The 72089-nt window shown below is 41.9% G+C and overlaps 1 protein-coding gene and 1 pseudogene across 2 annotated transcripts; one reads left to right on the forward strand and one right to left on the reverse strand.

The window, feature by feature from the left end:
- Nucleotides 1-11428: 11428 nt before the first annotated feature.
- On the reverse strand, nucleotides 11429-33795 carry IGFBP3 (insulin like growth factor binding protein 3). 2 transcript variants are annotated; one of them, XM_075212667.1, is made up of 5 exons: nucleotides 33618-33795; nucleotides 32811-33261; nucleotides 20898-21115; nucleotides 18446-18565; nucleotides 11429-13417 (listed from the first exon to the last, which is right to left on the reverse strand). In XM_075212667.1, the coding sequence occupies exons 2-5, from the start codon at nucleotides 33178-33180 to the stop codon at nucleotides 13292-13294; spliced, it is 834 nt and encodes a 277-aa protein (XP_075068768.1). In that variant the 5' UTR covers nucleotides 33181-33261; nucleotides 33618-33795; the 3' UTR covers nucleotides 11429-13291. The 2 variants fall into 2 exon arrangements, with proteins under 2 accessions (XP_075068768.1, XP_075068767.1); XM_075212666.1 differs by having other exon boundaries at nucleotides 33462-33795.
- Nucleotides 33796-41411: 7616 nt separating this feature from the next.
- Nucleotides 41412-42107, forward strand: LOC142157725 (E3 SUMO-protein ligase NSE2-like; annotated as a pseudogene).
- Nucleotides 42108-72089: the final 29982 nt, after the last annotated feature.

The raw sequence follows: 72089 nt of genomic DNA on the forward strand, positions 1-72089 counted from the left end.
AGCAGCAAGTACACTGTGGAGTGTCAGTTCTGCAATCAGCAGGTTACCACTGGAATGATGGTGAAGAACTCAGTAGAGTGTCAACTCTGCGGACAACAGATACCACTGGATAGGCGGCGAGTACACTATCGAGTGTCAGCTCTGCAGTCAGCAGAAGAAGAGGAGCCACGTCTAGCACCTAGGAGGTAACTAAAAGAACAGGCACCAAACATCAGTAGGAAATGCCTTTTAAACTTTGGAGTCAAAACCCTTAGCCAATGGGAATTGAGCAGAAAGAATGAAAAGATCGGACTGCGCATAAAGATATGAAGATGGCGGCAGCCAGGATGGAGCGATCAGGTATGAGCACCGGGATTCTGGTGTGCAGCCCGATCGCACGGCATTTGACCCCAGTACTTTGGCTTAAATAGCCTCAGCTAGGTTTATTCACTAGCATGAAAATAAACAAAACATTAAAAAATCCTTGCCTGTCTGGCTTCTAACTAATACACAGGAACTCACTCTCTAAAGTGAGACAATACAACAGAAATTACTGATAACAAACTGCAGTATCTCTCAGGAGCCATCTGGCCTCTGTCCCAGATATTGAGAGAGTCAATGAACTGCCTAGCAGCCCTTTAGCAGCAGCTCATCAGGTGCAACTCCTACTTACTAGCAACTTGCTTGCTTGATGGAATTTTTTATTTTAGCTTAATATATATATATATATATATATATATATATATATATATATATATATTAAGCCAAAATAAAATTACATGCAGGAAAATAAAACAGAATAAAAAAAAAATGGAAAAATAACATTTTCGTAAATAAATGAAACTTTATTGAGAATATACCTGTGTACATGTGTTTACAATTCATGTTCTATACACTTGCATACAAGAACAAATAGATGACATATAAAGCAAGTAAAGAACGTTTATTATTGATTCCCTATGAAATGATCACTGTATTTCCATGTGCTTACGTTGTACTTCTACATAACAGAGCATGTAGGAGACCACATCAAAGATTTAAATACATACGCCCACGAAGGCGTCGCTGTTAGAGGAACAATCAGCAGAATTGTTGGACAGACAGTTATAAGTATGTACACACTTTCAAATTTGCACGACATTGTTCCATTGTTGATCGTGATTTTTAGGAAGTTTAGAAAACCAAATAAAACAATGCAATGTGTTTTGGTACAATAAAACATGGGAACGTATACACTCTTGCAATATCTGATCAAACGTCGTTTATCATGTGATCTGCACTATAATTGCATAAATGTGTACCCAGCTTAAGGCTGCAGCCAGAGTATACCTATTACCAAGTGCAACATATTGTGCCTCGGAATTGTTTCACTACAATGTTTGAACAATTTACAAGCAAATAGAATACTTGCCAGTCTTTTCATTGTAAACACTGCATTCAGACACTTTACATTATTAAAACAATAAAGTTTAAATCATGATTAAACTTGGACAGAGAACGAAGACTTTCTTCATTCTAATAAATAAAAAGTCTATTGAACAGCGTACATTTGTTGTTTTTTTCAATTACAGCACTTAGCTTGGTTGCTCATGTTTGTAAAAACAGTCTATGCTTGTACTAGGAAAATACACACTTCTATCCTTATTTGGCTGCTGTTCTTACTCTTATGTGCATACAGTTCACTGTCTTGTATGATTTCAAAATGAGACTTATTTTGATAAATGCTTTCATTTATATGTTGCCAGTGGAAAAGTGGAATACATGAATTGTGTTCTATATCATAATTTGTTATACAAACAGGGCGCCGCTGACTAGATTTTCTAATCTAGTCAGCGGTTCATCCGCTCGGGAACGTAGTGCAGCGGCGGCGGGGTGCCGCCGCTGTTTTTCAATGTCCGCGGTGCATCTCACACATGATCACTGACTGACGTCAGTGATCATGTGATAGTCTGTCCGGCGGCGCCTCTGATGTATCACACTGTCTGTCACTGACAGACAGTGTGAATAAAGTTGTTCACGACGTCCCCCTCCCCTCCCCTCTCAGCATGCATCGCGAGAAGCAGCTAGAGGAAGAAAAGGTAAGCAAAAATCGAATTATTTTTTTATTTAGTGTGTTAGGGGGCGGGGGCGCGGCGGCAAAATTTTGCCTAGGGCGCCGCGAACCCTAGCACCGGCCCTGTATACAAAGGAATGTAAAGAAACATAAATTGTCATGACAATGCTAAAACATGGTTAATGGTAATTGTTTCTGGAAGTTATTCCAGTGATATACAACGTATGTTAAGGGATAGACTTACTATGTGAATCCTTTTTGACTGCTTTTACAGTGTAACAATATTGCTTGGTAGCTGGCATAGCAATGTTCTAGGAAAGCTGGACACATAGGGAATGTGTGCACTTTAATATGTTGGTCACAGGTACACAGTTGTGTACGGACAGATGTCATCACAGGAACAAGGATTTAATAATAATTGTGTTTAATGGCTCAATTAACTGTTGCAAGCGCATACATGCATTTACCTCAAGAATGTTTACATGAGCTACCAACCTTCCTTTTATATTGCTTTCTACACAGTTCTGGAGTGGGTGGACCAGCCACCCTAAAAACCAATCCAGGCTGACCCCCTCATCTGTTCAGGATGGTCAGCATGTACATTTTGCATTTATTATAGTGGTGTACATTCACCCTGACCACATTTGGCCAGAAGCATTGTCACTTCCTTCCAGGGTTTTATAACACCAACTCCAAACATTTTAGCCCCGGGAAGCCTGGAAGCAGATCCCGGGGATGGATGGAGCGTTTGGATCCAGGATTCACTGAGCTCCGCTGGGGCACTTATCTTCTTTGGAGACCCAGAAGATAACATTCCTTGCAGGATTAATAAAACCCTTCCATAGCAGCTGAGAAAATATCTGGTGCTGCCATTCTCCAGTCCTCAGCACTCTAGTTGCAGCTGCTTGGGTAAGTGCACACAGTGGGAAACTATTCAATATGCATACAAGATACATAATTTGTTTCCCACATTGCTTGCTAGGGCTGGGAGAGAAGTCCCAGTTACCACTGTCAAAGCTTTCAGACAATGAAGGCCAAAAGTCATGAAAACACAGGGTTGGCGTGAGGAGGAGTTGCAGTTGGGCATTGGAATACCCACGCAGTGGTGTTTGGATGTAAACCACTTCACGTGTCCAGGACTCTGTTATCAGTTAATGGTTCACATTATTATTATCATCATCTTTAATTTATAATTTGCTGATATACTACTCACTGCTTTACATTGAGGGGATCATGACATAAATAAATTACATACAATGACATGAAAGAAAAGGTAAAGATGACCCTGTCCAAATGAGTTTACAATCTAAGAGGTTTGGTGTATACATTAGAAAGCGGAATAACAATTGTAGCAGCTGGACCGGATAATGTGGGTTATTCGTACATGCAGCAGCATTATCAGCATTATTTTACAGTACTTCAATGGGCCATATGGGCTCTGTATGAATGTGATTTCTCTGTTAACTGAACTTGAAACTAATTCTACACATTTTTTACCACCTATTTACACATTTCACTCAAGCACTTACACTCCTTCTATACTCTAGCTACCCCTCCCAAATTTTTTAATTCTGGAATTTGGCGTATGTATGAAAAGAGGGGTATGGCCACGCCCCACAGTGCAGTTCCAGTGGTTCCACAAGTACTGTGCTGCCCCCAGATCCCTTCATCTCCCCTAAAAACATCCATCAATGCAGCATTGAAGAAGCACCTGCAAGTAGGGAATACATCAGAACTGTCCTCTTATTAGGACAAAAGTCCTAATTTATGGGATAGTTATCAGTTTAAATCATGACTATATACTCAAAAAACCCTCCTATCCCCAAACCAGCATTGTTATGCTACTGAATCACATAGCCCCAATTAGCAATTTTTCAAATTACAATCTGTCTGCACCAATTTATAATATGTGGTAACGATCCTCATTTATCAACCTCCTACCTGCTGCAGAATATGCTGGGAGATTTTATATATATATATATATATATATTAGACAGAATCACTGGAAGGACTTAAAATGGGAGAGGTATGTGTCCCAGGCTTCCTGCATTGTGTACTTTAAAACACCAGGGAGAATGTAGATGTGTGCAAAAAGCTTCCCCCAGAGTGTTTCCATGTAGTAACAAACCATGGTATGGGTCCCTGGGGTTATGTATGGAGAAAGAGAAGGGTGGGCTCCATACATAAGGCCCAGTCCAGGTCTTCTGTTCTGCCGGTCTCAAAAGAGACTGATCAAGAGATGCACCTGTGAGGTGCCTGTGAAAAAGCGGTGAGTTGCCTCCTGAGACACTCTGCTGTGGTGAGCAATAATAGGTTGACTGTGTGTCTGGACACAAGAACCAACACCTGAGAGAGGGTCTTGCTAAATGTATTAGCTAGTAGCCAGACGGCCAGGATTTTGTTTTATGTTTTGTTTACAAGCTGGTGAATAAACTGGCTGTGGCTGTTAACCTAAAACCTCTGGACTCGTGTGGTTTACTGCTGCTGTTCACCAAGGAGATAGTACCTATTCCCCTGATTATACTACAATATATATATATATATATATATATATATATATATATATATATATATATATATACTATATAAATGCCTAGTGGCGTGTGTGAAAAAAAAACAAGCTGCAGCGCCACCTGCTGGGCAGAGTTATACACTGACCTATATATTTCTTGAAGGAGAAGTGACAGTTGGGAGTGGTTGGTGGTTGCCGGGGGTGAAAGTGGGGAGTTTTTAACACCTTAAGTAGCTTGATGAAGGATGTGGCGATGAAAATGAAGGATGAGGTGATGGAGAAAAATGATGAGGTGGTGACATGTGGACAAAACCACGTTAAAAAAGGGCGCTTGCGTCGGGAAGTAACGCTCTTCCCCTGAGGAGGCCTGGGCTAGGCCCAAATGCATGACAAGAACCTTTTTAACACCTTAAGTAGCTTGATTTGACTAGAATGCATGAATATCATGCACGGGTTAACTTGTGTGTATGTGTATATATACACACACACATACACATACACACCCCCTCCACACACACACACACACAATATAATAACAATTCTGTAAGCTAAAATAATTATTTAAATATGCACTCTTGGGGGTCGATAGCACCAGGTGATCAATATCCAACCATGGAGTACAAGCCAGATTGTCGATTGTCACTAACATCACCTACATAATAGTTTACAGTGGTAACAGTGTGGTGTAGTTAAAGATTAATGGGTGACACACAGTTTAACAGGTGCTTGTTCACACTGTTTCTCTTAGAGAAATGTGCTCCACCTGTAGTTACAATCTGCCATCTTCACTCAAAACAAAAGCTGCAGTGGAAGAGAAAGGTTCGGCTACACTTAGTAAACTTAGAAAATAGTAGGTTAATAACTATATATGGCATAGTAAATTGTTGTATTGGTTTTTGATAATTAAATTATAACCAAACTTTGGGACGTTTTACTGAGTGCAATACTGACCCAATTTTTCTTTGCTTTTAGCTTTGTAAATTATAGGTACAAAAACACATACCATCTGTGATGGTAATAAGATGAAATTATACCGGCGGTTCCCAAAGTGGGAGCCGCGGCGCTGTCACTGGGGTGCCGCGAGCCAGCCATAGAAAAAAACAAAGAGCACATAAACTAACCAATCTGCGCGGCGCCGGGACCCAGCAGACTCCTCACTCCTGCAGCCATCACTGACGTCGATAGAGAGGAGTCTGCTGGGTCCCGGCGCGGATTGGTTAAATTACGTGTTCTTTGTTTTTTCCTAAGGCTGGCTAGCGGCAGAAGAGTTCGAGGGAGCGTGACAGCGGGGCAGACAGCAGGGCAGAGGAGTGTGACGGCGGGGCAGACAGCGGGGCAGAGGAGTGTGACGGCGGGGCAGACAGCGGGGCAGAGGAGTGTGACGGCGGGGCAGACAGCGGGGCAGAGGAGTGTGACGGCGGGGCAGACAGCGGGGCAGAGGAGTGTGACGGCGGGGCAGACAGCGGGGCAGAGGAGTGTGACGGCGGGGCAGACAGCGGGGCAGAGGAGTGTGACGGCGGGGCAGACAGCGGGGCAGAGGAGTGTGACGGCGGGGCAGACAGCGGGGCAGAGGAGTGTGACGGCGGGGCAGACAGCGGGGCAGAGGAGTGTGACGGCGGGGCAGACGAGTGTGACGGCGGGGCAGACAGCGGGGCAGACAGCGGGGCAGACAGCGGGGCAGGGGAGTGCGACAGCGGGGCAGACAGCGGGGCAGGGGAGAGCGACAGCGGGGCAGGGGAGTGCGACAGCGGGGCAGACAGCGGGGCAGGGGAGAGCGACAGCGGGGCAGACAGCGGGGCAGGGGAGTGCGACAGCGGGGCAGACAGCGGGGCAGGGGAGTGCGACAGCGGGGCAGACAGTGGGGCAGGGGAGTGCGACAGCGGGGCAGACAGCGGGGCAGGGGAGTGCGACAGCGGGGCAGACAGTGGGGCAGGGGAGTGCGACAGCGGGGCAGACAGCGGGGCAGGGGAGTGCGACAGCGGGGCAGACAGCGGGGCAGGGGAGTGCGACAGCGGGGCAGACAGCGGGGCAGGGGAGTGCGACAGCGGGGCAGACAGCGGGGCAGAGGAGTGCGACAGCGGGGCAGAGGAGTGTGACAGCGGGGCAGAGGAGTGTGACAGCGGGGCAGACAGCAGGGCAGAGGAGTGTGACAGCAGGGCAGAGGGGCAGAGGAGTGTAACAGTGGGGCAGAGGAGTGTAACAGTGGGGCAGACAGCAGGACAGAGGAGTGTGACAGCGGGCAGACAGCGGGACAGAGGAGTGTGACAGCGGGGCAGACAGAGGGGCAGAGGAGTGTGACAGCGGGGCAGACAGCGGGGCAGGGGAGTGCGACAGCGGGGCAGACAGCGGGGCAGAGGAGTGTGACAGCGGGGCAGAGGAGTGTGACAGCGGGGCAGAGGAGTGTGACAGCGGGGCAGACAGCAGGGCAGAGGAGTGTGACAGCAGGGCAGAGGGGCAGAGGAGTGTAACAGTGGGGCAGAGGAGTGTAACAGTGGGGCAGACAGCAGGACAGAGGAGTGTGACAGCGGGCAGACAGCGGGACAGAGGAGTGTGATAGCGGGGCAGACAGAGGGGCAGAGGAGTGTGACAGCGGGGCAGACAGCGGGGCAGGGGAGTGCGACAGCGGGGCAGACATCGGGGCAGAGGAGTGTGACAGCGGGGCAGAGGAGTGTGACAGCGGGGCAGACAGCAGGGCAGAGGAGTGTGACAGCAGGGCAGAGGGGCAGAGGAGTGTAACAGTGGGGCAGAGGAGTGTAACAGTGGGGCAGACAGCAGGACAGAGGAGTGTGACAGCGGGCAGACAGCGGGACAGAGGAGTGTGATAGCGGGGCAGACAGAGGGGCAGAGGAGTGTGACAGCGGGGCAGAGGAGTGTGATAGCGGGGCAGACAGAGGGGCAGAGGAGTGTGACAGCGGGGCAGACGAGTGTGACAGCGGGGCAGACAGCGGGCTAGACAGCAGGGCAGAGGAGTGTGACAGCAGGGCAGAGGAGTGTGACAGCGGGGCAGACAGCAGGGCAGAGGAGTGTGACAGCAGGGCAGAGGGGCAGAGGAGTGTGACAGCGGGGCAGAGGAGTGTGACAGCAGGGCAGAGGATTGTGACAGTGGGGCAGAGGATTGTGACAGTGGGGCAGACAGCGGGCCAGACAGCAGGGCAGAGGAGTGTGACAGCAGGGCAGACAGCGGGGCAGAGGAGTGTGACAGCGGGCAGACGAGTGTGACAGCAGGGCAGAGGAGTGTGACAGCGGGACAGACAGCAGGGCAGAGGAGTGTGACAGCGGGACAGACAGAGGGGCAGAGGAGTGTGACAGCAGGGCAGAGGAGTGTGACAGCAGGGCAGAGGAGTGTGACAGCGGGACAGACAGCAGGGCAGAGGAGTGTAACAGCGGGGCAGAGGAGTGTGACAGTGGGGCAGAGTGTGACAGCGGGGCAAAGGAGTGTGACAGCGGGGCAGACAGAGGGGCAGAGGAGTGGGACAGCGGGGCAGACAGAGGGGCAGAGGAGTGTGACAGCAGGGCAGACAGAGGGGCAGAGGAGTGTGACAGCGGGGCAGACAGAGGGGCAGAGGAGTGTACAGTGGGGCAGACAGAGGGGCAGAGGAGTGTGACAGTGGGGTAGAGGAGTGTGACATTGGGGCAGACAGAGGGGCAGAAGATTGTGACAGCGGAGAAGAGAGCGGGGGAAGAGGAGTGTGACAGCGGGGCAGAGAGTGGGGCAGAGGAGTGTGACAGCGCGGCAGAGGAGTGTGACAGCGCGGCAGAGGAGTGTGACAGCGCGGCAGAGGAGTGTGACAGCGGGGCAGACAGCGGGCCAGACAGCAGGGCAGAGGAGTGGGACAGTGGGCAGACAGAGGGGCAGAGGAGTGTGACAGCGGGGCAGACAGAGGGGCAGAGGAGTGTGACAGCGGGGCAGACAGAGGGGCAGAGGAGTGTGACAGTGGGGCAGACAGCGGGGCAGAGGAGTGTGACAGCGGGGCAGACAGCTGGCAGACAGAGGGGCAGAGGAGTGTGACAGCGGGGCAGACAGAGGGGCAGAGTAGTGTAACAGCCGGGTGAAGGAGTGTGACAGCAGGTCAGATGAGTGTGACAGCGGGGCAGACAGCAGGACAGAGGAGTGTAACAGCGGGGCAGACAGCGGGGCAGAGGAGTGTGACAGCGGGGCAGACAGCGGGGCAGAGGAGTGTGACAGCGGGGCAGAGGAGTGTGACAGCCGGGCAGACAGCGGGGCAGAGGAGTGTGACAGCGGAGCAGACAGCTGGCAGACAGAGGGGCAGAGGAGTGTGACAGCTGGGCAGACAGAGGGGCAGAGGAGTGTGACAGCGGGGCAGACAGAAGGGCAGAGGAGTGTGACAGCGGGGCAGACAGAGGGGCAGAGGAGTGTGACAGCGGGGCAGACAGAGGGGCAGAGGAGTGTGACAGCGGGGCAGACAGCTGGCAGACAGAGGGGCAGAGGAGTGTGACAGCGGGGCAGACAGCTGGCAAACAGAGGGGCAGAGGAGTGCGACAGCGGGGCAGAGAGAGGGGCAGAGGAGTGTGACAGCGGGGCAGACAGAAGGGCAGAGGAGTGTGACAGCGGGGCAGACAGAGGGGCAGAGGAGTCAGACAGCGGGGCAGACAGAGGGGCAGAGGAGTGTGACAGCAGGGCAGAGGAGTGTGACAGCGGGCAGACAGCGGGACAGACAGCGGGGCAGAGGAGTGTGATAGCGGGGCAGAGGGGCAGAGGAGTGTGACAGCGGGGCAGAGGAGTGTGACAGCGGGACAGACAGCAGGGCAGAGGAGTGTGACAGCGGGGCAGAGGAGTGTGACAGCGGGGCAGAGGAGTGTGACAGCGGGGCAGACAGCGGGCCAGACAGCAGGGCAGAGGAGTGTGACAGTGGGCAGACAGAGGGGCAGAGGAGTGTGACAGCGGGCAGACAGAAGGGCAGAGGAGTGTGACAGCGGGGCAGACAGAGGGGCAGAGGAGTGTGACAGTGGGGCAGACAGCGGGCAGAGGAGTGTGACAGCGGGGCAGACAGAGGGGCAGAGGAGTGTGACAGCGGGGCAGACAGAGGGGCAGAGGAGTGTGACAGCGGGGCAGACAGAGGGGCAGAGGAGTGTGACAGTGGGGCAGAGGAGTGTGACATTGGGGCAGACAGAGGGGCAGAGGAGTGTGATAGCGGGGCAGAGAGCGGGGCAGAGGAGTGTGACAGCGGGGCAGAGGAGTGTGACAGCGGGGCAGACAGCGCGGCAGAGGAGTGTGACAGCGCGGCAGATGAGGGGGACATCGTGAGAGGGGCAGTCGAGGGGGGACATCGTGAGAGGGGCAGTGGAGGGGGGACATCATGAGAGGGGCAGACGAGGGGGACACAGAGTGACAGGGGCAGAGGAGGGGGGGCAGCGTGACAGAGAGCAGAGGAGGGAGGGCAGCGTGACAGAGAGCAGAGGAGGGGGGCAGCGTGACAGAGAGCAGAGGAGGGGGGGCAGCATGACAGAGAGCAGAGGAGGGGGGCAGCGTGACAGAGGGTGCAGTGTGAGAGAGGGCAGTGTGTCTGGATGCAGAGAGGGCAGAGTGTCTGAATGCAGAGAGGACAGAGTGTCTGAATGCAGAGGGGGCATTTTTGCATACAACTAAGTAAGTATTTCTGACCTAACCTAAATACTTATAACTTTTTTTGACCCAACTACTTCTAAAACAGGACTGCTCAATAATTATTTTGGAGGGGTGCCTTGAAAAAATTTGGAGACTCTAAGGGTGCCGCAAACTTCAAAAGTTTGGGAACCACTGCATTATACCATACTTGCACACTGTCACAGAATGTCTGGGAGACTCCTGAATTCTGGGTAGCTCTCCCAGACTCCTGGGATAGCAGGTCATTCTCCTAAATCCTGTCCAGAGCATGATGGGAGCCTTCATGAAGTCATTTGCAGCGAATGGCATCATTTTGGCCTGCCCTTTACGTCAAAATAACGCTTTTGCATGATTTCATTGCTTCTGTCCTCACACTTTACCTTCTCTCCAGGATCATCATCATCACCATTTATTTATATAGCGCCACTAATTCCGCAGCGCTGTACAGAGAACTCACTCACATCAGTCCCTGCCCCATTGGAGCTTACAGTCTAAATTCCCTAGCACACACACACACACACACACACACACAAACAAACACACACAAACAGACTAGGGGCAATTTGTTAGCAACCAATTGACCTATCAGTATGTTTTTGGAGTGTGGGAGGAAACCGGAGCACCTGGAGGAAACCCACGCAAACACGGAGAGAACATACAAACTCCTCACAGATAAGGCCATGCTCGGGAATTGAACTCATGACTGCAGTGCAGTCAGGCAGATGTGCTAATCACTACGCCACCGTGCTGCCCCAGGATCTCTTGGAAGGAAGACGTAAAAAGTTGGCGACTATGCGGGATACCAAAATTATGGTGCATCACCAAAACAATAGTTGTATTGTTCTTTTTGCTAATTAAAACATAGGTAATAGTTATTTTTTCAGGTTTATATTTAAATATAGGGCAGTGTCAGTTACCAATGTTTAAAAAAGCCCAATGCATTTCTAGTTTCTTTAATTGATTTGGAATCCCTGTGTGTGCACGTCAACTTTATTTCTAAATGTACATCTAAGTTTCACGTTAACATTCATGTAACCTTTCTCAGGATAACTATGATATAGGCAAAATTATTAATTAATTTGTGAGAATACGAAGTGCCTATTGTTTGCACGAGAATGAAAAAATGACATCACCACTTGTGACTTTGTGCAATATCTTATCCACACAAAAATAGCTTTAAACAAATGCTTCTATAAATTATCTATTGTGTAGCACTATATAAAAAAAAAAAAGTAACAAGCCACAGAAACCAAAGAAGGAAAGTGACAGTGAAAACAACCACAGCTACACAATGTACAGGTTTATTCCAACAATAAAATAGTGAAAATTTAGGTTGTTGTGCACATTTTAAAACACAAAAATAAATAACAATTGTGCTCTATGCTATGTTTAAACATAAACATTTACAAAATTTAGATGGTAAATATCCCTTTGAAATGGACCTGTCAGCTAGACAATGAATAGATACCTGAACAAACATTTAAATAAACATGTTTTACATTTATCAATTGTAACAAAACAATTGAGTTTCAACTTGACTGTTGAGAATTGACTAATAGTAGCTATCTTCTGGGCAACTGTTAAATATTTAGAATTCATGAGACCCATTCCCAAGTACAGTGGACATGCTCCATATTGTAAATGCAAAAAACTGTGCTTTTTGGAATCTAAGACAACCTTTAATAACTCAGACATTAGGCAGAACTGCAATTTATTGTAGTTTTCAGTTTCAAAATAGTCCTAATTGTTGACTTTGCCATGTCTGGTTTCTGTGCTATGGGGTTCTGATAAATTTACCTTTACGTTCTGCATCCTAATTACTTCTTGCTTATTTTTGCATCGTAGACACTACTTCATGTTTGTTAGGTCTACTATCTCCAAATATAGACACAAAAGGAAACAACAAAGATTAAATCCAACACAACACATTCCATTATGAAACACCTGACCCTTAAGTGAAGTACCGGTAAAAGTTTAAAAGAGGCGAGTGATGAGTGTTGGTGGCACATAATTGGTTGAGAGTTGCACCATAGAATCACGTACCACTCAAACCTAGCACCTCATTTCCTCTGTTTTATCCCCAGGAGTCCACCTAGCTGTGTGACTAAAAGCTTTTAAAGGCATTTATGCTTGGAACGTGTATTTGGTCTGGGTTACTGTAAATGGAAAATATGAAGGAAAAATTGGAGCAGGCCATTATGTACCAGGTGATATAGGTCAGGTGAACAGTTATACAATGGTAAAAGTGATGTCATTGAGTCTTTAAAAAACCTGACTGCTATGACCAATACAGAAGAGTGCGAATTAGCATCCAAAATGTCATTCAAGACATTCACTTCAGATTCATTTGAAATAGATATTTCCCCTTTATCAAAGTATTCAATTTCATATCCCTTTTTTAATTTGAAATATTTATCTACATCTATTCTGTATAATTTAAAACAATTCTATCTAAATACAAATCGTTCCCACTATCTTTGCTAAAGAAAAAGCTTTGTGGGTCAACAATGTATAATTAAATTAGGCTTAAATAAAGTTTATATAAAAAAAAAACAATATATTAAATACAGACTAACAATAGCCATAATATATTTAAACAGAAAAATAGCATTGTCTTAAAAAGAAAAAAAAAAGGAAAAAAAAAACAAAAAAACAATTTGAAGTCCTCAACTTTTTTTTTTTTTTCTTTTTTTTAATAAAAAAATAGTTACCCGTGCAGATAAATTTCCCAGTAGACTTGCAGAAATAAAAGCTTAAATCGGACGGATGAAGAATGTAAGATTCTCGTTTGATCTATTACAAGAAACACTATCTTGCCGAATGAAATTGGTCACAGGTGTTTTTGTGTGTTTAATGATCAGTGAAGACTCCCTGAAATCATTGTGAAGTGCTTTTTTTCCACTAGGTCATTTTTGTGGGGTTAATAGTGCAGATTAACATGGAAATTCAGAGCTAAAGAAAACTGCAAGATTATCAGTGGCAGGTTTCAGCTGTGATGTTAACAATGTATAACTATATAGAATCTTGGTAAGAAGTTCATTTTGCAGCTTCTTCTCAAGTAAAGTCCATACTGTTTTCTAGTCCTTCCAATAGCTTTTGATTGATCAAACTTTTTCACTGTGTCCATGCACAATTAAATAACTCATTTATTTTCCAAGTTATAACAACTGGCATCTCCCTTATTATTCACATCATATCCAGGAAGAGGCTGTCCATATTTATCCACACACCAGCAGTTTCCTCTTTTCCTGCCTTTGGATGGACGGCACTGCAAAACAAATGTACTGTTAAATATGTAATATTTAATTTGACTTAATAGTATAATTGGGCTACATGACTGAGTAAAGTAAAAAAAAAACAGTACATGAGGTAAAATTAAATCACATGATGTACAATAAGTCTCCTGTTAATGCCAGTTGGATATCAGTGTTAAATATTTTATTAGTGTATTCATCATTAAATAAAGAATGGTAAGAAACTATGACAATATTCTTTGAGTGCAATTATACATTATTAGTGGAAATATATATATATATATATATATATATATATATATATATATATATATATATATTCACACACATACACACATATATACATATATACTCATACACATATACACACACACACCTCTGATCATATTACACAGACCTGTACAGAGTATATGTAATCATTCATATCAGTCCCTGTCCCACTGGAGTTTACATTCGTAATCCCCACCACATACACATTCACACTCTCTAGGGTCCATTTTGTTAGAAGCCAATTAATCTACCACTATGCCTGTTGACTGTGAGGGGAAACTGGAGCATCAAGAGGAAACCCACAAAAACGTTGCGCAAGCATACAAACTCCACACAGATAGAGCCCTGGTTGGTAGTGGACTTGTGACCCTAATGCTGTGTGACAACAATGCTAACCATTGTGCCACTGTGCTGTTCAATCATACGATAATTTTACATTTTTCAAGGCATACCAAGTAACCCTAATATCTGTGCAAACATCATGGGTAAACCCGAATGAGACTAATGTTATGCCATTATAATACACAGGTAACATTATACTGTGGTAAATTGTAGCTTATTTTGTACCAATTTGAAATAGGTGATCACTGGTTATATTCTAATAGTTGTAACTTTTCATTAGCATTTGTTAAGAACATTGTTATGACTACTGATTTAAAGAGAATAACACCCATAATGTGGATTATAATGTGATTTTGTTTAACAAAATGCACAGAATAAACAAGACACTGCCATGCTATTATATGATCACATATATATTTGGTTTTGTTTAATATGCCGCATAGGATAATTTCCTCTACAGTGACAGATGACAATAATGAAGCTGGGCCATTATCAGAAAAATCTAAATTTTACAATGCTAGAATAAACCTTACAAACACCACGCAATTTGATTTGCTCTACATTTTGCCACAGTGCTTCTAATTAAGTTTTGGAATATACTTTAAATAGATTTATTAATTTCACTTATTACCTTTTTTATATATTATGATTTAATGGTATAATAATTATAATTGTTTCAGAAATGATCACACAACATTTAAAACAGATCTAAACGGAGCGTAACAGACAAGTAGGTTCAGCAATGCTAAGCTGGATACAAACGGTGCAAACAGTTCTTCAGCTTAGTTGTTAAACTGCTAGATCTGTAAGTAATACAGGCTCACACTGTTCACAGGTACTTATGAGCGAAATGTGAAAAATGTATTCTGTGTAATATTCACCATAGTGGCACATGGCTGCAAAATTCATCATGGGGAATTAAGCATTAAAAGTCCACAGAATTCCCACTATAATTTTTATTCTGCTGGAATCCGAAACACATGACAGAGCAGAAGAAATTGCCACTTTTGTTGCTTCCGTTTTATTTATAAATTCAGCAAAATGCAACATACGTCGTGGAATGGCCGTTACATGGAATGGCAAAGCGCTATATAAAACATAGCATTGACAGAAGTTTTAAACTCTGAAGAGTGGGCTCATCCACCACGCTATTTGATCTGTGCTATATTTTGGCACAGTGCTTCTAATCTATACTCATCTGCAACACAGATTCAGTTTCCTGATAACATAAGGAAGAAACCGCTAACAGGCAAGCAATAAAGGACTTTACTGCTCCCTCTCCCCCACCTTCCCCGTTGCATCCAGGACAGTACTCGGCCCATCCTGTGATCATATAGCAGCTTACTACAGCTACAATATCATACTTGCCGACTTTTTGATGTTCCCCTCTGGGAATAGGTGCCGTGTGTGGCCGAAGGGGACAAGGCAGAAACTGGAAAGCTGGTTCTAATGTTAAACCAACTAATAGGATTAAGTAACCTTGAATGTCTGGATGCCAACCTGCTATACTCTTCTAAAGCATACAACACATGTACAGTCATAGTAGAAAGATGGCTGACATAGCCCATACAACATAAAATAGTTTCCATGTGCACTGCTCCCAAATCAGTGCGTCTAAGCTCAATGGTATCGGCCATAGTGGACCTTGGAGCACTGCAATCCCCATCTTGCCATGCATACTGAATTTGATAAGGTCATTTTTGCATCGTACATACTCGAATAAATACTGCGTAAAGCCCAGAGAATAAATAGTGAGAATTGCACCTAACATGTAGAGTAAAAAGAAATTCTATTGTGTAGTTGATCACACCAGGACAACATTTCCAGGGACAATTCTTTGAAACCTGGAAATTAGGGACAATTGGCAATTATGCATACGTATAAATATGGGTTTATTTGCAATTCTTTCCAGGCATGTCCAGATTGCACTAATTTATGCTATAACTAAAGAGCAAAATACAAAAAAAAAAATGTAGGAAATTCAATCCTAATAGTTGTAAACCTATAAGTCGATTCTTAGAAAAAGCATTTCCTACAGGAAGTGCATGTTCAGTTAGTTTTCTCTACCTCCAGAGCCATCTTTCACTCTGTGGTGTGACCAATATGAAATGGAGCTAGGGAAAGTGTTTAAAAGCATGTTATTTAAGGCATCATAGCACCTGCTGTAGTGTAGTGACCAAGTCATAAGAAATGCTCAGTGCTACAGAAAACAGAGCCAAGGTGATATTTCCAGTCTGGCACAATCCTTAACCCAGTGGTTCCCAAACTGTGTGCTGCGGTTCCCTGGGGTGCCGCAGTGATGTCACAGGGGTGCCGTGATCAGGGCCAGTGGTAAGCAAGGCGGGGGTCTACTTGGTAATTATTTTGGCTTAGGGGTGCCTTGAAAAAATTATGGACACTCTAAGGGTGCCTTGAACTGAGAAAGTTTGGGATCCACTGCCTTAACCAACAGCTCATGTTGTTTCCTGTTATTTCACAAACATCTTTACTTTAGAATATATGTGCATGTGAAGATAAATGATCATTATCTTTAATCCAGATAACATTAAAAAGTACTTTCTGGTGTGCCCAGTATAGCTTTGAAGCTTTAAAGCTATAAGCCAAGACAGGGACAAATAGATGTGCAATAAAGTCACCACTACTGCAACAAATATTAAGCATCCCCTGCATACCAACTAGTCGGAAATTCAAAAAGTTGTTCCAAATTAAAAAAATACAATCCATGGGGTTTATTGTAAATACACTTGTAAACAAAGATTAATTAGTAGTTTGTTCTGCAGTTTATAATTCTGTAGTTTTTTCTTTCCCTTAAAATTCAAATATAGTTAGCTTACTCATGGTGGGTATTTAAACCGAGATTTCAGACATTAAGGAAAGCCACAATGACATTATGTGTACAGCAACACAAATTGCCAAGATATGTCTTGGAACCATTATAGTATGTTTTACATAGATGAAACACTTATTATTTCATGTAGTAAGAATCATAAAAGGTTAGCAGAAAAAACGATCAACACATGCAACATTAGCTTTCATAGTTGACAGAAGGTATCATTTCATTTCCATGTAACTTGTATCCCTGAAGCCATATGTAAAGTTAGATGAATTACTTTCTCAAGTTTCTATTGGTAATAAGAGACAACCAAGTTCTTCTAGGAACTCTTGAATAGCCAGTTACAGTTTAGGGAACTAATATATCACAGTCATATGGTGAATGCAGTATTTAGCCTTATGGTTCATCAAAAGAAAAGCCCTGCTTTTTTTTAACCTGACGAGTACTGGTATTAAGGTCAGTGCCAACAATGAGTGATGAGGTATGATAAAACATTGCTCACTGAGCTGTTGTCATGAACGACTAGGCAAATAAAAACACTGTCCCTACCTGACATGTGTGTGTTGAGGTTAAATATATTAAGGCTTATTTACGAATATTGAACTTGTAAATAAGAAGTACAACATAAACAATCAGACATTTTCTTTCATTGCATAAGTTGCACTACACAGATAATTGCTGATTTGTTGTTACGGCTTAGTGAAAATTTATACCCAAGTGAATTGTCAACAGCAGCAACTGCATTCTGCCAAGAAACTAAGCAATATGTAGTCCTTAGCTAATAAAGCACATTGCTTTGGAAACCTAGTTAATGAACAATTTTGCCTGTTTGAAAAAATTGTTTTGCAAATCATTACTACAAATCCATTTGCTGAGTACAGTCTCACTCAGCAAGAGCTGTAGGTGATTTTTGCACATATCTAAAACGGTGACCATCTGTAAAAGTCAAAAGCTACCGTACATAAGGTAGCCATACAAGGTGTCTAAAATTGCCATTTTGTGTGCATGGCCCGCGCAAGCCCTCGGTGAAGCCCTAGCCACTTGGGGTGTTGCACCCCCACCACTGCTGTTTCTTACCTTAGCATGAGAGGGCTGGGGTGGCATCCTTTGCCCCTTAAGACTGGGAGTGTGGCACTTGGCTATGACATCATAATAAATTTCTTCACTCCTAGCTTATCAATGACTTTGAGGTGCAACAGCCAATAGCTTCACGTGAAAGAAGCTGCCAGCTGCTTCTCCTTCATATCAGCGGCCGGGGCTCCACATGGGGGTGCCACGAAGGCATCAAAAGCACTGGATGTGACATTATGTCACTCATTGAATGTTTTAGGCGTTCCATAACCATTGATGCTCCAGGCAATAGCCTAAGTTCTTGGAATGGTAGCGCAGGCATGCATGAGATACTAAATCTGATAAAATTGTCCGCTCTACTCTTGGACTGTACAGCTTGATTCTACCGGGCAGTTAGTTCGGTTGGATAATGACCACACATAATGTTATATGTGGTCACCATGCTTGACACTATTTTCCAGCCAATGGCTTTAACAAATATATTAATTAATGGGAGATATACTGCAATTCATGCACTGTAGCTTACTTGTTTTTTCTTGTAGAACCCTTTCTTGTCACAGTTTGGAATGTGAAATCCTCTTGGACTCAAGGTGTTCATGATCTTTAGGTGATTTAATATGCTTTCTATTTCTCTGCGACATGGACCCTGGAAAATATAAATAAGTTAGAGTACAATTTATTCAGAAAAAGTGCAATCTCTGTTATAGTAGCAATTAGCAATGTCATGTTTATAAAGCATGCATGAATGATATGGAGGAATGTCTTGTGCAGTTTGTTTGTCTTTAAATTTCACTATTATATAAGATGTGGAGTACAGCTGGGAACAGCAAAGAGATGCTAGAGTCTTACATAAAATTTTGATGTTGAGCCAAATAATTTCTACATTATGACCCTGAAATCACTAACGTGAAACAAGTGGTCATGAACAGTCAAACGAACGAGAGAGAAATTGGTATTATCAAAAGCCTTATAATTCTTCAAAACAGATTTTTTTTTTTTAAATTTAAGCAATTTCTAAAAATGTCTAAAAGATCATTCAAAATTAAGTTTTCATAGATAATTGTTTATGAAGCAGCTATGAATGCAATCTTCTCAGCCAATAATTAACTCTAGTTCATATTTTGTTTAAACGGTATCCCCTTTTACATTGTGTTATTTCTTTTCAATATCTCAAAAACACATATTTCAATTAAATAAAATATTTCTATATAAATAGTGCTACCATTGGACAAAGGAGCTAATGCAATGTGAAGCATTCCCAGTTTGCTAAATATGCAAACTAGTACATTCATGTATTTGAAAACGTTGGTCCCTTTTTGACTTGTGGCCATTTATATTCTTGAGTCTTGTGCTGATCGTGACTATTTTTAAATTCTCTTACTATTTTGGATTTTACAAGCTGTGTTTGGAGTAAGACCAACAAACCTGCTACTATGTAGCACAGTGCTTTATAACATTTCCACTGAGCATGTCATCCTCCAGATTTAGAGAATGACCCAATCTGCTTTCTAAAAAATTAATTTTGGTCATGTAGTTCTAGGAATCTCATAATGTTTCTGGGTCTATTTCTGTTTACCACTTCTTAATCCGTCTGGGGTATCCTTATAAGTTTAATTTTATCGAGCAAAAAATGATCCAGTTAGTGGAGTTTAAAATGTTGAACGACTTTAAAATAAATCATAACACCATCAATATTAAAAAAAAAAAAGTATGCATCAATTTTCTAAAATAACAAATGTACAATTCTTGTGCAGCAAGAATCTTTCTTCAGGTGGAGAAGCAGTTTGTAATTTACTCTTTGTGTAATTTACAGACATTGAGTCTATTTATTAAGATACTGAGGTGACAATCTCTATTCATTGCTGTAAATTGCAGCTGTAACACCACTGTAATTTACTACACCGGGGTGATATCCTCCCCAAACTGTCTTTATTAATTACTGGCATCCTAGCGTTGCCGATGAATGAAGGAAGTGCTATGCGCATAGTACTTTCACGGGTGAGGATCCATCGAAGTCAGTGAGGCTTCAGCTGGATCCCATTGAAAATGACAGATAACTGCATCCTGAGATGGCGTTACTCTGCTGCAAAGAACAAAGCTTTACAGAGGTTAATAAATTGGAGAACTTTACAGTCCTTATATTGGTATATAAGGAGTCTGTGTTTAGAAACGTTAAATGGGTTATTGCTGGAGAAATATATGATTTCTCCTTGCGTTGAACCCTGCATAGATTATGCAATGGCCATTTTACAAAGAAAATCTGCAAAATTCTGAGTTTTAATGGCTGATCGCACCTTAATAAATTGTCCCCACTGTCTCAGAACATGCAAAGATTAAACAAATCAGTCTTTTACACCTTCTATTGTAGTTTACACTATCCCTTAATCTACAACTGTTTATTAATGAAGTGGAAGGCAGCTTGGTGGTGCGAGACTGAATATTCAGTTCATGATAAAATTGTCCTTTAAGAAATCCTATGACTTTGTAAAGAATTTGCTCAACCTAGATAAAAGGAAGAATTACAATACCTATTTTACCTTTACACTGTAATTCTAGATAGGAAGCATTGATGATGTTGGACATTTGGGGGCGTTTTCAATTAGCTGCAGAGTGCCGTAGTACCTGAAAATGTGCCCAGCCTTTATGTTCTTTTTTGGGAGGGGGGCGGGGGGACATCTGTGCTAATTGAATATGCATTTTGGAATTATATTGTGGATTTTTCAAATTCACATTGATATCTCTTTATAGTTTTTGATTTTGGATGAGAATGAAATACACCATTTGCATGAAAAATTTACCTTGACCACAAAATGATGTATTGTGGGCCTGTGCGTAATATTTTACTGGTGTCTAAGCCATAAGTACAATGATATAGTCTGACTACAGTCTGTAAGTAGACATTTAGTCTAGTTCAGATTCACCAGAGTTGGCATGCAAAATAAGACAAGAATCAAATTTAATGACATGCATATACTTACATACTCCATATCTTGTTTGGAATCGGAAAACAAATTTAATGTATCTGTGCTCTGTGGATCATAGTCTACTTTGTAACGCTGAGTATTTTTGGTTTGTTCCTTCCTGAGGATATCTATTTTGGTCTGAGGATTATTAAACAACATTCTCTGTGTGTTAGATGGTGCTTGAGTGTCACTGCTGTCAGGAAGTGTGTCCTCATCTGAATTGCTGAAATTCCCTGTCAATATAAAAGGATAAACATTTAATTATGTTTCATCAATTTCACTCACATGTGGTCATTTTTTGCTATTTGTTAAAGTGTTTTGATCAATGGAAATCACTCAAATGTACATAGAATAAGAATAAGAATAATAATAATAATAATAATAATAATAATAATAATAATAAGAAGAAGAAGAAGAAGAAGAAAAAGAAGAATAAATACTATACTGAATTCCATAAACTTCAAAACCTTCAACCTGTCAATATTCAGTTGTCACATGTAAAATGGCAATAAAAAGTGGAGAGAGCTTGTACAATGACAGCTCTTTTCAAAATATGTTTCACTACAATTAGGAGACCTCAAAATGTTTTGATTTTATTTTTTTCACCTTGTACATATATATTTTAGAGACACTATATACTAGATTTCTGTTGCAAAACAGATGTAATACTGTAAATATCAAATATATATAGCTAGATATATTACAGTAGATCCTGAGCAATATATTGACATTTGACAAATGTAATACATTTAACATTCTTCACAATGATTTATGCACTATTCATTTTCAAAATGGGACTCAATTCAAACATTAACGCTTACCAAGACCAAAGTGTATGCCTCTCAGTACTCAACCCATTGTTAAACAGCCTTTCAATGTAGAGCATGTACTGGTGGGTACATTTGCTTTCTTTTTCCGACATCACCTGCCTACGTTCACTGCAATTCTACTGTAGTATCCTGAGGACCCTCACTCTATTCCCACATCTAAGGGAGGACACTACCCTTCAAATGGCATTCAGATCAATGTTCACTGAGTGCAGACAGCGTAAATATGCTGCAAATGAATATATTTTAAAATGTCTATAATCCCATTATCTGTACCTTATTTCACTAAAAGTGCTCCTATTATTACATATAAAGTGAAAAACAATAGTATCCTTATTATACCGACTGAAATTGTTTCCTATTGTATCAGAATGTCCAAACCTGATGTTACTCCAAATTTGTTTGTCATATCTGCTGAAAGGATGTCTATACATGATTTAGAGCTGTTTGAATAAACTTAAACACATTAGCGCGCGCGCACACACACACACACACACACACGTCTGTAGTACTTTCTAGCCAAAATGACCCAGTTATTCCTCTGTGTTAGTGTAAGAGTGGCAGTCATTGCTGAACTCTACTACCTCTTGCTGACTCAGTCAGGTGCAAACAGGAGACAACTGAGCAGAACCGGGCAAGTGCAGGTTATCAGGGTATCTGCCTATCCTTGTGAACACCAGACCCCAGGTAAGTAAACTTCTGGGATGGGTTATAACATCTTACTTTCCAACCAAAACTGAATTTTCAGCTTTGGGTTGAAATACTATTGAACATGATTGCTTCCACAGAAATGCAAACAACCTGCAGACGCAATGCCCAATGCTCATGTATTTAAGCATGCAACATTTTCATATGGTGAATTGGGACAGCATGTGCATACCACCATTATGTGGAGGTGAAAACGAAAAAAATGGACGTTGCCACATTCTAATGGGGTGTGCCACGTACCTTCAGAGTGTCACAGGGCTTACTGAGCATAATCTATCCCCAGCCCTTTTCCACCCCTAGAAAACTCCTTCATTGCTGCACACACCTGGCACTGGTACATCAAGTAATGAAGGGGCATCTGTTGGTGGTTCCAACGGTCTTGGAATCTGGACAAAAGTCCTGATCTGTGAGACGTTGGGACGGTATGCTCAAATCACTATTGTCTCATCTAAATTGGGTTGGAAGGTATTGTTCATGGTTGCTTAGAATGGGGGAAAAAAAGCAGGTGAGATATGGTAAGAGGTAATGCAGATCAGAAGCAAAAGAGAAGAAACCTGGAAGAGAAGAGAGGAATCGCAAGGGAACCATGTTACTAATTAGAGTGCTGAATGCATGGATGTGTGCCTTTTGCGGGCTTAAAATGAACTGCCCTCAAAAGCCTATACACAAGTATGCACATACTGTGGCTGCCAGAATGCCTATGAAAGAGCATAAATTATATTGCGAGAGATATATATATATATATATATATATATATATATATATATATATATATATTAATTATTCTATCTATATATATCCTACTTGCCATGCAAACTTGGACAGAATTTACTCTTATACACATTGGGAGTGTAGTACTTTTATCTTATTTCCTAACTAAAGAAAATGGATTACAGGGCATTTAATATTTTTCTGAATAAGTTGTAGTTCAGAAATCAAACCTCCCCTTTAGATTCTAAAAACAATTATTAGGGATGCTTTTTATGGAACGGTGTCATGCAATCACATGAAAACATATATTTCATGTTAGTAAACCAATCCAGGAAACATCACATCGGCAACACTGCAATAAAGAATAAGTAGTAGATGATTTACTAGGGATACTGCAAAGCAATAAATTGTGACACCAAAATACAAAAAGCTGTACATTATAAACATTTAAACTAACATGCAGAGTTAACAATTATCTTAGACTGTAAGCTCCTTGACAAAGTCCTTTTTCCTTTGGTATATTACATTCTGAATCTGTGGTTACTCCCAATTTTACTGTCATATGCACCAATCATCCACAACATTAAAATCACCTGCCGAATATTGGGGAAGTTGCTTTGTGCCGGCCAAAACTACTTTGACTAATCGAGGCATGGACTCCACAAGACCTCTGAAGGTGTTCTATGGTACCTGGCACCAAGACGTTAGCAGCAGATCCTTTAAATCCTGTAAGCTGCGAGGTGGGGTCTCCATGGCTCAGACTTATTCCAGCACATCTCACAGATCCTTGATTGAATTGAGATCTGGGGAAATTCAAGAGTCAACACCTTGAAGTCTGTCATATTCCTCAAACTATACCTGAACAATTTCTGTAGTGTGGCATGGTGAATTATCCTCTGCAAGAGGTCTCTGCCATCAGGGAATACCATTGCCATGAAGGGGTGCATTTATTCTGCCGCAAAGTCTAAGTAGGTGGTACGTGTCAAAGTACCATTCACATGCATGCCAGGACCCAAGCTTTCACAGCAGAACATTGCCCAGATCATCACACTGCCTCTGCTGGCTTGCCTTCAATCCATAGTACATCATGTTGCCATCTCTTCCCCAGGTAAACGATGTACACGCACCTAGCCATCCACATGATGTGAAAGAAAACGGGATTCATCCATCCAACCAGGCCACCTTCCTCCATGGTCCAGTTCTGGCCCTCACATGGTCATTGTAGGCACTTTCATTGGTGGATAGAGGTCAGCATGTGCACTCAGGCCAGTCTGCAGTTACTCAGCAAGCTGCGATGCACCGATACATTTCTATCATAAGCAGCATTAACTTTTTCAGCAATTTGTGCTATAGTAGCTTTTCTGTCTTCTTCGCTACCCACATGAATCAATGACCCTTGGAATACCATGACTCGGACGCCAGTTCACCGGTTGTCCTTCCTTGGACCACTAATGGCAGGTATTAAAAAAACAGTCACTTTAAAACTAGTACATACTATAGTTCAGCTGCTAGGGAAACAGAAATGCACCCAGAATCCTTCAAAAGGTTAATTTATCTAATAACCTGGATATTGTGGATATTCTCCAGATAATGCAGACTTTACCCGGAGTCTGACATTATCCATGACTTATACAAGAGTTCTTCAATTCTAACCCATAAAACTGGGAATTACTTTACCTCAAAATACCTATTGTAAAAGTTGTGACTCAAGAACAGTGAAGACTTAATAACAGCATCATATATGGGAAGCTCAAAGAAAATAGTATCAGCATAATCTCAGTAGAGAATATTGTCACATAAAATAGCGTTCCATAATATTGTAAAATGCAACAATTTAAAAATCTGGAGACTCTGGATTTTCCTACATCTACCCTGTATATATTTTTCTACCTTAGATATATAAACTAAATAGGCTACATATTTTACAAGTATCTAGCAATGTGTCCTTAATTCATTCCTAACCTTCCCTTTTTATTGGATTAGTAAACAGAATTGACACACACACTACCTGAATTCGGTTTAGCCACTTTATCTATTGGCCTTAGCCTCCTTTCTGCTACATATATACATTTTTATAAAACCGTCAGTGTGGCCATTTGTCTTCCTTGGCCAATTCACTCTTCGGCGCTACTGAAGTCTTGTGGCGCCATATAAATAAATAGGATAATATAGCACTACCGACTCAGAAAAGGTTAGATGCTCTGGTTTAGTGTCATTAATGGGGAATTTCGCAACTTTTTCAACAAACACACACACACATTTCTATTGAAAATACTAAACACTGATAAAAATTTGGTGAAATATACAGTGTAAAATTTGCTCCACTTTTTAATAAACTCTAGAAATAAGTAGGAAAATTGTAAATGGACTACAATGCAAATTCCTTTTTACAGACACACCAATGTAGATATCCTACTGGTTTAGACAATCACTGGTGATATTTTAATTTTAATGTCAATCCTACAAACTAATAAAATGTAATCTCTTTTGGTGATTCAGTCTAGCTGAAACTACAAAAACTAAATTTACCTACGAGCATTTCTAGCTAATCTTATTGGCTAGCTCCTTAATAAAATAAATAAAACATATCTTACACACATTATTCTTAGCTAGGTATGACAGTCAGAGATTACAGTTTGATTTTATTTATTTTTAACTGTGACAGCTATTATAAGAATCATTAAACTGAAATATTTAGCTTTCCTGCAACTCCACCTTATATGATGTATTTTACTGGTTTGTATTCAGCTAGTTCCAGTTTTCAGCGTTAACCAAATACACCCCAAACCCACCCACTTAAGGCGTACTGCCATTTTTGGTTGAAACTGATAAAGCCAAAATCAGATTGCCTGAATTAAAGTTTAAAATGAAGCAGAGAGAAAATAAAAGGAAATTAAAGTCTATCAAGTTGATAGATGGGAAGCAATTAATACTATTGCACATAAAAATAACTTAAGGTAATAATTTTATTAGCTAATATAGGACATCACAACATGTTTTCAAGCCTCTAAGGCCCCTTCATTATGGTGACCAACTAAACTGTATAAGAGCCTTGAAAGTGTACAGTAATTATAAATAAAATTATTATTCTAACGCTATCTCATTTAAAGTAATGTCATCTACTTTATGGCTACTATCCTGTTCCTAGTGTTGTATCCAAAAACCTAAACTATGATTCTTAGGCCTCTTACCTAATAATTGTAATGCTTGTTCAACCATGCAAACTAGTATAGTAATTGAACTTGTGCATGTGTGCGGTTGAGAGGCAGCAACATATTTTGGATGCGAATGGCTATTTTTTTTGCATTTATTGGAAGTGAACACATTGGGCTCTATTGAGATTAAGAATCCCCCATTAACACACCCTCCCCCAGCTACAAGTATTGGCTATCACCACATGTGAAACAAGATATACCACTGGCTTTTGACCAACGCCAGTGGGTAACCAGCCTTAATATATATATATATATATATATATATATATATATATATATATATATATATATATATATATAATTTTTTAAAGGTTTTTAACTTTTTTTGTTTAAAATATGGCAAAATATAGAATCAGTACAATTACGATATACAAAGTTTGGATTTCACAGAAGGAATGATAAATTGCAAAGTAAAAAATAAAACATAATTATATAAAATAAAAGTTGTGGCTAGTTTGTAACAGAATGCCAGAGAAAGCACAGATAAAGCTCATCATCAGCAAAGACAGAAATGAATTGCCCCTAAACACATTTCTGGCAATGTTATAGCATAAAAAATAAAAAAAATATGATGGTCGCAAATCCTTGTTTTATATTTTAAAACACTAAAGTGCCCTTATTAGAGAATATCACACATTTCAAACTAACATTTATGCCATATCAAGTTAAAATCAATAGAAACTGTTATAAAAGTCATGTAATGGCTGTCAAAAACATAAAGACAGAATTAGAGTTGCAAGGGGGGTGGGTCCTAGCTCAACTCCAAATCTGTCATAACATCCTAAATGTGAGCCCCTCCCTCTCCAGAGCAAGACAATTTTGCCAATGTGAACATTTGCTTTTAGGTTTGCTCTGCTTATTACACTAGGGGTCTATTAAGCAATATTTCCAGCAAAAATGGCAAATCTAAGTAAAGCTTAAATTGATGAACACTGCATCCCTGCAGTTATGGTAGATATTTTCAGCCTTGCATTTATTTTTGTTTTTCAGTGCAGTCACCATCTATGGGGACTGCTCCCTAACGCTATTTAACAAGTAACGAAAATTGTAGGTTTTCGTAACTACTTCATGTTAATGTAAGCCAGCCCAGGCTGGTGTACATTAACGCTTTTGATACCTGTCAGCTATTTAAAGCTCTGCTCCAAAGAGCAGGGCTTCACAGCACATGTGTGGAGGGATCATGTGATCCCTCCTTCACACATGCAGCATAGCGTCCTTAGAAATGTTTGTGCACATGCCCATGATTTTCAGTCGGTGCATGCACACTGGAGTGAGAAGGAGGACAGAGGATGGCAATCTTCTTTGGAAGTGAAGAGGCAGTGAAAAGGTAAGTTCTGACTTTACAGGAACAGCAGTCTGCTGTTCCTGTTGAAGTTTTTTCCATAAATATGAAAGATAGTTCAATCCTTATCTATGCAATAAGGATTGAAAGCTATCTTTCATATTTTGCAGTGGGTAATAAATAGGGGACAAAATGAAGCCCTGTAAGGGACTTTTAGTAGTTAGACGGTATATTTTATCTTATGGTTGTAACGATTGTCCCACCCCTGAGATCTTTTGTTTCCAATATGGAATAGGGCCTTCTGCATTTGTATTGACCTGTAACCCAGATAATAATTCACTTTTGGTTCTATAGATATATATATATATAGAAAAAAACCCAAAAAAAAACAGTAATCAATTATTGATAACAAAAAATAAGTAAGAAACAAATTGCTAAAATGATGTTTAATTACAAGCTTCTGAAACTTATGAACAATTAAGAAAAAAAATAAATGTAGTGAACTGATTAAATAGAAGCAGCCAACAACCCCAACAGTTCTGCTGCAGTAACTTTGGGCATATGCGACAATCCACAAATGCAGGACTGTTAAAGTCTCAGAATAATATGACAAATATCCCTTTGCTTTACCTGACTTACACTTTACTCAGTACAGCTTTTCTGTGAACAAAATTCACTGTTATACAAACAATTGGATGTCATCATTTTTAATCTACCTCTGTGGTCAGTGAACTTTCTTAAATGCATAATAATGAAGTGACAACAGCAGTTTGTCTGCTGAATTATGTTTTAATACTGCAGACAAACCAGAAATAGATTTGATAGTTTACACCTAGAAACATTGTAGATACGTGTGTTGAGTTGACTGATTCCTTACCACTCAACATTTCAAGCAAATAGGGAAGGATACTTCCAAATAGGAAGCATGCATCTGTAAATGCAAACAAACTATCAGACTTTCAGAAACAAATTAAAAATTAAACACATGCAAAGGTCTAAAAATTGGCAGAAAAGCATCAAACACTGAATGAATAAGTCAGACCGATATTTTAGTAGACCAATGAAGAAGCTGATTTTTTGTGCATGCCTGAAACTCCAGTCAGCAGATGACTACCATTGCCCACCTGCTGGCCTGTACTAATAGGCCCTGTTTTCATCTGGTTGTTTGGACAAACAGTCATTTCCATCAAATTTGGCCACTTAAGTGGCCAAAATTAAAAGTTGATCTGTTCACTTGGGCCAAGTGTGGCAGTATTTCTAAATAGTAATCTCAAACGCTGTACTTCATATGTACCTAACTAGCTATCACAATGTCATGTGAAGGCAGAGAAGGGTTTTACAGTACACCAAGGAGACAGAGCCTCTCTGTTCACTATGCAGCCTCTACGCTCACATGTGCCATGTGACTGTGGTTGCCATGGTAGACCATATATCTGTGCAGAATTACAAGCCAGTAATAACAGCCTGAAGCATCAAACCAAGGAAAAATTATCAATACAACACAATACTTACAACCTGCCACGGTGATGTTAAAAAAAACACACCTCATATTTTTCATGGGATTAGTGCTTTAGCTTTCAGCATAAATTACACAATGGCATAGATACTTGCTACATATTCATGGAAGCTGCCAATAAGCAAGGGTTGGGATTGTAGAAAAGATGTATACATTGACAACTGATTCATATATGGAGAATAAATATGTATTTTGCAAAGGCTAGTTAACTATTATATTGTTGCAGTTAGTAAAATTGTTATTATGTGTGTCTACTGCTATTTTTTACATGCTTGTACATTATGGGCTGGATTCATTAAGGAATGCAAATGCCGAAATGTGTCGTATTTTGCATTAAATTGCATTGCGAATGCCCAGAAACGAACTATACGCCACAGAAGGCAAGTATATGCAATTCATATTCAAGCGAAAAGGACCTACAGTCTACTATTTTGTGAGCTGCACAGGGAGGGAAAAGGGCCTTTGCAAGTACTCAATGTACAGTAAGGACGTGCCAAGCACGAGCGCATGCAGCAGCATCTGATTTATGCTTTGGGCATCTCTAAGGTACATGTTTTTCAGTCGTATCACTTGCACCAGCTACAGGTCTGGTCCAAGTGCCAAGTAATAGTGATGACAGTCACATATGCATGCTGGAACATGTGTTTGCAGCAATCAAGAGCAATTGTAAAAATGCATTTTCTCTGTGCATTCTGCTGGGTCTTTATATTCTACATATGTATTGTATGTATCCAGTAGTGTGCTGTGTCTGTCTCAATACAGCTAGTGCCGTGTATAGAGAGCTTACCTGCATCCGTATTCAACAAGAGACGTTTCTTCAAATCCGCTTGTAGCTGAATAGATGTGCAAATGACTGAATTACGTGTGGTTTTTTTTTTTTAAATGCGCAATATGTTCCTTTTGTGTGCATTTTTGAATCAGGCACTATATGTATACTGTGAAGCTGTAATTATCTTTAACATTTATAAACGGTAAATGCAGAGCTCAATGCTATGAATAGGTTAGATATATCTTATACATGGTAAGATAAAAATATAGTTTGTTTTCATTTATGTTAAATAAACTAATCCCAGAGGTCAGGCAGTCAGGATGCCTAAGGATTTACTATTGTTTACAATTTAGAGGTGTTTACTTGGGGGAAAGTCTATTAAACGTACTGGTCGCATACTACAACTCACTGCAATAAGTGCTAATACTTGAATATTATTAAAGGCTTCTGCCAGAAACCACCTGTTGAAAATGGAGAAAAACACTGAGGCTACCATTTGATAGATTGTAACAATTGACGGTGTTTAGCAACATCTGTAATATGGAAACAATTAGTGCAGCCTTATAACTTTTTCAAATCTTACATAAAAAACAAAAACAGATTTTATCTTGGTAAACTCGAGAGCTAGATGTAGCAGGGGTTATCCCAAAGTGATATTTCAGAAAAATATGGTCACATTAGAGTATGATTAATCAAGATAAACTAAAATAACTTTTGGAATAATATTGGCTGCATATGTAAATAATGTGGCTCGTGACAAAATAATTTCCTTTTGTGATATCGTTTGCTCCATTTGTAGTAGACTAATTGTTGGGGTAATTTTCAGGGATTTAACCAATTGTATAAAAGTAACTAGGAATGAATATATATATGTAGTTATGCTACAAAACAACTCTACCTTTGAAAAAAAAATAATAACATTTGTAAAAGGGGTAAAATAACTGTTCTGTTTAAAGCATTTTGGTAAAATGTAGTTTTGTTTCAAAGATTTAAAATACCACTGGTCATTTAGGGGTTAAAAATGAACCACTATATGACTAGTGAAACTGGGTCATTGTGCCAATGGTTAGAAAGTGCAAAAAATGGTGTTGGACATATCCTTTAAGAATTGTAGGCTCTTATGTATAAGAGGCTATTGATGAAAACATCCTGGAGTCACTTTCAATCTCTTATTATTACACAAGAGAATGGTCTGCACTCAACTACCTAATAAACTGCATCCAAAAAGTTATATTCTGAAGCTTTAGAAAATAGTCAACTTGAATTGTTATGCATTTTATTTTTTTGCAGTGAGTGTTAAAGGAATTGTAGAATAAGAAACAAGAAATACAAATCAGTTCTTGTTGGGCCAAATTATTAAATGTCAATGTGTTTTTTCAAAGTTATGGAATATTGAAAATACTGTATAACAGTTAATTTGTTCTTCCTTCTTTTTCAGGAATACCTGCTGAATTCCTTTCAGCTGCTGCCTGTTCACCATCTTATTAGTATACTTATGTTACACAGAGCCACCTATTTCAAGCTCTCCCTTGGCAACCTAACCCATTCTGTGGGATGCCCTCCACCAAACCACAAGCAAGCTTAGTCAAAGCTAAATTCACTATCATTAGCAATGGGGTCACTACAGTATCATATGTGGTTCCTTTGGGCCCCCTAAACCTGGCTAAAGATTTATTAATTTAGCCAGCAATGTGATGTGGCAGCTATTAAAAGTAAAAGGGAAACTATATCAGATTGCTAAATCCTTAGGGGCTCATGTTGAATTAAGTGCAATATAAGTTCTTGGTGGATTTTTACTTCTGCGCAAGCACACAAAGCACCAATTCCAAAACTAGTGGTTGCGCAAATGCTCAGATGTAAAATAGGGTATTATACACCAAAAAGACAATTTCCGCTTAACTCAGCATGAGCTCCTTAGTGTGTAGTACAGGTATTGTTTAAGATGGAACATATTGGAGGGAGGGACTCAAAGTTAAGCTGGGGAATGTCTTCAAATATTTGCTATGATCCCTGAAATTTCTAACGCCCCCCCCCCCCCCCTTCAGTGCATGGTTTCACTTTCTCTTCTTTATTCTGTGTCTCAAAACACTGCACAAAGTCAGCATATAAGCATGTAAGTAAGAGACAAGTATAACGAGTTATGACAGATTTGTGCATACGCTGTGTATACATTCAGTACCAAGTAAAGGTATATGACATTATCGTTGAGTTAATTTCAAGCATATAGGTGTTAAAAGATTATACAGAATTACAGCTTTCACCATCATAGTTCTAAACACCACATTATATGAGACAGGTGAAATCAGATGAGCCGTGTAGCAGTTGTATACCATAAATGTATGGTACCTTAGTGTAGTTTGTGTAAAAGAGGCAAAATTGGCTTAAATTGTGTAACTACAATTGGTATAATGCAGGTTTATAAGTACTAACGAAGTTCTAAATACTTTGTGATCAGAAAATACAAACATTTTTGCATAATTTATAAATCCTATAAATGGGTTTCAGCAAAACAGTTCAGAAATGAAAAGTTCGGTAGTTTGTATTTATGTACCTTCAAAATATATGTAGCTTTGACTTTAAAATGTGATGCATAAGGTTATGGAATAATGCAGACTTACAAATACTACAGATGGAACATGTGTTATCATGCATTGAAACGAACTTGCACATTCAGTCGCAAGTGGACAGATCAAAAGTCAATCTGCTAAAAATATATAAACATTTTTTTTTACTAAAAGTTTGTACCGTTCTTTTGGCGTTTTCACTTATTTGATAATGTTTGCAGACAATATATTGCAGGTTTCTCATCGCTTAGATTTTGAAAACGAATGGCATCATCATTGTTTTAAATAAAGTATAGTTTGTTCATATAGCCAAAGAAAGGTATAGTAGCTGCTTACCTGTAAGTTGTTGACCGGATAAACGACTTGCAGATCTATTATTGGTCGTAATATTGACGCAGACTCCCCTCCCCTCCAGCAATGCATTTAGTGGTTTGGGTTCTTCAGGTCCCGGTCTACACATAAGCCCGGAGCCACACTTCTGGCTGTACACACCGCACTGGCTGCCCTCAGACAGAGCGCAAGTTAAACAGCAGCCACACATAGGTTCTTGCACTAGTTCAGCGCAATCAGAAGTCAAAGGCTTGCATTGCTCCAAGGCTTTGGAATCACAAGGCTCACACAGGACTACCGGCCCCACCGCCACCGCCAGCTGGCTCAGAAGCAACGCCAGCGCCACTGCACAGAGCACGTACAGCCTGGAGACCATGGCAGCGAGAGGTGGGGGCTAACAGCCAACTGTTGAAGCAGAGTTGAAGCCAAACTTCGTGTTAGACCCAGGGATCACAATCTGTGAACACACACAAGAAAGAACTGTAGGGCACAGGTTACACTTTACAAACTCAAAGTAAAAGGTAACTGCAAAAGTCAATAAGCTAGTATGCTGCATGGTACAGAAACAGTAAAACAAGAAAGCATGGTATTAAGGATTTGAAATCACATTTCATTCAGTATAGAAAGTAATGGGTACAACTTGATACTTGTACTCACCTCCTTGTTACACCTGGCTTTACTGTTTCTTCCAGTGAGAGCTTTCACATGCACATGTTAAGCATACAGTAGCTGTCCCTGCACAGAGCCCTACTAACTCTGCAGGTCAAACTAAAAAAAACAAAATGAATCACTGTAGACAAATAAATAACTTACTTCATAATCAACGTCCTTTTCCAAACAAAGTGCTACAAAGTAAATGCTTATCACTGCAGTGTATTTAAAGATTAGAGAGAAGGATGCAAGTAGACGTGGATTATAAAGTAACTTTCTAGAAAATAACGCCTTTTAGTTGTCCCTTCTCTATGTTCCTTTTCTCCATCTGTTCTCTCATTCAAGTTCTGGCTATATAGAGAGTATGCTTCAGACACGCCCCGGGATATGAATAGTAAATAATTTCAGGGTTGCAAGTTAAGGGTTGACTGGCAGAATACAGGTTTCGGTTTAATGAAAGAGGAGGAGGAGAAGGGGAGTCTCTGATTCTGATTTGTGTTCAAGTGCACCTTTGAGAACACCCATTAATGCGGTGGAGGGGAAGGGGGGGATTGCTTGCCTTTTGTTTCAAAGAAAAAAAAAACATTTATTTGGGAAAGTTAAATTAAATTCATAGAAAACGTTCATTTTAATGGAAATTTTAGTTTAAGATCTTTTTCAAATTAATGACTAACTAGAGGCATGTTTTGTATTAGTGAAAACATTGGCAATGCTAATAATGTACAAGCAAGCTTACTATGTTTTTATAAAGTGCAGACAATAGGAGACGTAAAGGGTCCATTGCATAGGATTTTATTGTAAAAGTGTCTGTGACTAGATGAGGCATATTCTGAATCACAAAGGCTGCAGCTTTAACAAAATATGACAAAGATGATGTGTACATTTGCGGCAATGAAAAGAAATATAGGGCCTGATTCATTAAAGCACGCATACTGAGCGCAATGTGTAAAATGCATGTAAATCTGGGTATACGTACATCCGAATTCGTAAAGAAGCAGATGATAAGATACGTCTGGTGATGAATAGGGGTGTAGGTCTGCTCTTCTCTACTAGACTGAACACTGCAGGAAACAACCATTACACATGAGGATTATAAACTCACAAAAGAATGTAAAAAAAAAAGGTTAGAAACTATACAATTAATGTTCTATGTTAATAAGATATTTATTAATGACAAAATAATGTAAAATAAAAAATGTTTTTTTTTATTTTTTTCCATGAAATACATTTATTATGATGTAATTAATGTCTACTTTACATAAAATAAATTTTTATAGTTGCTCCTGATTGCAAACACATGTCCTAGTATACAAACACAGCCGTCATCACTAGTAATCGACAATTAGACTAGATCGGTAGCTGGAGCAAGAGATATACGGCTAAAATAGAAGGTTCTTTGAGATGCCCAGAGTTTATATAGGAGGCTGCTGCATGCACTCGAGATTGGCAGTCCCTTGCTACCTTACTATACATTAACTATGGGTAAACACCCCTTCCCTTCCCCATTCGCTCCCTGAAATTGTAGGCTGTGAATTGAACATGGCTACGTTCTGTGACGTATGGTCCGGTTATGGGCATGTGTAGGGTAATTGTACGGATTATACTGATTCATTACAACCCTTAAGGAAGCAGGCCCATAATGTTTATGTCCTCTGCAGATATTATCAGTGATTCTAATAATAAACAATTAGGTACAGGAAAAAACAGGACTAGAGCTGTAATTTATTTTTTAAAACATTTCTTGTATTTAGAGCAAACAATATAAAATGTGTAATAATTATTATGCAAATGAAAGGACCAGTGTATGTTTTATTTTCATTGTATGTATAATAGTTTGTTGTGCACAGTTGCATAAAAATATTGACAATGCATTAAAAACATGGTTACAACAGGGCAAAACATTATTTAACATCTATAGTCTTTATGGGGTTACCCCAGACTCCATAGTGCTCATGGGTATTATTTGGCAAAATTTTGCTTTCTTTCAAATCTACCTCTCACCATTGTAGCAAATTATATCAGTACATATTATGCTACTAAACAGTATTGCAGATTGCTCTTTAGTAAAACAAAAATCACTAAAGATCAGACACAAATACTTTCTCTAACCTTGTAGTGTATAATTTTGGATGTTTGTACATAATGAATGCATAGTTATCTGTGACATAGAGAGACAACCTGTAGGTGGCTCCCTACATACTCTTTAGGGTGCACAGCAATATGAACAACCAGTGTGGTAAATTTAGTACATAGCATAACGCTGTAGAAGCCCTGTTGTCCACTACACCTCAAACCCATAAACAACACAATATTTCCTGATTTATCAATGACCTAATTTCAGTGATTATATTTAAAGACCAGAGTTTTAATGGGATTTAGCAGGTGGAAACAATGTAACAAAAACTAATACCTGTGAGTTTGTTCTATTGCTTGAGGGACACAGTTGACCCGTGAATTATAGTGAAAAGATGACCCGTCTGCAAGAATTATTTTGAGATAAAATGTATTCCATTTTTGGGAAGGACAAATGTAGTCTTAAGCAGTCTGATCTCTGACAGACTTGTCTATATGTATGTGTGAAAGGTTCATCTGTTTAGCGCTCAACAACATTAGCTCAGTCAGATGATACCTTGAAAAATGCTAAATGTGATGGATTATCGCAGTGCCCAGGCACACTACAATTTATGACCAATTTTGGCTAACAAATCCTAATTACCCTTCAAAATCACAGCTATAAAGGAGTACAGCCACCTTCTGAAAGTGAATTTAAAGAGAGGATGAGTAATCATGAATGAAAATTGAGTATCTACTTTTCAGCGCTTCCCTGCACAATGGATTTGTATTCATAGCAAGTTTAGATGTAAGATTAATATTATTTTCAGATGATATGGGGGATAGTGTCCTTCATTACAACCTAATTTTGGATATAATGTTTTAGTGGCACAATTAGTTTAAAGCAATGGGGCTTTAAACATAGGAGTCAATTGCTTGTAAATTTGTTATTGTGTAAAGGATAAAACAATGCAGTCAACATTATTTTCAGACTGCAGCATTATTTGAAATATTTATTTTGTATACTTCCTTGCTTTAACACTGTATTTCATCTTTCCAAGACCACAAGATTAATATTGTTTTATTTCATATTTATTTAATGTCAAATCATGTCCTTATTTATTTATGTTGATTTAATATGATTTATTTACAGATATAACCATATTATTTACTTGTACTATAGTCTTTTACAAAATAAACAATGCCAATAGGGGTCGCCTTTCCACTAAATTTCATCTTGATAAAGTTGTACTAAGTGAACAAAGAAGGTATTGATTAACTGCTTCAGACTGAGTATATTTTGTTTAGCTTATTACAGTGAAATGCTGAAAAGAAGTGGATCATTCAGTTTAAGACAGTCGAACTTAATATATTAAGTATATTAAATATTTAGCATCTATATTATGATTTATAAATTTCTATAGAGCAAGACTTGCACTAAGAAGAAAAATGAGTTGCAGGATATTAAAGTGCTTAGTTTATTAGACACCTTTTTATGTAATGCCATTCCTTTTTTATTTTAAACCCATTTAAGTTGTATGTAAAAGGCATAATAATAATAATAAAAACAAAACACTTAGGACCTGAGTCTCTATTGCAGTCTCTTAGCAAATGACAATCTCAATTTCACACTGTCCACTGTTCCCAAGGCAGTAGTCTTTAACATACACATGGATATTTGTGCAGAATATTTTTATTTTTTTCTGTCAGTTTACCTTGCTGTTAAACAATCCATTTTGGGGTTTCGTGCATCTTATTATTTAGCAATAAATTACAATCAAATTAACTTAGAAACATCCTGTTAAAGTAATATAATATATAATATAATACATGATTCATTTAGGAAAGTTAAATAAAAGTAAGTAAGGCAAAACCATGTTGCATTGGAGGGGGAGGTAAATTTAAAATGTGATGGCAGATTTATAGTTGGGGTAGGGAATATTCTAGATCAACTTTAAATTTCAGTGTACAAATAAGCTATCAAGTATTTGTGTGCTACATGAAAAAACAGACAGTATTTTCCTTATGTGCAAAATAATAAACTAATTTGCATCCATTGTATTGCAACATGGTTTTGTCCAGAAAACTTGAGTAAGAAAAGTTACTCAATTGTTTGCTTAACTTTCCTTAATGAATCAGGCCCATAGAAACATACAATGCTGATCATTTTACTAATGAACACCTTCTTTGGGAGCTGAAAGGGGTTGCCCACTTTGAGATTACATCCTTTTTATTTAGGGCTCCCATACAGCATTCCCTTGGAACTTCAACCTTTACCTTCACAAGATCATGGTGATTGGCTAGAGGGAGTAAAAATTTACTCAGCAAGGGTGTGAGATGTACAGTGAATCATCAACATTTATTTATATAGCGCCATCAAATTTCGTAGCATTTGGGGACAAACACAGTAATAAACAAACTGGGTAAAACAGACAAAGAGGTGAACAGGCCCTGCTTGCAAGCTTAGAGTCTATGGGACAACGGGAGTTAAATACATGACGTTAAGTATACATATTAAGTTAAAAAAACAAAGTAAAAATGAAATAAACAAAAGTGATTAGTATGCTATATGATCCAGTCACACAGCAGTGTTTGTCAGAGGGTTGTTGTCTTGTTTGAATTGTGTAATGGGTGTTAATAGGGTAATCTAGTGAGGTTAGGAAGGTGGTTGAGGAATATTATAAGCTTGTCTGAAGAGGTGATTTTTGAGAGATCGCTGAAGGTTTGTAGACCAGAAGAAAGTCTTATTGTACGATGGAGGGAATTCCATAGATGGGTGCAGCTCAAAGGAAGTTCTATAAGCGGGAATGGGAGGATGTAATGAGAGTGGATTAGAGACGCAGATCTTGTGCAGAACGGAGTTGTCGAGTTAGGAGATATTTTGAGACAAGTGAGGAGATGTATGTTGCTGCTGCTTTGTTGATGGCCTTGTAGGTTAGTAAAAGTATTTTATATTGGATTCGGTATAAAACAGGCAACCAATGTAGAGACTGAGAGAGTGTCTCAGCAGAGGAAGAAGATTTCCAAGGAAAATCAATCTGGCCGCTGTGTGCAAAATAGATTGAAGGGGTTTGAGTCTCTTTAGGGGAAGACTGTTAAGAAGGAAATTGCAATAGTCAATGCGGAAGATGAGTGCATGAATTAAGATTTTTGCAGTGTCTTGTGTAAGATATGTGCGTAATCTGGAAATGTTTTTTAGATGTATGTAACATGTTTTAGATATAGAATCGATTTGGGGAACAAAGGATAGTTCTAAGTCAAGGATCACGCCTAGGTAGCGGGCTTGAGGGGTGGGGTTTAATGTCATGTTGTCAACAGAAATAGGTATGTCAGGTATGCTTCTGTTGGTGGGTGGGAATATTATTAACTCTGTTTTAGAAAAGTTGAGTTTGAGTTGGCGAGAGGACATCCAAGATGTCGAGAGATCAGGAGAAGATAGGTAAATTTTGGCATCATCCCCATAGAGATGTTAATGAAAGCCAAAGGAGCTTATTAGTTTTCCAAGAGAAGTGGTATAGATAGAGAACAGCAGAGGACCTAGTAGTGGGCCTTGTGGTAATCCAACTGTAAAAGAAAGTGGAACAGACATGGATCCAGAGAAATTAACACTGAAAGAGTGATAAGACAGGTAGGATGAGAACCAGGATAGGACAGTGTCTTGAAGACCTAGGGATTGTAGTGTTTGTATGAGAAGAGAGTTTTCAACAGTGTCAAATACAGCAGAGAGATCCAGGAGAATTAAAAGAGAAAATAACGGCCTTTAGTTTTAGCAGTGATCAAATCATTGACAACCGTATTCAACGTAGTCTCTGTGGAGTGTTAAGAAGGAAAGCCAGACTGAAAAGGATCCAAGGATCCAATAGGTTGTTTGCGGAAAGGAAGAGTGTGAGGCAAGTGTAGTCAACTCTTTCTAGATACTTAAGGGTCATGGAAGCTGAGAGATGAGACGGTTATTTGAGAGAGAGTTTGGGTCAGAGTTTTTTCAGAATAGCAGTAATCACTGCGTGCTTGTACAATCACAGGAAGATACCAGTAGAGAGTGTGAGATACCAGATTTTAGTTAGAGGTGGAATGAACGCAGGAGACAGGGATCTACCCTTTAGTATGTAAGCTCCTACGAGCAGGGCCCTCTTCGCTTATGTCTCAATTCCATTTCTTCTTCTCCGACGTCACTGTACTTGCTGTGCCTGTAGCTTTTGGAGTCTTGATTCTACTTGTTTTGCTCTGTCTTACTCTGTACTGTTTTGGTCTACTGTTTCTTTTTTGTATTTGTACGGTGCTGTGGAATCCTTGTGGCGCCATATAAATAAAGATTATTATTAATAAAAATAATAATAATAATAATTTGTGAGGGAATAGGATCAAGAGGACAGGAGGGAGAGTAAGATAATAAGAAGAGAGTAGATACTTCATCTTAATTTGTGAGATCAAATGAAGAAAGGGTGTCAGAGGGTGCTGGGATAAAATTGAGCTGATTGCCTGTTGAGGAAGATGATACCATTTCTAGTCTGATCTTATCAATCTTGTCCTTGAAGTAGGAAGCAACAACCTGGGCACTGGTAGTAGATGGAGGGTTTGGGGTTGGAGTATTGAAAAGAGATTTAAATGTGTTAAAAAGATGTTTAGGGTTAGAAACCTGAGCATAGATGAGAGATTAGAAGAATGTTTGTTTTGCAGTCTCCAGAGCTTTTGATAGGAGTGGTAGAAATAAGTATAAGTGAAGAGGTACGAGATTTATGCCAGTGATGTTCTGCTTTACGGGAATGTTTTTGAAGATTTTAGTGTGCCACGTCTGATATCGAAGTAGACGTGACACACTATGACACATCATAGTAGGACCTGTGCCTGATTCACTTCCTTTTTCTAGCCCAGTAGATCCTGCCTTCTCTTCTCTCCATAGCTGTCAAAAGCAACAGTTCAGCACAGGTAACAGTGAGGATCTCAGATGAGGATCACCAATGAAGTTCTAAATGGACACTACATAAAGAAGGGACATGGTCCAAAATGGACATCCCCTTTACAATGATAACAGTCCTGTATACATAAAAAGTCCTGACAAATTTTAAATATAGCACATAGATTCTTTAGGTAAAATGAAGCACAAATGATTAGAGATGATCAGTGACCCCCGTATTTTAGTTTTGGTTTTGGGTCTGGATTAAGTTTGTGTTTTGGTTTTGATTTTGGTTTTGGCAAAACCACCCTTGCGTGTTTTGGTTTTTGGTTTTGGATCTGTATTTTTTTTAGAGAAATAACTAAAATATGCTAAAATCACATAATTTTGCTCTTTTTTTACCTACATTATTATTAATCTCAATAACATTAACTTCCAGTCAATTTTGACCACCTTACATGTCACAATATTATTTTCATACACTTTTGGACAAAGACTGCAGCTAGCTGGCAGGATGCTGAGCGACATAGCAACCACACAAACACACGGCAGTTCATAGCACATCTAGGAAAGATTGCCACAGCTGCACAAAAGAAGAATGATGCAAAATGAAATTGTCCCCTCCCACCCGCCCTTATGTAAGATTTTGAAAAAGACATGTACAGTTTAACAAAGCAAGCACTCCAGCGACAAGGAGTGCCACTTTTGTGGCTGAAGTGCTTGGTTTGTTTGGCCCGCCACTAAACAAGCTAAAAATGGGCTTAAGGCGCCTAAGCTAACAGTCCTGTTAATAAACTCTACTGTGGAAAGATGCTGTTGTCATCATCCTCACTCTCATCAGTGTGTACATCATTCTCACACATTATTAATTCATCCCCGCTGGAATCTACCATTACAAAAGTCTCTATACTTTGATGTAAGTGGTGGTAAAGGACCCCCACAAAACAAGTTACCAATAGCTTAGCTGCATTCATTGACAGTCCTGTCAATGAACTCTACATTATTAAACCATGTCTGATCGTGCTACATCTTTAATCTCCTTCTCCTCTGTGGATACCTCCCTGAAGAACTGCCACACTTATGTAGACACATGAATGGATATTACAACCAGAGTAACATTAGATCAGCTTCATATAGACTGTGGAATCGAACATGTGGGCAGCATGGAATCCGTCATATTGGAATATGCTACATTGAACAGAGATTTAAACCAATATATAGATGCAGTTGAGGAGACTTTACTTAAGTTAAAATGTGACCCACCGGATGAGATTCCGGATTTAAGAGACCTTGTACATGAAAGATACATTGCGCTTCACAAAAATAATACAAAGGAGGCCCTGAGGAAGAACGATAAATATGGCTAGTTTAAAGAACAGCTAAGAGACCTGAGAAAACAAATGGGTGTGTCACCGGCCCCTGCAGATGAAGCATTGGAAGATGGAGACGAGGTGATTGCCGTCACCAAGAGCACTCCTATAACACAGTTGGAAATGGTGAACCCAGTGAAATACAAAGTATGTGGTGACACATGCAAGAGAGAAGAAATTGAAAGGATGATTGAAAACAAACTTTAGAAGGGTTGGTCCGCCAGGTGTCCAAAAATTGACTGTGATCATTCTGACATGAGTATATCGGATCTTGTTCTAGACAATGCACTAAAAAGAAACATTGACATTCACAGCAAAAAGCAAGGTCATCACTGAGCTTCGTATCGGCCCAAATCCTCAAAAAATGAAAATATAGCTAGGTTCCTTTGGCGTAAAGTGCAGATTACAAACACTTTGTGCAATACTGATGAAACAGCAGCTAAGTAGAGGGTTTGAGTAATACATATACACGTTTATTTAGACATCCATGCTGACATTACTTCTGCAAGCAACATTGTTCTTTGTTAATAAAACTGCTGTCTTTATACCTTTAAAAAAATAATAATAATCCTCCACCATTCTTTGGATGTTGATAGTAGGATCAGGTGGAATTACGGCAGAGGTGTCACTAGTTTTGGTCAATTCCTTTACAGTAGACAAGACCAGATGTCGAAATGTTGTGCTGAGTCATCTGCATCTTCAATGGGTGTCTTTGTGAAAGCTAAGTTTTGCAAAGCACACAACAGTATATAGCACATGTAGGTAACATTGGCACACAGCGGTAGCTGAAAGGAGAAGTGGTGCAAGATGAAATTGTCCTTGGGCCTTCCCACTCACCCTACTGGTGAAGGTGAATCGCCAACCCACTGGTCTGTCACAGGTATATAGTCATTAGTTTGCCCAGTTCCGCTTGTCCACATATCTGTAGTTAAGTGTACAGTGAGTAGAATGGCATTTTGTAACCCAATAATAACATTTTTACAAACCTTCTTCTACAGGTGAGGAATAGCTTTTATAGTAAAATGGTGTAGTGATGGAATTTGGTAATGGGGACACAAGACTTCTATTAACTGTCTAAAACCAGCTGCATTAATAGTGGATATTTGACGCAGATCTAATACTAGCATAGTCGCCATGGCGTCTGTGATCAGCTTTGCGACTGGATGACAGCATTCAAACTTGCTTCCTCTTGCAAAGGATTGTTTAACAATCAATTGTTGTAAACTACTAGTAGTAGTCTTCTACTTGGTCTGCTTCTGGGATGAAGATCCACCCCCAGCAGCAGCACAAGCAGCTCAAGAATTCTTCTGAGGAATCCTGGATAGTGGAAGAGTCATCTAGTCTTAGCAACCTGTATGCAGGACAAACTCCGATCGCTACTGAGGATATTGATGAGGACGGTGTTGTAGGTGTAGATTGCAGGTGTCGGGATCTAGCTTAGAGAGGGGACCTTGCTGATGCTGGACTGCTTGTTGTTAATTTTTTAGCATAAGTTTCAGATTTTCCCAACAGCTTACCATGAACTCGCTTCAAATGGAGTAACATGGATGAGGTTCCTAGATGGTTAAGGTCCCTACCTCTACTGACTATGGCTTTACAAACACTACAATTGGCTAGACAACTGTTGTCAGGATTTGGGTAGAAATAATTCCACACATAAGAAGTGGCTTTTTTGATCTTATGTCCAGGCATGACAATGGCTTTCTTCTTATCACGTGCAAGAACTGCTTTCACTGATGCAGGACTTACACAAACAACATCATCCTCATCAACATCCTCATTAGCGCACTCATCAGCTACACAAATATCCCCCTCATCCTGCTGCAATTCTAAAGTGGCATCCTCAATTTTTGTATCACCGGCTACACTTGGGCTGTTCAGGCACACATCTGCAGAAATGCTGAAAGGGGCCTTCTTTATGAATACAGTATCAGACAGGTCAGGCTTACACATAGCACTCATGGATAGACTCTCCTCAGGAATTTGTGTCATTTCTTAATCTGAACATACAGTTTCTTATAATGCCTTACTGTTTTCTTCCAGCTCGGCTTTGTAAAAGTATTTGGGCACCACTTTTTGAGTCAGAATGACAAGGTCTTGCATTGTCATGACTGACCTTACAAGAAGATGCTTCACTGACAGTTGCAGAACTGCCACTCATAGAGAAAGGTGAAGTCCTGATTCTTTCCTTGCCACTGCATGTGTAAAATGGCATGTTTCTACAGTTAACTTTGCCTTGATTATAGGTGTTTTTTTTTCTTTACCAATGTAAATGGTGTTCTTTTACATTTTGTTTCCCTGACTTAAATACACTATGCACTATAACATAGGCTTTAGCAGATGACATGGAGGAATTGCTATCATCATGACTGGTGCCAGCAGCTGCTCAGTGTTCCTGGTCTTCTATAGACTGATGTGAATCCATTTTGATGACACAATACAATGTGACTGGAGACTTTTAAGAACACTGCCAGCCCTATTATTTCTCTTTCAACACTGAACACTGCCACCTCTCCTGTTTCTGTGCGAGCTATGGCAAAGTATAATGTGACTGTAGACTTTTAAGAACTCGGGCAGCCCTAATATTTCTGTTTCAGCACTGAAAACTGCCACCTCTTCTGTCTCTGTGTGAGCTATAGTAGCACAATACAATGTGACTGGAGACTTTTAAGAACACTGCCAGTCCTATTATTTCTCTTTCAGCACTGATCACTGCCACCTCTACTGTTTCTGTGTGAGCTATAACTCTGTAGAATGTCACTGGAGACTTTGAAGAACACTGACAAACCTTCTCTTTAACTTTTATTAATGACGCTGCCAAACTGTACTGGAGACTGCCAAGAACTCTGCTACCCATTCTGTGTCTTATAGAATCAAAAACACGCAATATCCGACAACGCAACGGTGACATTTTGCCTGCGCGGCTCGGTACTCGGAACTCCGGTGTTCGGGTGGACTTAGTTTTCGAGTTTTCGGGAAACCGAGCATGAGCATCTCTACAAATGATCCATAGATCACAACATATAAATACACAAACTGGCACTGATAAGTGACCTACTGATTCATTAAGTACCGTAAATGCCGCCACATGGCGTATTTTGCATTAAATCGAACTGCACATTCCCAGAAATGGACTATACTCCAGTGAACGCACAACATCCAATTTATCTTTAAGCACAAAGGACAGCATACAATTTCGTGGGCAGAACTGGGAGGGGAATATGCGTATGCACGCAGTCATGGGCAGTAAGGGCATGCCAAGTTCAAGTGCACGCAACAGTGTCCGATTCAAGCTTTGGATATCTCTAAGGTACGTGTTTTTATGTCATATCAGAGCTACAGTTTTGATGTAATTGCCAAATGATACTGATGATGGATGTGTATGCATACTATAACATGTGTTAGCAATCAGGAGCATTTGTAAAATTGCGTTTTATATACAATAGACATTAATAACATCATGATAAATGCATTTCATTGAAAAACATTTTTTTTCTTTAATGGCTATATTATTTACCGGTGACAATGATTGATTTTTTTTTTTCTGTGCTTTCTGCTGGGATTTTATATTCCACATACGTATTGGACATGTCCTGCACCAGGAGCGGGTTGGGCCGGGGGTCAGGAGGGCAAATGCACCCCGGGCCGGACCGAAAAAGGCTATTTTGGGCCGTTCCCTGTACTGGCTACGAAAGATACAAAAGAAATAAAGAAAAGAGATGACAATCAAAGAAAAAAGTCATGTGTGGCTATAAAGCAACCTTCCAAGTTTATGTTATGCTGCTCCGCTCTGTTAGTCTTCACATTGTCTGACATTGATTACCAATTCCAATATTAAAAAATTCTGCTAACTGTGGGGTTTTAGCTCCTTTTCAGGCTCATTATCTTTCAGGGGCATCAACAGTCGAATCCATTCATAGGGGTTTAAGTCTAGTCTGGTTAGTTTTTATTGGGATTAAAACAAAAGTTACAATGATTCTGGTCTGTGCATAATCAAACGGTAACACAGGTCATCCACACTCATTACCTGCTCCCAGGGTCGGACTGGGCTACCGCGGGGCTGGGCTATCCCCCGGTAGGCCCCAACCCTTATCACTTCCCGCTTGGTTGGTGAGGGGTAACTTTAGAAAAAAAAATGCTCACGTGACCGCGGCGCTCCCCGACTCCTCTCTGGTCCATTTGCACTGAATGTCGGGCGTGACGTCATAATGGCCGACTTTCAGTGAGGAAGCGGCGCCGAGAGGAGTCGGCAAGAAGAGAGAAGACAGAAGACAGAAAAAGAGAAGAAAGAAGCCGATAGAAAAGGTAAGTGTAAGAACGGAAGCAAGGGGGGAGTAAAGGCAGTATGGCAGAGAGTGAGAAGGGGCAAATGCAGCATGGCAGAGAGTGAGAAGGGGCAAAGGCAGCATGGCAGAGAGTGAGAAGGGTCAAAGGCAGCATGGCAGAGAGTGAAAAGGGGCCAAAGCAGCATGGCAGAGAGTGAAGGGGGCCAAAGGAGCATGGCAGAATGTGAAGGGGGGCCAAAGCAGCATGGCAGAGTGTGAAGGTTGGCCAACGCAGCATGGCAGGTGTGAAGGGGGGGCCAAAGCAGCATGGCAGAGTGAGAAGGAGGGCCTAAGCAGCATGGTAGAGTGTGAAGGGGGCAAAAGCAGCATGGCAGAGTGTGAAGGGGTTAAAGCAGCATGGCACAGGGTGATGAAAGGGTGCTCGGAGAAGGGGGGGAGCAAAAGCAGTATGGAGGGTGCAGTGTGATCATATGGAGGCACAGCATGGTGATGAAGGGGCACAGTAATGTGTGTGTGATGGCACAGTGGGCTTGTGACAATGTAATGTGTGTGGTAGGTGGTGGCTAACTTATGGGTGCTATTTTGTTTGTTGGGTGATGGTGGGGCAATTTAATTTTATAGTGAGGACTATTAATTTTAGATGGGTTGATTTGGGCGCTATTAATTGAATGCGGGGCTGAGTTTGAGGAGCATGAGGTCTATTTAATAAATGTGAATATGAATTATTTAATGGCAGTGACAGTTGCGGGAAATAGGTATATTTATTATACGTAAATGCTATTAATTTATTGCTGGGGCTGTCTGGAACTAGGAAATAGGTTTATTTATTAAATGGGAGTTATAATACTTTAATGTTGAGGCTGGAGGAAGGCCTAAGTATTAATTGTGGGTCCTATTAATTTAATGCCGGGTCTGGTTGGAATTTTCTAAATGTACTCATTTTTTTTTTTTTCAAATAGGGCTCCCAAAATTCCAGGATCCAGAAAAGCCGCAACTAAAGAAACCAGCAGCCACAGGTGGTGAAAATGACAAGAACAGGTAGAACAGTCAGTCAAATGTTCTGAATCTAGTGGGACAATCCCGATTTTTGGTGACTGTTCCACCCCAATCTAAGGGGCAGGTCAAAACTGTGTATTCTTTATATACACACTGCATTCTTTATATACTACACAATGGTGCTAACTGTCCTTCGTGGGCTGACCACGCTCCCTCTAGTGTCTGGTCTGCCTATTTGATGGCTGGCCACACCCCTTCTGGTGGGCCCCTAGCATTGCAGTCCACTGGTGCGCCCTACATGCCCCAGTCCGACACTGCCTGCTCCCATTCCTGTTTACAGGACATGCTCTATGGAATTCCCTCCCTTGTACAGAAAAACTTTCCTCTAGCCTCCACACCATCAAGCGTTCCCTGAGAGCTGTCTTCAAGGAAAGCGTGTGTGCCTTTACATTTTTAGTAAAATGCTTTGAGATTTTTCTAAGTAACATTTCAGAGGACATGCATGGCTGTCATACCGCATGGACATGCCCCAGGAGCATAGGTGCCCCATAGACAGGGTTGGCGGAACTCTGTAAGCAAAGCTGGGGGTGCCAAGCCTAAGGTGCTCCCCCCGCTTGTCCCCTGGCCCAGAAAAAATAAAAATAAAATAAATAAAAAAAAATCTTTTCTGATCCTGACTGTGTCTGGGCCCGCTCCTCCTGCCCTGGTTCCTGCACTGAATATCTGGTGTTACGTCATCATGCCCGACATTTTCAGTCAGGAGCTCACAGAGAGAAGCCACAGACAGAATAGAAGAAAACGGAAGAGAGGAAATCAGAAGAAAGAAAAAAATAGAAAGGTAAGTGATGGAGAACAAAATTAGCATAAAGGGGGCACAGTATGATGCAGGGGAGGTAGGTGAAGAGGAACAGAACCAGCATGAAGGGGGCACAGTGTGATACAGGGGAAACAGGTCATGGGGAGCAAAAGCAGCATGATGGAGGGCACAGTGTGATATAGGGGAGACAGGTGGAGGGGAGCAAAAGCAGCATGAAGGGCACAGTGTGATACAAGGGAGACGAAGGGGAGTATGAACATTTTAGCACTGTTGGTTATTTTCTTTTTCACAAGATATTGTAAATGATGTTATGATTTCTATGTAAGTGTGTATGATATGTATGTGTGTGTTTATACTGTGTATATGCTTATACACATACATGGAAAGGATTTGGCTCTTAGGAGGCAATTCAATTCCCCCCAACACAACGCCACGCTAAGACTGTTAATATGGTAATTTTAACACAGATTTCTGCTCATGGCTCCCGGCGTTGAAATTACGTATTAATGCACTATTACTGTAATATCGGTAATAGTGCGCGGGCCATGTTACTTTTTACAGTAACGCTGCCAATTGAATTCCCCCTTAGTGTAGTGACTGGTTGGCCACCCCTGCAGTAGAGAGTTTGGATTAAGAATAAATATGGAAGTATAATGTAAGAAAGGACTCATCTTATCAATAATTTACATTTTTATTCTGTGAGTGGTTGTGTAGGTAGAGCCCCAGTGCACTGCTTTGTCCAGGGGATTATAATGCTGTTAAGACTAGAGATGTTCACTGACCCCCAATGTTTTAGTTTTGGTTTTGGATCTGGAACTTTGTGTTTTGGTTTTGAATTTGGCAAAACCGCCCTTGCATGTTTTGGCTTTGGTTTTGGATCCTTATTTTGTTTGTATTTTGTTTCTAAAATTCCTATTTTTTCGTACATTATTATTAACCTCAATAACATTAATTTCTAGTCATTTCCAGTAATTTTTTGTCAAGTGACAAGAACAATGCAACCCCTGTTTCTGTGTGAGCAATGGCACTGAGCAATGGCACTGGAGAATGGAGAGTGACAAGAACACTGCTACCCCTCTTTCTGTGTTAGCAATGGAGCTGGATCTCCTGGGGAGAGAGGTACTTATGGAATCCAAAATCCAACGCAATGATGATGTTTTGCCTCGATTCAGATCCGAGGACGCGCGAAAGTACCTAGCCGGTTCGCGAGCCTACTCGGATTCTCTGAGCTCAGGTGAGTTCGGTTTTCAGAAATCCGAGCCCGAGCATCTCTAGTTAAGACACCGCTGAGAACATGCAATTCTGAACAGAGTGGTTATGCCCTGGCAAAAATTATCATTGGGCACAGTATATTTGGAAGGTTGTAACTTGCTGATCCTTATACATGTGTCCACCATAATCTCACATGTGTCACAGCTGTTTGTCACAGGACAGTATTGTAAACAGCTATCTATTATAAGCTATTTGTACTTTGAAATATTATCCTGCATCTATAATTGGAACCAGAACTGTCAGTGAGCCATTACATCAGAGGTGTAAAGGGCAACACAAACAAAGGTGGGTGACACTTGCAGCTAAGGTGTCTCATTTTATATACAGCACTGTTTCTGGTCTGGGAAGGTTTGGTGATATGATTAAGAGACAGATTAGTTATTGCAGGTGTTTTTTTTGTTGGATCTGAATTGTCCTGCTTGTATATTACAGTTCTTCTGGGAAAAAGCTTAAGTTGGAGATCCATAAGTGAAATAACAAATGGTCTATTTTATCTAATTGTACAAGACGAACAATAAAATGTAAATATGGCCACTGTAGTCATTGTGTTTCCACCCTGCTGTGTCCCCTCACCTCCCTTCATCTCTATATCCATTGACAATAATACCCTTTTCTCTGTTCCTCAAGTCAACAACTCCTCCCACTCTTTCCCCACATTCAATCACTCTCTCAATTATGCAACTTCTACCTTCAAAACTTCTCCAGGATCAGACCCTTTCTCACCATGGATACTACTAAGACCCACATCCTCTTACTTGTCCTCTCTTGCCTGGTGTACTGCAGCCACTTTCTCTCTGGAGACACTAAAAAAAAGATACCAGTGACTGTTTCTTGCCTCCACAAATAATATGTATAATGAAACAAAAATATTTTGTCAGTACATAAAATAGTTTTAGAATATATCAGTCCGCATATCAATAAAAATACTAGATATTTATTTAAATATAATAGATAAACATCTAACAATAAATTACATTAACTAGAAAGATAAAAACATTAAGATGAACAGTATATAACACAGCCCCATTCAGTGTACACTGATATTTATATAAGTGGCTGCTAAAGTATGGAAAACAAAAAAAAAGAGGATAGAATAACTGATATCGTTGAAAAAAACGTCACTTTTGGGAACCAAGCATGTCCCACAATCAACAATGTGGATCCTTCAGGGATATGCCAATCCAAATATAGATGAAAGTAAATAAATAATTGTAAATGCAGGATGGAAGAAATGTGCCTCGAAATGAATTTGAGATATTGATATACATATACATTTGTGCAGTGGCTGGCATGCAAATCTAATATTTCTTTCCCACTGTTCTGCATCTTCCTTCCCCCTCTTCCACTCACTACACTGACTCCTCTTCCCCCTTCCTTAAATTCTAAAGTCCTCATCCAATCTTATGGAACTCCCTTCTTCACTGTATAGATAAAATAGCAGCAATAGATCATGAGATCAAGCGGAAAACATTATTTAGCATTTTGCAGTTAGAATAAAACAAGGACCACAGGGCTAAAACTGCATAAACTCGTAGGTTTATTCTCTTTGTTTGTGGCATAAGGCTTTACCACAGCAACAGATCAGTAGCGGTAGTGTAGAGAAGTAATAGCACAATAACATCAACATGCAATGTTATTCAACAAGTCACAAAATAAATCACATTTTAGGAATTTTAGTTGAACAATATGCAAACAAATCAACACAATACTTTTAGTGCAATTATACCGATTATACATATCAGACAAAAATCAGCAGAGATGCCACAAGGATTAATCAAGCTTGTTCAGGTTAGATGCTTTCTAGTTCACTCTATGATATACAGAACCCAATGGGGTAAATTATAATCAACAGGTTTAAGGAAGGTTCAGCTTACACATGAAGCTTATTTACTTGTACAAGTTGAAATCAGCAGTCCACTTAGCAATCCGTCTAATGAAATAAGCAACTCTGTTGATAACTTTAAATACAGCAGATTTGGCTGGAACAAGTTAGGTATTTTCCTATACTGCAAAGGTGCGCTTCTTTCTGGGCTGCAAACATCCCTCAGGACAACAAATCATATTCAACCATAGATGCAGTGGCTCTTTATGGGAATATCCTTCATTAGTTCAGTCAGCAGCCACACACATCACTTCTCTCTCTAGCCAGTCAGTTTTTGGCTCCTCTCCTTTTTTCCCAAGAATCTCCCTGAAGCCTTCTAGTACATTCTTGGGCTCTAGAGAGCAGCCTGGGCTGTAGTTTTCAGTCTGCCTACCCAAAAATGTCCGACACAGTTTGCATTTAACTTCCCAGAGGCACTCTGGGGAGCTATAGTTTTCTGAATGAGTGCGTACAGTAATATACCTGTGAATTCCAGGGTATTACATTCTCCCCTGCTGGAACAAAGTGTGTCCCACACTGGATGAGAATCACAAAAGTCTATAAAAGTCTTTCAAAACAATTTTAGCTTATATGCAAGGAAAGTAATCAAAGAGGTTAACAAGACATAAAAATTAGCTTTGCACTACTGCCTGTATCTGGCAGGTAAGATCCCTCTAGTGCTTCTCTCTGACCTCCTGAGAGACACTGGCACAAGTACATTGTCAACATCAACATTAAAGTATAATATTAGTATCAACATTGTCACTATCCTCACTTACATATTCATCACTCTCTACCTGGACTGTATCTTCCATGTCTGACTCTAGGGTTAAAGCAATTGGTGCCCCTGGGATTACAGGCCCATACATGAGTAAGTCCATGGGATTTGAAAAGGGGGACCCCAACATCTCTGTCAGGGATGCACCTTCTTCTTCCTCAAATTCCTGAATGGTGGTAGAACTGGCTATGCACAACTTGAGTTGGTCTCTTTCAATTGTATATGCAGCAACACCATCAATTGCAATGTCAGAGACAACATACGGAATCAGTTCCAATCTACAATCAAATTTACTATTGCGATCGTTCTTTTTCTTCCACACATGATCGCCAACAGTCAAAGTTGCTGCCCTAGCATTTGCATTATATTTCTCTTTCTCATGTTGGTGCACAGCTTTCATGCACAGCTTTCATGCACTGCAGGACAATCTTGAGCTTCTTGTATTCTGTACTGGTCTTCCACCACCAAGTCTGTGTAGGGAGCCTCTACTTCTTGTTGAGGAGGGTCTAACAACAGGTCTACAGGCAATTTACCTTGTCTTCCAAACATAAAGTAAGTAGGGTGTGAACCCTGTAGAGCAATGTTCAGTATTACTGTATAAAAATGTTAATTCGGACAATAGACTGGGCCACTCTAGTCGCTGTGGCAGAGGGATGGCTCTCAGCATGCCAATAAAGCTTTGATTCATTTTCTCACAAAGGCCATTTTATTGAGGATGATATGCTGTCGTCCTCATCTTCTTGCAACCGTACATATCACACACTTCTTGGAACAGCTGCGATTCAAATGCAAGGCCCTGATCTGTGAAGAATTTCTCAGGGAACCCATAGGGTTTGGCAAACTCTTTCCAGGTCTTTCACAGGTGCTACCATTGTAAACTTGGTGTAATGATCTATGATGGTCAATGCGTATTGGTACTCTGTTCTACTGTTTTCTAGCTTCATGTGATCCATAGCCACAATTTCCAGTGGACGATTACTTTGTATGGAAGGGAGTGGGGCTCTTTGGCCGGGCTGTACATTTCTCCGGACAGCACATGTAGGACATTTCCTGCACCATTCTTCGACATCTTCACACATCCCTACCCAGTAGAATCGTTTTCTCAGATTAGACTGAGTCTTTGACTTTCAAAATGCCCTGACTGGCCATGATATGCTTTCAATAGAACTTCAGCATACCATTTTGGTACTTCTGTTTGAGTGATGCGGGAGTGAGTACCAGGATCATTCAGTCGCTCTCTCTGCCTCAGCAGTTTCAGCAGTTCTGGATCAGCCTGCTGTCTTTGAGTTAGATTCAGCGTGGTCTGTGAGATTAATATTGACTTCAATTTTCGGAGGAGGGAACTTTCGGATTGTACTTGTTTCCAGTCAATCCCGGACGAACTTTGATTCGAATCACTAGATTCCACTTCCACAGATGGCGAGGAACGTGATGGCATGTTGTCCAACAGGCACAGAATAGAAAGCATGGGTCTCTACAGCTTTCCAACAATTCTTATCCTCTTCCTTCTCTTAGGAAGTGGGCAGTCGAGATAAGGCATCTGCATTGCCATTGGATTTTCCACTCTGGTATCTAATAGTGTACTGGAAGTTAGCGAGTCTAGAGGCCCACCTTTGTTCAAGAGCACCCAATCTGGCTGTTTGCAGATGTGCGGCCGGATTGTTGTCTGTGAAAACAAACAACGGGCTGGCTGCCAAGTAGTCTTTGAACTTTTCTGTGACTGCCCATACAAGGGCCAGGAATTCCAATTTAAAAGCACTGTAGTTGTCATCATTCCTTTCAGTCTTTCGCAGACCCCGACTGGCGTAGGCAATAACCTTTTCTTTCCCATCCTGAACTTGCGCTAAGACTGCACCCAACCCTCTGTTACTGGCATCAGTATATACGTGAAACTCGTTTTTGTAGTTAGGATAGGTCAACAAGAGGGCGTCAATTAAAAGAGCTTTCAGCTAGTCAAATGCCTCTTGCTGATATTCAGCACATTCAACAGGAACATTCCTCCGTTACCTCTTTCTGGCTTTTCCACGCAATAATTCGTGCAAAGGAGCTGCTACCTTGGCAAAATTTCCCACAAACCTCCTATAGTATCCTATAAATCCAAGGAACCTTCGGACATCTTTCATGGTTTTGGGCACATGCCAATATTTCACTGCCCTTATCTTCTCTGGGTCTGGCGTCACTCTTTCTGAGCTGACAATGTGTCCAAAGTATTGGACTTTTGGCTTCAACAGGTGGCACTTGGATGGTTTCACCTTCCCGCCATACCTGGCAAGCTTTTCGAAGACTTTGCCCAGATGCATCAGATGTTCCTCATAAGTTCTGGAGAAGATGGTGATGTCATCCAGATACAGTAGCACAATTTCGAAATTCATGTGACCCAGGCAGGATTCCATGACTTGCTGGAATGTAGCGGGTGCATTGCATAGTCCGAATGGCATTCGTTCAAATTCGAAGAACACCATAGGAGCTGTAAATGCCGCTTTCTCTCGATCTTCAGGGGCCAGAGGAATCTGCCAGTATCCACTGGCCAGTCACCTTACTCAATTTCCGGTAATCTACACAGAAACATAGCCTACCATCCTTTCATTTCACCAATACCAGCAGACTTAATTTCATTGAACATTTGCTTGACCGGTTGGTACATAGCTGGAGCCAATGGTCAATGCCTCTCTCTAATGGGAGCATGTGATCCTGTAGTTATGCAGTGTTGTACACCTTCCACTTTCCCAAAGTCTGAGGGGTGTCTGCTAAAGGTCACTTTGTGCAACTTAACCACTTGCAAGACTCCTGATTTCTCCCTTCCTGGGGTGTTATTATCGCCTATTTCAATTTCTTCCCACCATGGAGGAACAGATTCTGCCTCAGGACAGGTGTTGGCCACTTGACTCTGTTGCGGCACTGTGCGCCCACCACATCCTGGAATGTCACTTTGATCAATTTTGCCACAGGATGGCTTTGGTGCAGGGTGATCATGCGAGTTTAAAAGCCGTGCAAGCAATCTGCCTCTTTCAATGTTCACTAGGGCACGGGCTATAGCAAAGTCACTTTGTCTCTCTGCTTTGCAGGGTTCAACAATTGCCTCGTATTTTTGACCACTAGGCCCAATCCTGGTCTTGCACCAGATCAGAGTTTCTGAACTTGGCTTCAGTACCACTGGCCTTTGGTCAGCAATTCTAGCCTTTCCCACTTCTACATCTGCCTTTACAAACTTCTGATGCCCTTGTAGGAATTGAATTGCTTGTTGAAGTGCTCGATGGTCTGGCGGTGCAATGATCTGTAATTTTGTCTTCAAAGTCGTATCCAATTCTTCAGGACAGCTCTGCAGGATGTACATTCCAATTATCATTGAATAGATTCTGTCATCCTGGACAGCTGTAATAATACATCCTTGTTTTTGCAGAACAGTCTCTCCTATCTTGAAATCAGCTTCCCAATAACCCTGGCAAGTGATGCTAAGACCATTGCCAGCCAGCAAGTTCAGCCAGGCAGGAGGTGGCAGGGCCAGTTCTTCCTCCCTCCAATGTTGCTTGAATTTCTCTAACTGGTTTGTCGTGAATTGGGAGCCTGTATCCAAGAGAGCAGGGATGTTGCTCCCATTAATTTGAACGGTGATATTGGGGCAGTGGCTAAATTATAGGGCCCAGCACTCCACTTGGAGTGGACCTACTGGTGATGTTTTTCCCGAGGTTCGGTCCTCTGCCTCGGGGCTTCACAGTTTAAAGACTTGTTTGATTGCCAGCTTCGTTCTACGTGCCCACTCCTATTGCAGCGCCTGCAAATGGGTCTTCCTTGTCCATCAAACTGGCCAGAGGACATTCTTCCAGTATACCTGGGGCAATCCTGCTGATTTTTGTAGTGTTGCAATTTCTCCAGATGCCAATCACTCTTTTCTTTGTGTTGTGCCTGTTAACTCTTGTCATGTTGCAACTCCCTGTCTATTATGCCGACTTCACAGAGAAGGTCAGCCATTTGTCCCATTAAGGTGCTGACTGGATCCGACATAACAGTTTGGGTCCTTTGGCGGGTAGCTTCTTGGATCAAGTCAAGGTTCACCTCTCTCATTTGACTGGGTTCAGCCAGGTTGCTTTTTTCTTTAAATCTGGGTTTTCCTACCAGACTATTTTCTTTACATTGTTCAGAGCCCAAGATTTGGATGGCGGCTTTCTTAAACTCTGAGAAGTTGTTAGCTGGATCTTGCTGCCTGAGCATATGCAGGTGCACCTTCAGGGCTTCTTCATAAGCACCTTCAATGAATTGATTTATTAAAGTCTCGGCCACCTGTCTAACTCCAGTGGTATCATAACTCTGAATATTACAGTCCCAGCCAGAGGTTTTACTAACACAGTTTGATGTCTCACTTAACGAACTTGAACATAGCAAAGTAAAAGAAACTTATCTGTCTTCATATGAGTCCTGCTGACATCTCATGGGCAGTGGCAAGTTAGGCCTTTTCCTATACTGCAAAAGTGCTTCTTTCTGAGCTGGCTGCCAACATCCCTCAGGACAACAATTCAGCCATAGATTCAGTGGCTCTTTATGGGAAAATCCTGCATTAATTCAGACAGCAGCCACATACATCACTTCTCTCTCTAGTCAGTCTGTTTTTGGCTCCTCCCCTTTTCTCCAAGAATCTCCCTGAAGCCTTCTAGTACATACTTGGACTCTAGAGAGCAGCCTGGTCTGTAGTTTGCAGTCTGTCCACCCAAAAATGGCCAACACAATTTACATTTAACTTCCCAGAGGCACTCTGGGGAACTTTAGTTTTCTGAATGAGTGCCTACAGTAATATACCTGTGATTTGCAGGGTATTACAACATGATTGGCCTTAGTCAGAGCAGATACTGAGTAATCCATTCTGGTCATCTTGCAATGCCCTGGAAGCGAATATTCCCCACTCTTTGTTAATAAAAAAAACCGAGAATACTGTGGTGAAGTAATGTATGACTCAATAATGCAGACCTGATAGAGATAGCCCTGAATTGGAGAAGTACAGTGATCCAGAAAATGACTGGAAGTTAGTTGTGTAGGGTTTTCATTGATGATGTTACTCTGGAGTTGATTAAAACTTTTTCAGATTAACCATGTAATTTACTCTGCCTGTTACTCTGACCAGCCATATCAGTTAGTACTGGGGATTGGGACCCACATCTGCTACACCTTCCATGTGTCACAAACCATGTCAGTTGACTCTGGGCTTAGAAGTCACATGTATATTAAAGAGGGCACTGTATGAGAAGTGTGCTAATAATTATCACTCAAAGACATTTGGTACATTAGCAGTTGAACTGGGGCAAAGGAAACATAGGAGAAGTTATGCGATTGAAGTATCTTATGAGTGGTGAAATCATGTAGTTTCCAGGTTGCATGTCTGTGGCTTTGGGATGCAGTCAGTGCAGAGCTCCCTTGCCAGATTGTTGAATCTATCTGACTAGTGTCCAGCATACCTGTTCCTTTGACTTCAGTTTGATCTCTGACTGCCATACTGTTCTGGTTATTAATGCTGCTCCAGCTTCCAGTTGTGATTATTACCATAAGTGCATAGTTAGTGCTGTTTAGCTTATTGCTCGGAATCTCATGGGTGACTCTACTGCTGAATGAACTGTATTATTGACTCCTTACCATGTTATTACTTAAGCGGTTTCTGTCTGCCTGTCACCGGCTATTCATCACTTGCACTGTTATATTCCCAGTGCTGTACCCTGGATTCGACTTTAACTGAATTGCTCAGAGTTATCTTTGCTGTTTCAAGGGTCCATGAGACAAATTATATATACATTGCTTGATACTGTGTATATTATTGAAGCAAGTTCCTGTTAGATTGTTGCAGGCAGGAGATATGAGGCAGTTGTGAATTAAAAAGTAGCTTTATTGAAGTAGTTCAATATGTACAGACAATCAATGCAGATATCACAAACGCAGGATAGTAATTTAGCAGGTATGAAACAGACAAGGCAGTATGATATAATCTGGCATAATGATGACAATGCTGTAAATTACTGAAAGGACAGTAAGCTGTGGAAAATCACTGGTGCATGAACCTAAATGACATGTTATAGATAAGTCACTGACACAGATGGTGAATGTTGTAGTAAGGCAGGAAAAAAAGCAGACATAACACAGATGAGGAATGGCACAGTAAGCTGTTATACAAGTAAGACAGTGAGAATACAGTCTGTTGTTAAGGGTCAAGCCCAACATGCAGTGTTCAGTATGCACAATACTACATGAGATAGTGGTCACTACTGAGACATGCCCAAAACCCCTCAGTGTAGGGCAAGTGAGTCCAGACACCGCTAGTAAACACACACTACAGTAAAGGTAAGACTACTTATTGCATGCTGCATAGAATGAGTAATAATACACATGCCAAGTAATCAGTGACAGAAATCATTGCTATTGAAGGCTAAAAGTCAGAGACAAGAGTTACCGATAGTCAGAGCCAGAAGTCACCAATGGTCAAAGTCAGAACTCACAGGAAGATAAGCAGATTTGTATTGAAAAATTTACCTTTATTTTGCATAAAGATATAAAAAAAAAAGATGTAAGTCATTACATGCAAGCGTACTGCACCGCAGCGTAGCTGAAAGCACAATACACTGTGAAACATAAATCAGACTTACTTTATAGTACAAAACAGGACATTTGGCACAAGATATGACATCCTACACACTATACATAAAATACTACATGTTCATCACTTCAACCAGACAACTGTTTCAAAAAGCAATTGATGTGATGCGGAGGTTGGTGAAGGGGGTAAGGAAGGGTGTTCACAGTCTTTATTGATAAAGAGACACATATGAAGGGAGGGTGCATAAATAAAGGCAAGGTTGTTCAGTAAACATTAGTGTGATCGGGAAAAGGAAGGAGTGGGTCACAGACCCAAGTCTTTTTTGAAAAACAGTCACATATAGTTAGAAGAGGAAGAATTATTTAATTAATTAATTAATTAATTCCTTCCTTTTCTTCTTCCTCAGAAATGTCCATTATAGAATAGTCTCTTAGCAGGTTGTGTATCGACCTACGACAATCCTGGATAGACATCGTCACCCTTTTTAAAATTAAGCAATTCCTGGCAAGCCATAAAGCATCCTTAAAACAGCTGCAGGCTGTGTGATCAGACCGCACATGTTGCATACGCACGTGATTGTGAAATTGTGGATGGTGGAGATTTAATACGCTGGAAAGGCTGATATTATTCCACATGGATGCTAAACAAATGTGTGTGATGGCCGATGTGACCGATGTACAGGCCAAAGAGGGCCAGTTAGGGTCTGCGAGGTATATAATGTGTAGGAAATATGGTGCGTATGCAACGGCATACTGTGATAAGTGGGTCAAGATGACCAATGAGTGTGTGAAATGCTTTCCTACAGTTGGTAGTTTTGATCCAGAGGTATTAAGTACTGTTAGAGATAAAATCTGTTTGATAAAGTCTTTAACACAGCGAGTTAAACATACCGATTGTTTGGAACTGTGGCAACAGGAAGGGATTTTGTGGTACACTAACACATGCGTAGTGGAAGGTAGCGTTGCAAAACGCAGAGAAACGAGTGCAAGCACGCTCCCGTCGCCATATGCGGACGGGGGGAAGTACAGCCGATACCAAAAATGATAAAAAAAAATAAGTCATTTATATGCTATATTAAGTGGTTTGCAAGATAATGTTTCTGAAGAAGATGATGTACCCACTGTTATTTCAGTCATTGCCCATGCAATTAATATGCAAGAAGTGTCACGCAGACAAGGAAAGGGAGCTGTCCCACCAGCGGGGCAGCAGCTGAAATTGGTGAAACTAGTGTAGAAACCATTAGGCGAGGGAACATTCATTGTACTGAAACAGTGATTCCAGCAATTAGTCCAGAATGCAGTGATTTAGTAGGCTTACACCCTGTCCGCACAATAGCAGTTCCCAATGAGAAAGCGGACAAATATGGTGTAGTTCCCATAAAACAGGTAGCAATGCATTGTCCATGAACTAGATCTGAGCTGCATTCAATTATGTCTGATTTCCCAGACCCAAGGAAACATTTGACCAGATTTCAGAAATTTGTCAAAGATCTGTACAATGCTCATGAACCAAGTAATAAAGATTGGCGCGTGGTGTTGAGGGCCTGTCTTTCTCCCAATAAGTCCTTAACAGATGATGATAATCAGGAAAATATTAAACGTATAACCTCCCAACTGGCATATACTTTCTGGTAGTAGTGAACTGGAGCAAAATTTTCACTATCAAACAAAAGGAAAGTGAGGTAGCTATTACAGTAATAATGGAAGGTCAGGGAAGTGCAGACCTTGTTACCTAATTGGAGGGCAATCACGGTAGATGCCCTTAGGGTGTCAGGCACCGTCTCCGCACTGACACTTGGTGCAGGAGACAGACGCCTGCACCTTCCAAGCAACCACGTCCTGTTGCCTAGCAGCGGGACGCTATCTCTGCTCACCTGTCTGCAGCCAGCATGTCTTACCGCCAAAATCTCCCTAACACTATCAGGAGGCACCTTAGGGTATATAAGGCAGCCTCTGACACTTGTCTAGTGCCAGAGTATTAGGTCTTCAGCCTTGCTCCAGCGTTTGTTCCTGTGTTGCTGTTATTTGGATTCTGACCCCGGCTTGTTCCTGACTTCTCCTTGGTTCCTGATTCTGGCTTAGACCGATATTTGGTATTGACCCGGCTTCCTGACCATTCTCCTGCTTCTGATTTGGCTATATCCGTTCCTCTGGTTTTGACGCGGCTTGCTGACTACTCTTCCATCCTGCATCCTGGTGGGCTCTCACCGCTGCCTCAACTGTTACCTCGTCAGCTGACTGATACTGAGGGCCGCGACCTGCACGTTCCTTGCAGCGAAGTCCATACCTACTTGCGGGGGTTCCTGGTGAAAACCAGGGGCATGTTAGACTCCGCGCCTCAGTACTCAGTAGCGCCAACTGCTGGCAGGTATCATCAATTCCACCTAGAGATTCTGACAAAGCAGAATCTGCTGTGTAACATGACAAAAATATAGGTAAGAGAAAGGAGGTGCAGAATGATAGGTTAATGATGGTAAGTATCCAGGCTTTAGAGGGATTACATACATGACCACAGAATCACAAAACATATTATGATGAACGATGATGGAAGGAAATATTAAGGTGCTTCAGATGCACTAAAACGGGACATTTATCAAGGGACAGTAGCGAAAGAACAGATAGAGGGGAACAGAGGGACAATAAAAGATTTAGATCACCCAGGAGGGGATCACATAGATACTAGGGATGTGCACCGGCGACTTTTGGTGTCTCGTGTTTTGTGTTTTGGATTCGGATTTTCTTGAGGTTTTGGGTTCGGATTTGTTTTCGCAAAACACCTGCCGAAAGGTTTTGGTTCGGATTTAAGGTTTTGGATTCGGGTTTTTTTTTAAAAAAGCATAAAAAGTTCAAAAATCAAGTTTTTGGGCTTATTTTCACTCCTACGCTATTATTAACCTCAATAACATTCAATAACAATCATTTCCACTAATTTACAGTGCATTCTGAACACCTCACAATATTGTAATTAGTCCAAAACGTTGCAATGAGGTATCTTTCTGGACTGCGTAGTGGAGTGGTTCCCACAATATAATAAGAAAACCATCAACTGGTCTTAATTTCACCAAAAATTGTACCTGGACTGCGTAGAGGAGTGGTCACCACAATATAATAAGAAAACCATCAACTGGTCTTAATTACACCAAAAATTGTATCTGGACTGCGTAGAGGAGTGGTCACAATATAATAAGAAAACCATCAACTGGTGTTAATTACACCAAAAATTGTATCTGGACTGTGTAGAGGAGTGGTCACCACAATATAATAAGAAAACCATCAACTGGTCTTAATTACACCAAAAATTGTACCTTGACTGCGTAGAGGAGTGGTCACCACAATATAATTAAAAAACCCTCAACTGGTCTGAATCGCACCAAAAAATGTATCTGGACTGCGTAGAGGAGTGGTCCCTACAATATAATTAAAAAACCCTCCACGTTTCTGAATTCCAAAAAAAAAGTTTCTTGACTGCGTAGTGGGGTGGCCCCGGTACACAATTTTTTACCGGGGCCACAATATAATTAAAAAACCCTCCACGGGTCTGAATTCCACCAAAAAAGTTTATGGACTGCATAGTGTAGTGTTCCCCACAATATTATTTAAAAATGTACCTGGACTGCGTAGAGGAGTGGTCACCACAATATAATTTAAAAAGCCTCAACTGGTCTGAATCGCACCAAAAAATGTATCTGGACTGCATAGTGGAGTGGCGCCAGTACTAAATTTGGTACCGGGGCCACAATACCTCCTCCAACTTCCAAGTGTAGTGTTTATAACATATAAACACTACAGTAATTCTAGCACGTCAATACCTCTTGTTTTAAATAATGACAGGGCATTTTACTTTTGGTTTAATTTTTTAAATTTGTTGACATTTTGTTTTACTTTTTGAACATGGCAAACGACTGTTGAATGGTCACATAATGCCAAAAAAAGAGTTGCAAGATGGAATTGTCCTTGGGCCCTCCCACCCACCCTTATGTTGTTGAAATAGGACATGCACACTATAACAAACCAATCATTTCAGCGACAGGGCCTACCAAACAACTGTGGCTGAAATGATTGGTTTGTTTGGGCCCCCACACCAAAAAAACAATTCATCTCTCCCTGTACAAACTAAACAAGCTCTACTGAGGAAAGATGTCGTCCTCATCCTCAACCTCTGATTCCTCTCCCCCTACAGTGTGTACTTCCACCTCCTCACACATTATCAATTCGTCCCCGCTGGACTCCACAACCACAGGTCCCTCTGTACTATCTGGAGGGCAGTGCTGTACTTCATTGAGGAATTGATTATTCATTTTTATAAACATCATTTTTTCAACGTTGTGAGGAAGCAACCTCCTTCGCCGCTCACTGACCAGGTTCCCCGCTGCACTAAAAACTCTTTCCGAGTACACACTGGAGGGGGGACAACTCAGGTAAAATAGAGCCAGTTTGTACAGGGGCTTCCAAACTGCCTTTTTTTCCTGCCAGTAACAATATGGACTGTCTGACATGTCTATTTGGATGGTGTCAGCAAAATAATCCTCCACCATTTTTTCAATTGTGACAGCATCCAATGCAGCGACAGTAGACATGTCTGCAACGGTTGGCAGGTCCTTCAGTCCGGACCAGATGTTATCAGCATCCCCGCCAGCGCCTCTTTAAGAAAAACTGAGCTTTTTCCTCGCAGCCATAGATGTGGAAGAAAATGAGGGTGGAGCTGTTGGCATGTCACGGTCCTCTTTAGAGGACAATCTCCTGACCAGCAGGTCTTTGCACCGCTGTAGACTTGTGTCTGCCGGAAACAGAGACACAACATACGCTTTAAACCGAGGATCGAGCACGGTGGCCAGAATGTATTCCTCTGACTTTAAAAGAGTGACCACCCTCGGATCCTGGCAAAGCGTACGAAGGGCTACATCCACAAGAGCTACATGCTTGGTGTAATCGCAATGGTTTACCAGCTCCTTCCTCACTTTCTCCAGCTGCTTCTGCAACAGCCTGATCAGGGGAATGACCTGACTCAAGCTGGCAGTGTCGGAACTGACTTTTCATGTGGCAAGTTGAAATGGCTGCAGAACCTTGCACAACACGGAAATCAGTCTCCACTGCGCTTGACTCAGGCGCATCCCCACTCCTTTGCCCATGTCGTAGGTGGCTGTGTAGGCTTGAATGGCCTTTTGCTGCTCCTCCATCCTCTGCAGCATATAGAGGGTGGAGTTCCAGCGCGTCACAACCTCTTGTTTGAGGTGATGGCAGGGCAGGTTCATGGTTTTTTGATGTGCCTCTAGTCTGCGGTAGGCACTGGCTGAATGCCGAAAGTGTCCAGCAATTTTGCGCGCCACCGCAAGCATCTCCTGCACACCCCTGTCACTCTTGAGGTAATGCTGCAGCACCAAATTAATGGTGTGGGCAAAACATGGGACGTGCTGGAAATTGCCCATATTTAATGCCCGCACAATTTTACTGGCATTGTCTGACACCACAAATCCCCATGAGAGTCTAAGTGGGGTAAGCCACCGGGAGATAATTTCCCTCAGTTTCTCTAATATGTTGTCAGCGTTGTGCCTCTTATTAAAGCCTGTAATACACAATGTTGCCTGCCTTTGCACGAGCAGCCATTTTGTAGATGCTGCTACTGATGCAGCTGTTGCTGCGGAAGGGGATGCATCTACCCAGTGGGCTGTCACAGTCATATAGTCCTTCGTTTGCCCAGAACCACTTGTCCACATGTCCGTGGTTAAGTGGACAGTGGGTACAACCGCATTTTTTAGAGCACTGAGGACACTTGATCGTACTTCTCTGTACATTTTTGGTATCGCCAGCCTAGTGAAGTGGAATCTCGACGGGATTTGGTACCGGGGACACAATACCTCCATCAACCCTCTAAATCCCACTCCACTGATGGCGGACACCGGGCGCACGTCTAACACCAACATTGCAGTTACAGCCGCAGTTATACGCTTTGCAATAGGGTGACAACTGTCGTATTTTGTGGTCATGGCAAACGACTGTTGGACGGTCAATTGTTTTGTGAAAGACTTAGCGGTCTTACGACTTCCCCTCTGGGAAGATGACCGACTAACAGCAGCAACAGCAGCAGTGGCAGTAGTAGGCGTACCGCTGCAGGATTCCTCAGATGAATCCCGTATTGAGGAGGACTCAGTCTGGCTGCTGACTTGGGCTGCAGGACTGAATCTGATGGAGATCGTGGAGGAAGTTGACGAGGAGGGTGTTGCTGGTGTGTATCCAACTGGACCACGGGATTTAGGTGTCCCTGTACCGATGACGGTCCTAGCCCCAGTTCCTGAACTAACCACTTAACTATAAAGGTTATTCAGGTGACGTATAAGGGAGGATGTCTCTAGGTGGGCAAGATCCTTAAACCTGGGGAGGAGGAGGAGGGCTTAGATCCTTGGGTGAAGCTGAACCACTAGTCATGAACACGGGCCAGGGCCTAAGCCGTTCCTTGCCACTCCGTGTCGTAAATGGCATATTGGCAACTTTACGTTTCTCCGCAGATGATTTTAAGTTTCTCTTTTTGCTACTTTTACTTAACTTGGGCTTTTTGGACTTTACATGCCCTGTACTAGGAGATTGGGCATCGGGCTTGGAAGACGACGTTGATGGCATTTCATCGTCTATGTCATGACTAGTGGCAGCAGCTTCAGCATTAGGAGGAAGTGGGTCTTGATCTTTCCCTACTTTATCCTCCAAATTTTTGGTCTCCATTATATGTAGCACAAAATACTGCAGAATGTGTGAACTTGGTAATATTGCAGTACCAATGGATTTATACTGCTGGATTGGTTTTGCAAATTTTGTTATAATTACTTTTTTTTTTTTTTTTAAAAATTTTAATTTTTTTTTTATAAGTTTTTATTTATTTTTTAAAAACTTGGGAATAATGGGGAAATAACTATGCCCTTAGAAGCACAGAGCACAGGACACAGCACCACTGGACTGAACAGGATGCAGCACAGGACCCAGCAGCACCACTGAACTCAGAAGGACAGAGCACAGGACACAGCACCACTGGACTGATACTGCTGAATGTGTGAACTTGGTAATATTGCAGTACCAATGGGCTTATACTGCAGGATTGGTTTTGCAAATTTTGTTGTAATTAATTTTTTTTTAAATTATTTTTTTGTATTTTTTTTTATAAGTCTTTTTCAATTTTTTAAACACTTGGGAATAATGGGGAAATAACTATGCCCTTAGAAGTACAGAGCACAGGACACAGCACCACTGGACTGAACAGGACACAGCACAGGACCCAGCAACACCACTGAACTCAAAATTGACAGAGCACAGCACACAGCACCACTGGACTGATACTGCAGAACACAGCACAGCACAGCACAGAACTAAACAGCACAGCACGAGATCTACCAGGACAGAGGACCACCTAACACACCCTCCCTCTACCCTGATCAATGCCCGAGTGAAGATGGCGGCGACTAGCGGGGAATTTATAGGATCCGAGTATCGCGAGATCCGACAGCGGGATTATGACTCCGAGCCTCGGTTTCAGGTTTTCATTTGGCGCCAATACCCGGATCTGTCTCGGATCCGACTCGGATCGGCAACGTTCGGGTGGGCTCGGATTCACGAAATCCGAATGCGCTCATCTCTAATAGATACCAACAAGAAAGGATATACACCAGCCTCAGAGGTTTTCCATCAGTTGCCCGTGTACATTATAGTAGCAAATGCTTTGCGGGAGAACAATAGCCAACACTAGGGGTCAGGTTATACCTGTATTCTACAACCAGTTAGGTTAACTGAAAACCTTAGGGAAGAACCCACAGTGACAGTTGATATATTTGGTCTAACACAAACTTTTCTTGTAAATACAGTGGTGGCCAGGTCAGTGATAACTTCTCCTTTAATTTTAAAGGTTGCTAACAAAACTGTTCCATGTAAGGGAGTAACAGAAAGAGTGCTACATTACCCTCTGACTAAACCTGCAGAAGTTACTATAGGGCCTTTGCATACCAAGCATTCATTTCTCTTGGTTGCAGTGGCTCCTACTAACCTACTGGGCAGGGATTTCTTGTGTAAAATGTTACGTGTTATTTACTGCATTCCTGATGGAATGTTTCTGGATATTCCAGGGAAGATTGCACATGAAGTACAGAACATACTAGACACCCCACAAAAGTTAATGCTGCACTCAACCGTTCTAGAACAAAGTCCATCTCAGGTAGAGAAAATGTTATGACAAATACCGGGTTCCCTATGGATCAAAGATGGACATGACACTAAATTGATGGCAAATGTAGCCCCTGTAATGGTTCATCTAAAAAGTGGCAGGCAAGCTCCAAAAATACCACAGTACCCATTAAAACCGGAGGTGGAATTAGGGGTGTATCCTGTAATTGAAAGGCTGTTGCAACAAGGGATCTTAATTCGTACATTCAGCACAGCCAATAGTCCAATTTTCACAGTGAAGAATAATGGGGGGAAGGGCTACAGATTAGCCCAAGACCTAAGGGGGATTAATAAAGTAGTGGAGAGCCAATTCCCCACTGTGCCCAATCCAGCTGTCATCCTTATGCAGATTCCACCATCTGCCAATCATTTTACTGTCATTGATCTTTATTCTGCCTTCTTCTCTGTCCCTCTTCATCCTGATTGTCAATATCTCTTTGCATTTTCCTATAGGTGGTGCAATATACATTAACAAGATTTCACCAGGGGTTCTTTGATAGACCCAGTATTTTCTCCCAGGACTTACATGACTGTTTACAATCCTTCCAACCAAGCAATTGGTCTGCTCTAATTCAATATATTGATGATTTGTTGATATGCTCTGATTCGTTTTTGTCATCTGTGTATGATACTAAACTGTTGTTGCTCCAACTCTCAAAAATAGGACACAAGGTTGCAAAGGATAAATTACAGCCATGTCAGACCAAGGTCATATACTTGGGACACTGTCTCACCCAGGTTCTAAGACACCTGACAACGAACAGATTTCAGGCCATAGAAAACATGACCCTGCTGCAGAATCAACAGCAGATCTGTACCTTCGTAGGGATGTGTGGGTATTGTAGATCATGGATTCCAGGTTTTTCTATTCTGGCATTACCATTACAGGAGTTAGTCTCATCCTCAAAGCCTGAGCGTGTTACACACACGGAGGAGTCAGATCAGGCATTCTTTAACCTTAAAGAGAGTCTGACTAAAGCACGTGGTTTGGGAATACCTGATTAGAAAGCATTTTGAATTATATTGTACGGAAGCTGATTGCTATGCAGCAGGTGTCTTGACACAGAAACATGGTGACGCAAACAGACCAGTAGCCTACTACAGTGCACAATTGGACACTGTGGCAAGATCACTCCATACGTGTTTAAGAAGTGTATCAGCAACTGCTCTTATGATAAGTAAGAGCGATGATGTAGTATTAGGACACGATTAAACTGTCTATATACCACATGCAGTATCTGCTTTGTTAAATTCTGCTCAAACTAGACATGTCTCCTCAGCAAGGGCCACAAAGTGGGAACTAGCTCTAATAGCACATACAAATATCACCATCAAACAGTGCAATTCTTTAAATCCAACTACATACCTACAATATTTGCTTCGAGATGCATAAAGGGTGGAAGGAGAGGAGACTCTAGCTGAGGGTGAATTTTGCAGGTATACTGATACGCAAGACTGTATGCAATATCTGTACCAGACTTTTACTGCGAGACCTGGCATACGTGATATGCCATGTATGTATAGAATAGATAATCAGTTCTGTCAGGCGCTCCACTCCGGCATGCAGCCGCGTGTGTACTCTAGAATTTCCACAACCAATTCCAAATTACATAGATATATACAAAAAATGAGTACATACACTTGCGCTTCCATTCATGCCCATAGATGATCATAAACAAAGTGTTCTATTCATAACCAGAGGGTGTTTCCCGCTTAGGACTCAATGATATCATTATATGAGATGTGTACATGTATGGAAAAACACAAAAAAACCATACAAGGCCACATAGCGTAATATGTAAACATATGATTATTATTATTATTATTATTATTAATATTTATTTATAAGGCACCACAAGGCATCCGCAGCGCCGTACAGAGACAAACAAAATCACAATACAATGGGAGACAGCACAGTACAGTAAACACAGCAACTCAGTACGCTCAATGCACAGCTAGAGAGGACGGGGAAGGGGGAGGGAGGATCCGCAAACGACGGGGCCCAAGAAGGAGGGCGCGGAAGACAGGGAGACCCCCAGGGGGGAGGAGGGAGCGAGAGTGGACGTGGGGTGGAGGACCCTCGAGGAGGAGGGCTAAGTAGCTGGAGAGCAGAGTTAGAAGTGGTGGAAACAGGAGGAGAGATGGCCCTGCTCAGAGGAGCGTACAATCTAAGGGGAGGGGTGGACAGACAGAGAGACGCAGGGGAGAGAGGGAGAGTAGGGAGACAGAGGCAGAAGATAAGGTAGGAAGTTAAGTGGGAGACAGAAAGGCTTTAAGAAAAAGGTGGGTTTTTAGGGCCCGTTTGAAGCTGGACAGATTAGGGGAAGTTCTGATGGAGGGAGGGAGCTGGTTCCAGTGGAGGGGGGCAGCGCGGGCGAAGTTTTGGATACGCGTGTGGGAGGAGGTTATAAGGGGGGAAGAGAGGCGACGGTCAGAGGCAGAATGGAGAGGGCGGGATGGAGCATGAATAGAGAGGAGGGTGGAGATGTAGGGCGCAGTGGAGTTGGCGAGGGCCTTGTAGGTGAGTGTGAGGAGCTTAAAGAGGATTCTGAAGGGGAATGGGAGCCAGTGAAGGGCTAGGTAGAGGGGGGAGACAAAAGAGGAGCGGCGAGAGAGGAAAATAAGCCTAGCTGCAGCGTTAAGGACGGATCGAAGGGGATCGAGATGAGAGTGGGGGAGGCCAGTGAGGAGGAGGTTGCAGTAGTCCAGGCGGGAGATGATCAGAGAGTGGATAAGGCATTTGGTGGCATCTTGGGAGAGGAAGGGCCGGATGCGAGCGATGTTGCGCAGCTGGAAGCGGCAGGATTTAGCAAGAGAGAGGATGTGGGGGCCAAAGGAGAGAGAGGAGTCGAGGATGACACCAAGGCAGCGAAGTTGGGGGACAGGGGAGATAGAGGTGTTGTCGACAGTGATGGAGAGGTCAGAAGGGGATGGGGTATGAGAGGGAGGAAAAACTATGAGCTCAGTTTTGGCAAGGTTAAGTTTGAGGAATCGAGAGGACATCCAGGAGGAGATGGCAGAGAGGCAGGCGGACACCCTAGAGAGGAGGGAGGGAGAGAGATCAGGAGAGGAGAGGTATAGTTGAGTGTCGTCAGCGTAAAGGTGGTAGCTGAAGCCGAAGGAGCTGATGAGTTCACCCAGGGAGGAGGTGTATAGAGAGAAGAGTAAGGGTCCCAGAACAGAGCCCTGAGGGACCCCGACTGGAAGGGTGGATGGGGGGGAGAGAGACCCAGAGGTGGTGACAGAGAAGGAACGGTGAGTAAGGTAAGAGGTGAACCAGGACAGGACTGGGCCGGAGAGGCCGAAAGACTGGAGGGTGTGAAGGAGGAGGGGGTGGTCAACGGTGTCAAAGGCTGCAGAGAGGTCAAGGAGGATGAGAAGGGAGAAGTGGCCCCTGGCTTTTGCAGAGAGGAGGTCATTGGTGACTTTAGCCAGGGCAGTTTCAGTGGAGTGGAGGGGGCGGAAACCAGACTGGAGAAGATCAAGGAGGGAGTATTCAGAAAGGTAGGAGGTGAGACGGCTGCAGACGAGCCTCTCGAGAATTTTGGAGGCAAAAGGGAGAAGAGATATGGGGCGATAGTTCGAGAGAGAAGTGGGGTCGAGATTAGGTTTCTTAAGAATGGGGGATACGAGAGCATGTTTGAAGGAGGAGGGGAAGATGCCAGTGGAGAGGGAGAGATTAAAGAGGTGAGCGAGGTGGGAGCAGGTGGTGGGGGAAAGGGAGCGAAGAAGGTGGGAGGGGATGGGATCCAGGGGGCAGGTAGTGGGGGGGAGGATAAAATGAGAGAGTGGACTTCCTCGCCGGTGGTGGGACGGAAGGAGTGGAGGGGAAGGTGGTTGGGGGGGGGAGGACAGAAGAGTGGGAGGGGTGGAAGAGAGAGTGGAGGAGGAGATTTCAAGTCGGATGGCCTCGATTTTAGAGGAGAAGAAGGAGGCGAAATCAGAGGCAGTCAGGGAGGAGGGGGTGGGGGGAGGGGAGGGGGCCAAGAGAGTGCTGAAGGTGGCAAAGAGGCGGCGGGGGTTAGAGGACTGGGAAGAGATGAGGGATTTAAAGAAAGATTGTTTAGCGAGTGAGAGGGCAGAGCTGTAGGATGAAAGGATGAATTTAAAGTGGAGGAAGTCAGCCAGGGAGCGGGATTTTCTCCAGTGACGTTCGGCGGAACGGGAGCATTTTTGGAGGAAGCGGGTAAATTTGGAGTGCCAGGGTTGGGGTTTGGAGCAGCGGGGGTGGACGGAGTGGGCAGGGGCGACCGCGTCCAGAGTGGAGGTGAGGGTGTGATTGTAGAGGGAGACCGCCTGGTTGGGGCAGGCCTGGGAGGAAAGGGGAGAAAGGAGGGTATCGAGAGAGGAGGACAGAGAGGCAGGGTCAAGAGCATCGAGGTTGCGTATGGACAGAGTAGGTTTGGGCAGGGGGAGGGGAGCAGGAGAAGAGGAGAGATAAGGAGAGAAGATGGTGGTCAGATACAGGAAAGGGAGAGATGGAGAAGTCGGAGAGATTACATAGGTAGGAGAAGACAAGATCAAGGGAGTGACCAAGGCAGTGGGTAGAGGAGGAGGTCCATTGGGTGAGACCAAGGGAGGAAGAGAGGGTGAGCAGTTTGCTGGAAGCAGGGTAGGTGGGGTTGTCGATGGGGATATTAAAGTCACCGAGAATGATCGAGGGGAGATCAGAGGAGAGGTAGTGAGGAAGCCAGCTAGCAAAGTTATCAAGGAAGAGGGAGGTGGGGCCAGGGGGGCGGTAGATGACAGTGACGCGGAGATGGATGGGGTAGAAGAGGCGGATGGAGTGAGCTTCAAAAGAGGAGAAGGAGAGGGAGGGTTCAGGGGGAATGACACGAAAAGTACAGGTGGAGGAGAGGAGGAGGCCAACTCCACCGCCAGGGCGGGCACCAGGCCTGGCGGAGTGGGTGAAGGAGAGGCCACCATAGGAGAGGGCAGCGGGGGAAGTAGTATCAGAATCGGAGAGCCAGGTTTCAGTAACGGCAAGAAGGTTAAAGGAGTTGGATAGAAAGAGGTCGTGGATAGCAGTCAGCTTGTTGCGGACGGATCTGGCATTCCAGAGGGCACAGAAGAAAGGGGGAGAGGAGAGGGGGGAAATGGGGATGAGGTTAGCAAGATGAGCAGCGCGCGGGGGATGGCAGGGAGGAACGGGAGAGGTAGGGCGGGGGGAGAGTATGGGTATGGAGTGAGAGCGGGGAGGCATAGTAGGGAGAGAGAGTAACAGAACAGTGAGATAGTGGGGACAGTGAAAAACAGGTAAGAACAAAGGCAGGAAGACAATGGAAAGGTGGAAGATAATAACGAATTAGGGCGTGGAGGGCATGAAACAACAGTACAGTGAGATAATAAGGACAATGAAGACAGGTAAGAATGATAGCAGAACAGTAAGATAGTAAGGACAGCGGATAACAGGTAAGAATAAGCAGGGAGACAATAGCAAGATGGAGGACAATAACCAATTAGGGCATGGAAGGCAAAGAATAATAGAAGGAGAGGTAATAAGGACAATGGAAATAGGCAAGAATAATAACAGGTAAAA

Source organism: Mixophyes fleayi, chromosome 5 (assembly GCF_038048845.1).
Source record: "Mixophyes fleayi isolate aMixFle1 chromosome 5, aMixFle1.hap1, whole genome shotgun sequence".
NCBI lineage: Eukaryota > Metazoa > Chordata > Amphibia > Anura > Limnodynastidae > Mixophyes > Mixophyes fleayi.

What these genes read in the sequence shown, in the direction of transcription:
- IGFBP3 (XM_075212667.1), bottom strand. Translation starts at nt 33,180, where the DNA reads ATGGTCTCCAGGCTGTACGTGCTCTGTGCAGTGGCGCTGGCGTTGCTT. An exon ending in ATCCGGTCAACAACTTACAG is followed by an intron (nt 21,116 to 32,810) that starts GTAAGCAGCTAC and finishes TTATATTGACAG; the next exon opens with GGAATTTCAGCAATTCAGAT. An exon ending in CCAAACAAGATATGGAGTAT is followed by an intron (nt 18,566 to 20,897) that starts GTAAGTATATGC and finishes TATATTTTCCAG; the next exon opens with GGTCCATGTCGCAGAGAAAT.